The sequence below is a fragment of the Drosophila suzukii genome, chromosome X, assembly GCF_043229965.1.
Source record: "Drosophila suzukii chromosome X, CBGP_Dsuzu_IsoJpt1.0, whole genome shotgun sequence".
Lineage (NCBI taxonomy): Eukaryota > Metazoa > Arthropoda > Insecta > Diptera > Drosophilidae > Drosophila > Drosophila suzukii.
Genome location: NC_092084.1, coordinates 17,906,150 through 17,976,895, shown reverse-complemented (window position 1 = coordinate 17,976,895; position 70,746 = coordinate 17,906,150). Strand labels below are relative to the sequence as shown.

Sequence of the window (70,746 nt, the reverse complement as noted above, 5' to 3'; positions counted from 1 at the left end):
ACTATCCTGGCTCGTTCAGGCAGGCGCAGGTCTCCTTCTCCACGCGCATCCCTTCGGCCTTTCCGCTGGGCGACGCCATGTCCATGTCCACCACAGTCAGCCTGTTCAACACGGGCACGCATCCGCTGGCCTTCCGCGACATTGCCAACAATGTACGCAGCAAGGATGAGTTCCACAAGGGAAACGCGGATGATTCCTCCCTGAAGAGTGACCAGCACTCGGGGCAGACCTTTGAGAGGCACGACGAAGAGCAGGAAGATGCTGCCGACGATGAGGATGGCGACCGGGAAGGCGATGCCGATCAGGATGAGGCTGGCGGCGATCGCAGTGCTGCGGCCAGCGGAGGCGGAGGAGCCGAGCACAGCAGTAGCTCGCAGGATTCGGCTGCCGCTGGAGCCAGCGCTTTGCCCATGAACGTTTCTCCCTCAGTGTCCATGGTGACCAAGCACTCGAACGGCACCCTCAATCTGTGGCAGCTAACGTTCGCCTTCAAGACGAAGTTCACCCAAGTATTAAGCATTGGCCACGTGAGCCGTGCCTCCGGCCATCGGTTCCGGGTGAACGACATCACCTGCCATCCGGTGCTGCCGTTGCTCGTCTCCACTTCGCACCACAACCTGCCCGACTCAGAGGCCAAGTCGCCGATGTCGCCGTTCGAGCAGCCCCTCAGTGGAGGACTTCCTTCGGGCGGAGGAACTGGGACAGGACCCTCTGGTGGCTCCAATGGAGACAAAGATGTATTTACGCCCACGGGCTTCTGTTCGGAGTTGATCCTCTGGCGTGTGGACTCCGTGGGACCGCTGTGCCATTCGGGCGGGGTCAGTGAGCTTGCCAGGATCAACTCGCCGGAGATCTCGGCCTTCAGCAATGTGGCCTGGATCCCGACGCTTTTGCCGAGCACCACACTGGGCAGCTACAGTAACTCACCGTCCGCCTGCTTTGTGGCCAGCGATGGCGAGAATCTGCGCGTCTACCAAGCGGTTATCGATGCACGCACCCTGCTGGCTGAGATCTCGTGCTCGGAGAACCTCAACACGCTGCACAAGTCGCACTCGCTGTCGTCGATGATCTCGAATGCTTCGTCCACGATGCGGGCCCAGCGATCGGCGCTGCACGACAAACTTAAGGTGGTGTCCCAGCAGTCGACGGCCAGGCCCGGTTGCATCCTGCAGCTGGATGCCATTTCTGATGCCAAGCACGACTGGCAGAACACGCAGTTCCTTCACGTGTTCCAGGCCCAGTTGATCACGGGTGGACAGAGGACAACTTTGACGGATCCCCACGATCTGGAGGAGCCGCGGCTAAACGCCCTACTGGAGTCTGACATGGATGCAATTGTAGACTTGCAACGCAACGCGGATTTCGAGGAACCCTTCTATATTGTGAACATCGAGAAGACGCTGCGCGGCAGCACAATTCACATGTGGCGCATAGTCATCAGCTCCAAGCAGCAGAACTCGTTCCTCTCCGAGACGGCCATGTATGTGCCGGATAGTAACCTGACACAGGAGCCGGATGAGGATGGTGCCGGTGGCAACCAGAATCCCAGGCGAATGTCGCAGGGAGCGGAAACACTAACGGGAGCCGAGCACTTCGGCCCTCAAGTGGAGGCGCCGCACATCTCGATTACCACGAAGAAGGTGTGCACCCAAGAGCTGCCGCTGCCCGAGGGCGTGGACGTGATCCATGCCTCTCCGGCGGCCGGTCACCTGAGCAGCTCCAGCATTTATCCGGCCTGCTTTGCACCGTACATAATTGTGACCGCCTGCTCGGATTCCATTTCGCGTTTCTGGAAGTGCGAACCCATCGGCGATGAGGATGATCAGGATCCGGAGAGCGATGCCTATCATTGGAGCGAATGGAAAATGTTTAGCCGCATCCAGCACTCGGCCATCGAGATCCCGGGCCAGCCGCTGAACATCAGTGCTGCCTATTCTGGCCGGATAGCCTGTGCCTACAAGTACGGCAAGAGCTTTACGCGGCCCAACAAGGGACCCGATCCGGACTCGCGTTACGTGAACCTATGCGTGGCCATCTACGAGTGCGAGAGCTCCGGCGGCAGCGAGTGGGTGCTGGAGGATACCATTCACCTGAAGAACGTCCACCTGCCGCGGATCAACATTGGACACGGCATCGATTTGAGTTACCTGCACGACAGCCGACTGCTGGCGAAGAAGCAGCGATTGAATCAAGTCCTTCACACCTTCGCCCACGATCCGGAGAGCAGATCCCCGAGGAGTGGGGAGACCACACCGGAATTGGCCGTCAATAGGCAACCATCGGCTGCTGCATCCGGTTTGCTAACCGTGCCCAGCTTTAGTACCCTGCAATCCTTGCGGAAGAGCATCGCCGAGAATGGCAACACCTGTCCTTTGACCCAAAAGCATCTAGTCCAACTGGACTGGGTGAGCAAGGAGGATGGCTCCCACATCCTAACCGTCGCGGTGGGCAGTAAGATCCTGCTATACACACCCGTGAGCTCGGACATTGCCCAGGCGAACATCAAGGCCATGAAGGAGTCGCGCTCGGTGAACCGTCCCATTCTGCGGAAGGCCAGTTCCTTGGCGCAGCCCAACTTTGTGGACGAGATCCGTTGGATGAAGTTGCGACAGATAGACCTGCAAACGGCCGATGGTCTGCCGCCGCTGCCTATGCAGATCTCTTGGGTGCGCGATGGCATTTTAGTGGTGGCCATGGATTCCGAAATGCATGTGTATTCGCAATGGAAGCCGCACTACTCCTCGCACTTTGCAGCTGCCGCGGCTGCCGCTGCTGGAGAGGATGTACCGGATACCCGGAATTTAAGGGACGAGGATCTGCGCTCGCTGGCCAATGAATCTACACAGCTGCGTCTGAAGAATGTGGCCTCCATGCCACTGATCAGCAAAGTGAGCACGGCCAATCTGCAGCTGCTGTCGCACGACAAGAAGCGTCGTCTGGGCAACACCAGCATGGCCAATATGAATGGAGCTGGTGGTGCAGGAGGAGCTGGCTCTTATGGTGCCGGTGCGGATGAGGGCGGCAACGATGACTACATGACGGATTTCGGCCTGTTCCAGGCCTCTCGCATCGCCTGTCCAGTGTTGCCGCAATACCATCCCAAGCAGCTGATGGAGCTGCTCAACTGCGGCAAGATCCGCTGGGTAAAGGCGATCCTGGCGCATCTGGTGCGCTGCATGAGTGGCAACAGTTCGAGCACAGCTGGCCAGGACGAGGATGGCTATGCCAGACAGCGTAGCTGGTCGAGATCTCGCACCCTAAGTATTAGCTACACGGCGGATCAGAACATCCAGGCAGAGCACCGTGGTAGCACCACCCAGATTCCCGAGGAGCTGATGCTGGACTACGCAGAGATCAACTCCATTCCGCCGTTACCATTGTGGGTGCTCCTCAATGCGGATCGTGAGACGCCGGGTCAGAGCAATAACTATGCCGAGGGCGACAAGGATTACGATGAGCTCTTCGACATGCACAATTCGGAGGACAATCTGGATGAGCTGCTGAGCGAGGGCGATGAGAAGAAGCGCCAGGAGCGCCGGCTCTCGCTGCCCGAGAAGCACTCGATTTCACACTTTGGTCCGCGGCAGGGACAGCTTCTGTCGCGCCTGCTGACGCACACCCATTTGCCCGGACTCTCCTCGCTGGACCAGATGCATCTACTGGCGCTGGCCGATACGGTGGCCACATGCAATACGGATTTCTCCGACAAGTTTGCCGCCGATCAGGGCAAGTCGGGTGGAATGGGCGGAGGAGCTGGATCGGGAGCTGTGAAGGACGGCAGCACCAGTACCGACTCCCTCGATGACTGCGGCTTGCGCTTCCTGCTGGCCATGAAGCACTTTACCTATCTGCTGCGCTGCCTTCCGCTCCAGCAGCGGGCTCAGTTCCAGCGCCAGGGCGTGGGCACCTCCAACATTGTGTGGGCCTTTCACTCGGAGAGCGAGGAGGAGCTCTTGAACCTCATACCGAGCTACACCAAGGGCGATCTCCGGTGGGCCACGCTCCGGGATCTGGGCATGGGCTACTGGCTGAAGAACATCAACACGCTGAGGCGGTGCGTGGAGAAGCTGGCCAAGTGCGCCTACCAGCTGAAGCAAGAGCCGCTAGACGCGGCCATCTACTACCTGGCCATGAAGAAGAAGTCCCTGGTGTGGGGCCTGTTCAGGTCTCGCCGAGACGAGAAGATGACAACCTTCTTTGGCAATAACTTTGCCGAGGATCGCTGGCGCAAGGCAGCTTTAAAGAATGCCTTTGTGCTGCTAGGCAAGCAGAGATTTGAGCACGCGGTGGCCTTCTTCCTGCTGGCCAATAGCCTCAATGATGCCATCGAGGTGTGCATGAACAAGCTGGAGGACTTCCAGCTGGCCCTAATCATAGCTCGTCTTTACGAAGGCGATGCCGAGGGCAGCTACTATCACCATTTGCTGCACGAGCACATTTTGGGCACGGATGCGGAAACCGGTCGCTGTGACCTTACCCGCGCCCATCCCGATCCCTTCCTGCGCTCGATGACCTACTGGACAATCAAGAAGTACCAGGAGAGCCTGAACACCCTGCTCCTGAACAACGTGGGCAGCCTACACAGCAGCTACAGGGAGGAGGACCTTCTGCGTCCCGAACCACAGGCCACAAATCCGAACGTCTTTAACTTCTACATTTATTTGCGCACCCATCCCCTGCTCATCCGTCAGAATATCGCCCTGTCGGCGCAGGAGAAGCGCATTGCCCATGTCGTCCTGTCCGGATTTAATTATGCCGGCGATGCTGCTCCCAGTGCCGTGGCCTGCGATAAGCAGTTGCAGCTGGAGGATTCGATAACGCCCATCGAGAGGCAGCTATACTTCACCACCGCCCATGGGCACTTCAAGAGCGGCTGCCCGGCGTTGGCGCTCGAGGTGCTCAACAAGCTGCCCCAAAAGATTAGCGACGATTCCGGCGGCAGTGTGGCCGGCAGCCAGGCTCAGGAGCTTGCCCAGCAGAACAAGGAGGAACTGATCAACACGGGCATTATGGACCAGTGGGGAGCAACTCCGGCCGCTGCGCAGAGCACTGCTGATGCCTTCGACTGGGGCGCTCCCGTGTCCAGCGAGTCAGAGGCCAAGTTCGAAATAAAATGGGATGATGAGGACGAAGAGGAGGATCCTGATCTTGAGCCCGATGAACCGGAGCTGGCAACCCCGCAGCCACAGGCATCCATCCTTGGCAGGGGCAAATCTAATGGCAACGAAGCGAAGATGGACATTATGGCTCAGCAGCTGAAGTTCGTTGCCTGTCTGAAGATCCTAATGGAGGAGCTGTCCACGCTGGCCACCGGATTTGAGGTAGATGGCGGCCAGTTGCGCTACCAGCTCTACATGTGGCTGGAACGGGAGGTGGAGGCTCTTAAGCAGTTGTGCAACTACTGCAGCCAAGCGGAACAGTCGAGTCACGACTCTGGTGAGACAGATGCCGAGGCCAGGGACAAGGAGATGAACGCCAGCATCTATCCCAGCACTGAGCGACCCACGCTCCATGAGATCCTCATGCAGGACAAGCAGGACTTTGAGGCCAAGGTGATGCGGGCGGCCAAACGCAAGCGTTGGCTCAAGGGTAAGATGATCTTGGGTAGATCCTATAACTATCCACATAACTATATAACTAGGTATGTAATCTAATGGATTAACCCTTACCCCCTTCAGCCAATGAAACCCTGCTCCGCACGCTGCTGAGTTATTGTTCTCTACACGGCGCTAGTGGCGGTGGCCTGGCCTCCGTGCGCATGGAGCTGGTGCTGCTTCTGCAGGAGCTCCAGCAGGAGAAGACCCAACAGCAGCTCCTCAGCCCGCTGCCCTTCCCCACCACATTGCCTTTGCTTAGCGCATGTGTGGCGGGCAACAAGACGGTGATAGCCGATCCCATCAAGTACCTGCAATCGCAGACGGTGGATATGCTGCAGAGCATCATCAAGGTGCTGCCGTTCCCGGGAATAGAACCCAGTGCTCTGAGCGAGATCTTTGTGCTCCGGGACCTGGCCGTGGCACTGTCATCCTGCATCTATCAGTCACTCTGCGATTCTGAAAGCTTTGTGGTTAACAACTCGGCCTTCAATGGTTACCCCAGTCCGGGAATGGAGAACATAGCCAAGATAAACTCGTCTTTCGAGTGCAGCTATTTGGTGGGCAGCCGAAATGCCTATGGCCGCAGGCGCAAGTATTCCACTGATGAGCCGGCTGGCGTCTGCACCACTCCATCCAAGTGGCCGGGTGTAACCAATCTGCGTGCCCTTTTGGCACGGGAGAAGGACGAGGATGTGCCCAAGCTGAATGTTTTGCTGCTGGAGTCCTTTGTTTCCACCTACATGGCACTCTTTATTTATTCTTTGTCCACCTGCGATAGCCGTTTGTTGTACCGCCTGAGTGGTCAGAGTTTCAACAACGAGACCTGGTCCACTCTCTTCGGCGGAGGCATGAAAAAGTTGCTGATTAAGCCCGCTGCAGCCCAGCCTCCCAACCAAATGGTGGCGGGAGCAGGAGCTGGCGGACCTACTGGTGGCACTGGTTCCACTTCGGAAGAGCCGGCGGATGAGAACAGCGTTTGGAACACGGTCACTTCTATTACGAAACAGCGCATGAAGCTGAACATGAAAATCCTGGGAAGCTTCAGCCAGAACAGCACTTCCAGCAACATGAAGGAGGACAAGCCCACGTACCGGGAGCAGTTCATGCCACCGGAGACGTCCATGCTGTCCTACTTCCTTACCAAACCGCCCACAACCGGTAGGTCTTGGATCCTGCGAACAGTTACCCCCTAATTGCCATGGTCATTTTGTTGCAGAATGCGATGACTACGACACGGACGACTCGCACGAGTCGGACAACGAGGAGGAGGAGGAGGACGACGATGATGTGAATGTGAGCCGATCGCAACTGAAGGCCAAGGATAACACGGAGCACACCAATCCCACGTCGTACTCGTGGAGCATCCTGCGCCTGGCCCTCATTAAGATCAGCACGCACAAGATCCAGGAGCTGGTTAAGGTGGCCGGCATCGAACTGCAGGGTAGTTGTAACATTTCATCCATCCATTCGACATCATCCACTAAGCATCCCGTTCTATATTCTCACCCCGTTTCGTACAGATTTACCTGTCATCAGTCCACTCTCGCACGAAGTGCTGAGGACCCTCAATCGCTGGAATGAGTTTGCCCTCAGTGACCTCATAGCCCGCGGGCCACCGTCCCGAAATTATATACCCGGATGCTATGCGGAGAGCGGCATCAACGGATTGGCCATCCACAAGTATCGCTCGTTGCTGAACAAGGACAACACTCCGTTCGTTTCGGGCTCATCGGCTGGTCCCATTCGACGACTATGGAACTTTTTGGTCCGACAGGAGCCTGCCCAGGAGGTCTTCATCAAGAGCATCTTTGGCAAGAACATGGAGCCCAGCACACGGGGATCGCACCACACCCACAACGACAACGAGACCGATGAGGGTGAGTCTTTAATTCCTTCTGTAAAATTGATGCTGTTTTCTTAATTGCTAACTCTTCTCCGAAGGTCAATCCCATTCGACCAACGAGAATACCGACCACATCCGGATCATTCACAAGGACCACGAGTCGATATTGTCCTTCTGCTTGAAGAACAACAGCTCCTCGATGATTGCCTTTGCAAATCCGCGTGAGATCCAGGAGTTCGACATCTCACTGCTGCTGGAATCACCAAATTGGTACGAGGACGAGTGCGACTACGACATGATGAACCTGTCCAAGGATGCGGACACCAACAGCTCGTCCTTCTTGATCATTCAGACGCAGGAGCAGTAAGTCAAGTTATTCATGATGATTGATGATCTTTACTGATGATCCTTACCTGCAGAAACCAATTTGGAAGTAACAGCAATGCCTACAGCGAGTCCAATGCCAGCACACAAAGTGCCTCGCAATCGGGACGCGGCACATCCATGGTGGGTGATCCTGTCAAGCATTTGAAGATTATGTCCAATGATGCCCCTTTTCTTCAACAGGTGCTGCGCCACAAGGTGGACAACGTGAAGCGCATGAGCGCCCATCCGCTGATGCCGCTGTACCTCACCGGAGGACAGGATGGATCTGTGCAGATCTGGGAATGGGGTCACCAGCAGCCCGTCTGCTCGCCCCGTACATCGGGCACCTTTGCCAAGGTGACGCGCTGCCGCTTCTCGGAGCAGGGCAACAAGTTCGGCATCGGCGATGGCGACGGCAAGCTCAGTCTCTGGCAGGCGGGCATTGCCTCACAGAACAATCGTTCGTTCATAGTGAGTTGGCACATGGCATCTGGGCCCATCTGTGAGCCATCCTCTAATCCTGAACCTTTCCCTTTGCAGAGCTACCAGTGCCACAACAAGGCCCTGTCCGATTTCGTGTTCCTTGGTTCCTGCAGTCTCTTGGCTAGCGGTGAGTTGTGATGTGGTAACACCGCCGTTTCTCCAAAGAGTCCTTGTTACATTCAATCCCTTCCACAGCTGGTCAAAGTTCCGAGAACAAGAACATCAACATCTGGGACACACTGCTGCCCCACAAGAAGTCCTGTGTGTCGGGTAAGTAGATTTGGGTAGATAAAGATTTGTAGATGTCTAATGGTACCCCTATAGCCTTCACCTGCCACGACCAGGGATCGTCCTGTCTGGTGTTTGCTCCGCAGCACCAGGTACTCATCTCCTGCGGCAAACGCGGCGACGTTTGCGTCTTCGATGTGAGACAGCGAACGCTGCGCCATCGCTATCAGGTGAGCTTTTGGTATACATATATTGGTTAAATTGGATAATAATCCTCGTTAAACCCTTGACAGGCCCATGATAGCACCATCAAGTGCATAGCTCTGGATCCGCACGAGGAGTTCTTTGTCACTGGCTCCATTGAGGGTGACATAAAGGTGAGTTGTGATAGCTTAGATTCTGGTTGAGATCTTCCTACTAATCCCTGCCTATCCTGCAGATCTGGGACATGAATCAGTTCATGCTGATCAATACGTTCCCGCATGAGCATGCCAAGAACGGGTTCTTCAAGCACACTGGCCAGGGCGTCAGCCAGGTGTACGTGGATCCATTCGGCCGGCTGTTCTCCTGCGGCTCCGATGGCTGCATGAAGGTGCGACTGCTGGTGGAGAAGGACAACATTGTTCACTCCGTGTATTGAAAGCTGTATTCTATCCGTAACATTTCTGGCACGGCTCCATCCCCGGATTCCGTGTCCGAGTCGGTGTCCATTTGCCGCAGCAAAGTCCGTGTTTCTGCTCTCGTGCTCGTCTGTTATTATGTGTGCCGCGGCAAGGAGGACGCGATTCGAGTGTCCTACAATATGTGTATTCTTTGTTAATCGTTGATTATTGTAACATTTTTAATTGTATTTCAATTTCCTACACGTACAGATATACATATATATATACTTTATTACTATTTTTATTTGCATAAATGTATTGTTTATTTTTTTTTGCCCGTTTCCGTTTCGCTATTTAATGTTTTTCCAAACGACGAAAAGAATGAAACTTGCGTCTGACTCGATTCGCTTGATTCGTTTCATGTTTGAGTATTTCCTAAACAGACTATATACTATACACTACTATACAGATACAAGATATATATATACATACATATATTATATACATCTATTATATGCTTTAAATCAATTAATTATTATTATACGATATACAAGACATTCGACAGTATGGTAATTGATATGCTTACGAATATATATTACGATCTATGTCTTTGTGTTGAGCTTTGTGCAAAAATTTGTCTGTTGTTAAATCAATCAAGATATATGTATACCTAAAACGAAACTAAATGAATTAACTAAAAATAAATAAAGTGCAAAATGAATAAAAAAAAATTAATTAAACCAAATGAATGTGTTTTCTTCAATTTTAGCTAATTTGATATTGCAGATAAGGTTCCATTTTTAAAAAGGTTTTTATAAACTACTTTCTTTTCTTCTGTAGAACGAGAAATTCTTATTTTTAGTTCCCATTCAAAAGAATCTGAAATCTGCATACATTTCTATGGCATGCCCAACATTTTTGGTATTTCCTATTTTTCGTTGTCAACAGGATGTTCCCGCCACGGTAGTCATAAGACCATATAGAGGCCCATCCATTTGCCCAATAATATACACATCAACTGAATTTTTCCATTTCCGTTTGCCATTGAAAAGTGTTTTTCTTATTTCATCTTTATTATTTCTTTTCTGTGTGTTTGCTTATTTTTTTCATTGTTAGACAATCAAACAAATTAAACGCTATGCCATTTATGGGCCTTTAATAATAAAACTAGCAAAAAAAAAAAAGGTTGAAGAGTTCACATGGGAGACAGATACATAGAAAGGCAACAAAAACATAGATGGTAGCCAAAAGAGGAATTATTATGGATCGGATCGGATCGGATCGGCGGATCGAGCGGAAACGTTGGCATCCGTTGAAAACAGCATTATGTGTATAGTATACAGCGAAGTAGGGTAATATAAAATGGGTAGAACCGAATCCGGAGTGTGGTCGTCAAGGGGGCCCGAGTATTTGGCCGGAACGCGTTGTCGTCGTATCGTATCGTGTCATATGGTATCGGATCTACGACCTCGGCGGCTTAATTAGCTTGCTGGTGGGCGGTGGCAGCTTGCAGAAGCCAGCCGCATCGAAAACGGGCAGCAGTTCCCTCACCCGTCCGGGAATCGATCCATCGAGCATTCTGCGGAAGCAAAAACATCAAGGGATTATGTTTTAAAAGTATACTTCCCTAAGAACTGGAATGTTCTAACACATTTTTTAGACTTTAAGTGGTATGATATATCATGTTTGATATTATTTTGTTCCAGAAAAGTAAACCAAAATAAATCTGATTTAGATTTTGAAATGATATACTAGAGGTATTATTTTCTAGTCATCATTTTTTGAAACAGTTATAAAAACCCATGATATTTATCAAGTTATAAAGTGCTGAAGATGTCATTTCATGTTTGGTATATCATGTTTGAGATTTTTATGTTGAAGACAAGTAAACCAAAACAAATCAGATTTAGATTTTTAAATGATACACCTCTAAAATTGTATGGTTTTACTTTCTAATCACCACTTATTGAGACAGTTATAAGAACACATGATATTTATAGACAAGTTATAAGGTGCTAAAGATGGCATTTCGTTTAGATACCTGCGCTTATAGTCAATCTTGGCGCCCTTCAGCGAGATGTTGGCCTCAGTGGGAAAGAACGTGGCATCGTAGAAGTTGAGTCCGTTCTGCAAGAGGATGTTGTACTCATCCATGGAGGCCAGGGTGACCCGGATGACGGCAGGAGGCAATTCCCTGCGCTCCGGACGCTCGGCCTTTTCGATGGCATCGCCCACCACGGAACCCACGCTCTTCGAGGTGCCTGCAAAGTCAGTTATCAAAGAGTTTTAAAAGTTATTAATGGGTGTATTCCCATGATGATGATTCCCATGATTTTCCACCTAGAGGTTATAGATATTAATGGTTTTTAGGATAGGGTTTCCAACTTCAAATTAGACTTAGTTACCAATTTTTGTATATAGTAATCCTCTGTTATATCGAAAATTTCACAAATTTATATTAAAATACATATATATATACTGCTTTTCTTAAGAGGTTTCACTAAGAATACTTTGAAAACGTTGAAAACCCCTTCTTGGTGACCACAACTTTGGAGGAGTTTCGATTTGGGACAGGGGTAGGGTTAAAATTTCAATATTTTTTCGCATGTTACCAATTGGTGGGTACTTTACTTCGGAGTGCAGCTCGGCGCAGAGATTGGGTCGGCGTGTGCAGCAGCTGGATCTGCTCACCTTCGACGCCCTTGTCCCCGCCGGCGGAGGAGGAGCTGGCGGCGACGGAGGCGGAGGAGGCGTTGGCGGCGTTGCTGGCGAGGCTCGAGTAGATGTGCAGACGCACCACCTCCACCACCGAGTCGAACTTGTACATGGCATGCCGGATATCCTCCACGGGCAGATCCTCCGGCACATCGAGCACGTACAGCGTGAAGGTCTTCCTTGGCCGGCACGGAATGGCTATCTGTGGGTCACAGAAGAGAACGAAGGGAGAACGGAGAGTGACTGCTGCGCATGCGCATGGTTAAGCTAGGCTAGATCGATCGATGGATATAAATGTGGGTTTCTGAGGGTTTCGGGGTGTTATGTCTGTGCTGGGTCAATCCCAATCGCAGTGGAGAGTCATCAATCGACATGGATATATATGGGGTATACTCACGCTGCGCGAGAATGTTTGCTGTAAAATGGGGGAAATAAAATTTGCATATTTCACTTGTCGGTTGGGTTAGTCTGGCAGAAGATGATCGATCGGTTCTGATGAGGATGGGGTGAAATGTGAGGTGGGAATGGGCAGTGATGGGAAGCTCTGGGGTGTGGGTTTAACACCAGGCAGGTGCAACGAAAGTCCAATATATAATTTTGGGAAATTGCTTTGAATTTGTAGCTTTATAGAATGTATAAAAGATAAATATAATCCTCAAATATTATCGGAACAGAAAATGTATTTGCTATAGATTCTAATATTGAAACAACATAAAAAATAGGCGATTTAAAAGTTTTGAAATTATATAACGATTTCTATATCTGGTTATAATTTAATGAAAAAGTAGGTAGGTGAGTAAAAGCAAGTATTAAGTATTGAACTATAGTACTTGAAGCCCAAAGATTATAAAAAATGGAATGGAAAATTATATTTTGTATCTTTTCTTGATAAATATTCCAAAGTTTTTCAAGATAGTTTGAATATTTCTTTCTGTGGGGTAATAATTTTGATGTGCAAAAAGCCACTAAATTTAATGTTCAATTGCAGTCTGCGATCATAAATTTTGATCTGTGTAGGCACGAATACTTTTCTGTGTTTAGTCACACTTATGATACTCTCGGGACAGTCCAACTTTATTTAGAAGGCGTTGCACCTTTGACCTCACTGCTGTGGCACATACCTTGTGCCCCATAATGCCCTTCCAATCACTGGAGATGTGGGTGTGGGTGGGTGGGCTCACCTTGCGGTAGAAACGCGCCCCGGTGACCTTGTGGAAGCCCTTCTTGAACACCGCCTGATAGTCATCTGGGTGTGAGAATTTAAACAGAATGCCTGTAGCGGTTTTCGTCAAGCTGAAGCATCCCTTGAAGGCCATCTTCTCGCAGATGAGGGCCGCCCGCTCCATGGACAACTCGTAGGATGGGGTCAGTAGGAAGGCGCCTGTAAGTACGATTACGCTCTGGTTAGGCTACGTGGTTAGTCTCTCCAGCTACCGGGTTACTTTGATTTTGATTTAATGGAAGTCATTTGGTTAAGTCGTCATGCACTGAGCGAAATTGAAACAAAAAACCAACTTCGGCAGGGCAAAGTTCTTACTCTTGCAGGTTAAGTATATATATATATATATATATATAAGTATATATACCAGTGACAGCTTATGGATATATGTTTTGAAAGTCCTGAATCTTAAAAGTTCTTAAAGCGACAATATCTATTTTTCTAGATATGCCTTATGTCTAACAATAACAAAGTTATGCCAATTTGGAACACATTAACTTTATTTTCAAAGCTTTTAAATTTTTACCAATATTTTTTTCTTTACTTCATTTTTTATAGCTAAGATAAAATTTTAAGGAATTTAAAATTTTTACCAATGTCTTTTTCTGACCAGTACAGATTTTAACAAAGTATTTAAGTCCCTTACAAGTCCGTAACAAATAGAAATATCCATACTTACTAATATGCAGTTATTTTTAAAAATATATGTTTTTAAGCGATTGTTTCTAAATCCTAAATATAATTAGGTTCATAAGAAAAGAGAATATTGAAATGTTTTGTCTGGAAATTGGAACTGACTCCTGACTATATATTTTTCTATGCCCCCTACAAGATTATACCAATGGTAATTCTCTAGGGATTAGGGGTTAAGGGTTAGGACTAGAGCTGGGCCATGGCCACCTTTGGTCAGAAAGTTATCCGGCGACGAGACCTCCGAGTCGGAGTCATCCTCCCGCTTGTCGGTCCACTTGGGCTCCGCGGAGAGCTTGTGGGCCGCCACCTTGGTGACGATGCCCGTGGAGCGCTGCCTCGGGAACTCGTTCTTTTCGCACTCCAGATCGGATGTGTTGCCCAGGAACGACATGTTCGCAGAAAACTCGGAAAACGATTTGAAACAAAACAGAAAAAAAACACTTGATACTCGAAAACGATTCGAAAACGGTTCGAAAACGATCGCAATTCGCTCAGGCGGCAGGCGGTTGGGGCGATAATTTTGAAGCAACTGAAATGTAGCTGCGCTTTTGAAGCGCTTTTATACGGTCCGCTGGGCCCGCTTCGCATCGCATCTTTGGCTTCTAGGTTTGGGCACCGATCAGCGGAATGAAAGTCCCACACACTCAAACAATTCAGGTCAAAATGGGAGAGCTGTAAGCTGAAATTTGGTATTCTTTAAACCATTTTCTTTAACTATATTGATTAAAGGGATTATTATATCTTAAATAAATGAATATTTGAAAAATCCAATGTTAAAAAACATTAAATTGTTTGAAGATTACCAGGTACAGTGATTCAACAAGACGTATACGCAATTTCCACAGTTTCTCTGCATAAATTACGTATACGTTAAGTTTAACTGGTATAAGAACTTTTTGATATGCTAAAAATGACTGGGAATACTGTACAATTGGTTTTTGATTCCTAAAATTGACTTAGAATATGTAAATATGTTTACCCAATAGATTTCTCAATTTCTTTAACATGGTAGCACTAATATTTTAACCGACACTGTGAGTCCCGGGTTATGCGATCATGTCGGATGTCTCTCAAATTGGAAGTTGGTTCTTACAATTAGACGACGATTATTGTTTGTTATTGATCCTCTCCCGGTGGAGTGGGCGACTCATAAGTTGGGATGGGATCCGATCGGATTGGATTGGATTGGTGCTCGATGGGTTCGTGGTTGGGTGAGATCGGGTGGTCGGGTGGCCGCAGGTTGACGCCATCGACATCGCCATATAGCCATAGCTATATAGCCAAGATCACGCTGCGACGGCGGCGCCAACTGTTGCGTAAAATTCAAGAACACGGCTGTCCCCCAAAATGGTGCCTCATGCCCACCGAATTGCGAATTATATAACGAGCCGATCGCTTATGGGCAGTCGGATATCAGCTGGCGGCAAAAGGAGTCCAAACGGGATCAAGGGCGTCGAGAACTTCCAATTGGGCCTTGAGACTTTAAGGTGCCCGACATAAATTGACCCTGGGCCTTGAAAGCATCTTCGACGGACGTGAAACAGATCATTACCCATATCACTAACGTATAAGGCATCAGTTTTACGTCATCCTGTTGTTCTACATTCTCCCTGAAACACCCAAAATATAATATTGGTAGCCCATAAGGCAACTGAGAATCCAAAATCATAACCATTCATTTTTCATTTTATAATATGTGGTTTATTAATAAATTATTTTATTTAAATTAATTTTGTCAGTTTTCATTTTTGAATATTTATAATATTTTTGTTTGCTTCTTTGTTTGCCTTCTTTCGTTTAAACAAAATGTGTCCTTCGCTTAATAATATTATAATAATCATAGTAATAATAATAGACTACTAAAGTGTTTTACATGGCAACATTTAATTTCATTTCATTTCGTTTCGATTCGATTCGAGTTTCGTATCGTTTTGGTTGCGCTGGGTTGGATGGGAAATAAGGTCCTAAAGAGCGGAAGGATCAGCATTAACTGATTGATGGAACTGAACAGCAAGCAAATGTGTATCTATCTTCTTTTTCTATACGATGAAAGGGGGCTTGGATTGGATTTCATTGCTCGAAAATGTTATACAGTTGGTATGATTTATATATATATATTTTTTATAATCTTTATACGCTGTTTATATATGGGTGTGTATACACTATATAGTAATATAAGCATTCTTGTGGAGATCACTCTGAGTGTTTTTTTGTGTGTGTGTGGTGTGGAGTGGTTTTGCTTGCTAAGAAAGAAAAAAAGAAAACATCTTTTTTGGGGGGAGGATAAATCATATATCACTAGCTCTTAAAAGACATGCGCTGCCAATAACAACAAGAATTGAGTATTATCTGCTCCGTCTTTAACTTTACCGTTACCGTTAATCGTAATCGTAATCGTTATTTTCTGGGGGTAAGCACACATTTACATACTTACATACATACATACACAACAACTACGTTAATAACCGATACAAATGTTAACAATTATGCGGCGGATCGATCGATATATGTAGATGTATATATCGCTTATCGCTTAAAGTTTTGGGGCTTATCTTTTTTCTGGGGAGGGGGCGGTGCAAATCAGCGGGGTTTTTGGGGGCATCTAGGCATCTTTATCTCGAAGCGGGGACATCAGGCAGGTGGGACATTCATAGAACTTACATGGCAAAACATTATATTCGTATAGTACTTTCCAATTTACTCAAATTCTCCTCCTGTAATTCGATCTCCTTAGCGTAATTAGTTTTTTGGATTGTTTATGGTTTTGGTTTACTGTTCGTGCCAAGCGTACACACTCATATATATTCAATTCAAACATATATGTATTTAATTTGTATGTATATTTAAGTATAGCCTAATTTTCCATTTCTTTTTTTTTCCATTTTTGCAAAAAGCAGCATAAACAACTTTTGTGATTTTCATTTTTCTTTGCTTTTGTATAATTTTTCGATTATATTATATATGAATATTTTTTTTGTTTGCATTACACTTAGCCGGCGCCTTGTTTGCCACGATATAGGTAGTATTATTAACTATATAAATCGATGATTTTCCAAGTATCAATGGGTTTGACAAAAAAATCAGAAGTTTCTCATTTCATTTTTAATCATTTTCATATTTTAAGTGCAGTTTTCTTTGTATTTTTTTGTGGTTCGATATTACATACAAGTACATACAGCTTAGGTTTAAGGGATTTAAGGGCGTGGGGGCGTGGCAGGGGGCGGTAAAAGCTTGCCTTGACTATATAAAACTATGAGTGTGTGTGTGTATGTGTGTTTGTTTGTATGGTGGGGGGGTGGTGACAAAACGAATAAAAAAAACGCTTTGAACTGACTAGAGAACATCTAAATTTCGCCTTAAATTACAGTCGAAACATGCTAAACAATAATGTATAATATAATATATATAGGTGTATACGCGTATATATTTAGTCAAAAAAGGTATATAAAAGTCTTTGCATTGGAATCTTTAAACACATACAAGAAGGATCAAACCGATCCGCGAATTGAAGCCAAGCATTTGTCTAGATTAAAAATTGTGTTCTTCGCTCTTCGCCTCGCGCCATTCAAATTTTCCTAGGTTGTTTGTTTTGGGTCTGGTCTCCATTCGAGTTATGGATCAGCTAAGACTAAGTTTTTAATGGAGGGAGGCTGTTTTGTTTCCTTTTTTTGTTTTTACTGTCTGTCTAACAAGCAAGCTTGGAAGAAAGCCTGTGCTAAGCTCGATGCTAGCCGAAATCAATCGCTGGATTGATCACCGTACTTCAGGGCGTGTGGGTAAAGTTATATAAAGTTATACATATGGCACTGGTAAATGCTGGAAGCTTCAATAGGCCTAAATCTCACTTTCACCAATGGCAGTGCAGCTCGACTGAGAGTGGGTGTGTATACGTTTTGTTGTGCGGACTAGGATCGGGGATATGTCATATAGTGCTATATATACTGTTACTGGGTCACAAAGAAAGCAGGGGCGGAGCAGCGGGAGGGGGCAAACAATTGAATCTAGTTATACATATATATGCTAATGATATTACAGGTCGAAATCAATAGGATTGTGATGTGTCCTTTGTGTATGCGTGTGGTTTTTGCAGTCCTTAGATCGATAGAGAGCAACTCAAGTTTAAGTTTAATAATATGCACAGTGCGTTGGCCAGCCATAGAGCCAGGCTGTTGTTTCAAAATGTAGTTAACTTCTTGATATAAGCATCATATTGCGAGACTACTCGATCATAATCTCAGCCACAACTGCCTATGGCCGCGAAACGCACTGCACTCTTAACACGTTATGTACAGTACAGTGCAATAAATGTCCAAAAGTCTTTTTTCAAGGACTACAAATTTAGTTTACAAACAATGCTTTCTCGTGCTTTTCATTCTGGGCCTTTCGCGGCCTTACAAAAATCAGATATAGATTGCTTAATTTCGTTTACAATTGTTTGCTTTGCTTTGTTTTGTTTGCTTTTTGTTATCGTTTCATTCAGCTTTGTTTTGTTTTTGTTTCTCATTTCTTTTTTTTTTTTGGACGGAACAATTTACAACATATGATTATGAAACAATGAGAGAAACGAACATAATACTTAGATGGCCTCTAAAATATAAACTAATCGGATGAGACACTTATACGTACAGATACAGCATACAGATACAGATGTGGTTATAGGTCTTACAAACGAAAATAAACAGACTTACACAAGAACGAAAGAAGACAAAATACGCGATTAGTGGCTATAAGTATGATTTGCTAATGGAATGAAGTAGCTCTTGGGTGCTATGATATACATATATCCGTTTAGTGTCCGTACATATCGATAAGGAAAACGAACAGATGCAATTACATATAGATACGTGTTGATCGGCTTAGAAAGAGAGCGCGCGTGTGACACACAAGTGAGTGAATATATACTTTTATATATATATCGTAATATATCTCTATATAGATAGGGGTATGCTAGCCATTTTAGGAGGAGGAGGACTTGGCGTATCCTGGCGGCATTTGTTTTATCCTTGCGTGTTACGGTGTGTGTGTGTGTGTGTGTGAGTGTGTCTAATTTCACTATTCAAAATATGGCTTTTCAATTTGGATTTGAAGCAATTTTGCACTTTTTCCTTTTTCTCGTTGGTAATAAATACAATAATGATAATCATAAGACAAGATAATAATAATCGTAATAATAATAATGATAATAAATATGCACGTATGCTATAAATATGGTAAATTTGTTATATAAAGCTTGGATCGCTCGGTAATATCATATAATATTTGGTAACACATTTCCCCTATTTGTGATTCTGTTCGGTTCGGTTTTGGGGTTCTGCTCTGCTTTTAGCTTCCTTTTCAATGCAATCGATCAAATAAAGCTCATAAGCGTCTATATATTATTTGAGTTGTGTTTTTGTGTGTTCCTCTTCTTTTCTAGTTTAGTTTTATGATTGGTATTAGGTATTAGGCTTCAATAACCAACTTATAAAGCGATGTTTTCTGTTCGAGTTTTCGTATTAGATAATGCAGCATTTTGGGTTATCTGTTATCTGTTCGATTTTCTTTAAATTTAGCGCGCGCTATATAATCATAAATATATATATATATTTATATATTTGTATAGAGCTTGTATATTATTCAGTTTTTAAGTTCTAGCGACTTTTGGGAGCGGTGCCCGGCACATTTTGGAAACTCTCCTCTTTTCTCTATTTCTCTCTGTGCTATCTCCCTCACTTTCGCTTTCTCTCTATCTCACTTTCTCTGGCGCACACACACGCACACACAAAATGCACTCACACTCACACACACAGACACAACAGAGAGAATCTATAGGATATGCAAGATCGGGCCGAGATCGTGTGAATATAGAGAAGTTGAATGGAATCAGACGGATCAGACGGGACATGCGACATTATCTAAAGATGCGTGTGTGTGAAGCGTAGAGAATGGGAAAAAATGTCTGGACTAAGCTATGCTTTAGATGGCTGATCCTTAACTACACCATAGTACTTATGCAGATACTGATACAGATACAGTTACAATTACAGAGATATAGATAGTCGATACTATATGTGGTTGCCCGTCGATTCCGATTGTGTCAGGCACGCGCTCCTCGAGATACACTTGGATTATCTCCACGTTTACATATGCCTATAGGTGTATGCTTTAATATGAACTTAGCCTAGCAATAAATATGTTTCTCCATCGACGTATTTCCGTTTCCTTGCCTATTTTGCCAGCCTTTTTCGACCTCAGCATGGATTGTTTTTTGTTTTAGTGGGTGGAGCGACCCCTCAAGGTTTCCTATTAGAGTACTGGGGGATATTGCTAGAATTGCTTGTAGACCTGTGCCATGTTGACGTCTAGAACTGCCTGCTCTCGATGTCCAACGCTCCGTCGTAGGCATCGAATGCTTCAGCTTCTCCATCAGCCAGCGGCAAGGTTGTTGGCTTGGTTGCGGTGATTGCTGTGGCCGTTGCCACTCCGGCGACCAGCTCGTCGAGCAGCTGCATCTGCTTGCGAGTGGGCGAGTTTAGAGGTGTGGCAACCGTCTGATATCGGTGATGGAACGTGGACAATATCTCGCGAATTTTAGCAATGATCTCCTGTACTCAGGCATTTGACTCCTGCGAAAGGCAATTAGTCCATTAGAGTTGCAAATTACAACGCGGAGTCTTTAGATTATGATGGTCATACAAAGAATGCAATAAAAATCGCACTATTTACTCACCTTTAGGTTGTCAAAGTAGTGCATGATCTGCTCGTAGTCCATGTCGAGGTCGTCCAGTCCAAGACGCTCTCCGGGGGCGACGGACTCATCGACGGTGGCCGAGAACATCGGATTGCCCACCACGGTGGCGCGCTTGACACGCGACGATTTCGTGGTGGGCTCCTGGCTGACGGCGCTGGGAGGCAGCCGCATGATCTCGTCCGTTCCATTCGAGTTGGCCGCATCCCCAGTGCTGCTGGCCATGCTGTGGTTTTCTGCTGGCATCGTTAGGATGTCAATATGTTAACTGATTTGCTTGTAAATATAACCTACCCTTAGCTTTGCCCTGGACTGCTGCTGTGGACGGCGTTGCCGGCGAGGACGCGGCTGCTTTGGTAACTCTCTTTGGTGTTAGCGAATCGAACTGAAACGCGTTCTTCTGGTGCGGATTCGTGTACTCCACCAGCTTTTCAGCGTTGTGCAGCTCCTCGTGTTGCAGCTGCTGCTGCTGTTGTTGCTGCTGCTTAATTTTGTTGTGAGCCGCCTTGATGAGTGGCTCCTGGCTGAAATTGTGGCTGTGGCTATGACTCCGCTGATGCTGGTGCGGGTGGGGATGGGCAGGACCATGGGCCAGTGGATGGGGGCGTTCTGGAGGCGGTTGCTGATTCGGCTGCTGTGTTGGCTGTGGGTTGGCATTGTTGTCGGTGCTCTGCAGATGCTCACGTTTGTACAGCTGGCTGTGTCGCTTGTTGGGGGCATCCTGAAAGTGTACATTTACGTAAGTTGCATTAATTCAGAGCTCATAGTTTAGGTCTTACCTTTACGGATCCTGAACCGGGAACAGGCTGAACCGGCAAACAGGCTCTGGAGCCCACATTCCTATGCGGCGGCACTGGTGGCTTGTAGTCCAAGGCGTTATCCCTGCGCTCGTTGGCCAGATAGCTGCAACAGATTTCCAGATTAGAGTGGGCTGAGAGGGACACTACCTAAACACAATACTCACTGGTCAGCATGCTGCTTGTTCAGATTGGAGGCCGGCACAATATGCGTCTGTAGCTTGGGCTGTTGGTCAAAGGAACTCACGCGTCGTCCATTGTCGTAGTTCACAATGGGATTGCTGGTAATGCGCATGCGGGAATCTGTTTGAAAAAATACTCCGATTTAGTATGAAACAGGGTGGAGTACAGATGAACTATTACCTCGTGGATTTAGATGCGTATTGGATTCAGCCACAATTGACTGTCGGTCGATGGTGGAGCGTCCCAGCCAGACCCAATCGTGGGCGTTCGTAGTCGACTCCTTCAAGCGCACATCCCGGAAGCCACCCGATCCTCCCGACCCATTGCCCTTGCCCGTCGACAGGGGATCCAAGCCAGATTCAATCATGGCTGGCCGGAATTTGGATGCGTAGACCACGCAAGAGATCACAAAGACAATAATAGCGAAGCAGAAGGCCGTGAGTAGGACGTACATGCCCAGCTCCATGGTCGTCATGGTACCAGTGCCAGCAAGGCCCTTGCCATGATGACCCTTATGGACCGCTTGAATGCTGCCACGATGTTGCCGTGCCTGAACAGTAGGTTCATAGAGCTGGCTGGAGTCCCGCAAAGGGATGCCCACTAAAAAGGGGTTGTATAGGGATAAATATTACATAAAAAACTATAATCAAAGCTGCACCCACCTATAATATCAGCCAGATCACCCGTTTGCCTGTAGTTTTTCCGTTCCCTGCCCACAGTGCCATCATTCTGGATCGCCTCCTGCTTGCTCACGATATCCACATTGTTGAAATCCACTTCGATCGACGCCAAGGCACTGGCCAGCGGCGCTGCATTCGATTTGTTCTGTTTGGAGCTACTCAAAGTGCCTCGTCGCTGGCGACACTCCTCGGAAAGCAATAGGGTCACGCGCAGCAGGTTACCATTGCCCTCGCCCACGGCTATGACCCGCGGATGATGGGATGCCAGCATAGGAGCAAAGGCCACCACCTCGGTGTCCAGACTCTCCACCAGCAGAAAGTAGTCCTCCACGGCAATGTCCCTACAAGAATAATTGAGCGTGCGTTAAAAGACTGTTTTTCATATGGTTTTTGCTTATTTTAGAAAAATATGATGTACTTCTTTCATTTAAAAATGTTCATCGAAACGGATTCGAAGGATGTGTAAAATATAGTATAGAATATCTCTCTCATTTATATAAAGTCCACTCACCGCAACGGAGTCTTGGAGCCATCGGTGAACTCCAGATCGATGTCAAGCAGTCCCTCCTGGTACTGAGCAGTCAGTTTATGGGTGACGGAGGTCTCCGCCAAATAGCCGTTCTCAATCGTGTTGTCCGGACTGATTGTGAGCTGCAGGCCCGAGATGACGCGCACTATGAGTTTGGAAAGGTTGACCTTGTCGCTGCCCACACGGATCTCCTTGGTGCCAATTACACGACCCGTAATGGGTGACAAAACCTGCACATCGGTGCGTCCCATGGACTTGCCCTGCAGAATACGGCCCTTCAGGGAGGCAATCTTGGGATCGGCCACACGAAGCAGCGGCTGCACCAGATCCGTCACCCTTAAGCCTGTACGCCGGGAGATAAAGTAGCTGGTGCGTCCAGAATTCTGTTCAGAGTGGAAAACAGCAAAGGATTATAATATCTCGTGGTTTTTGAGGGACACACAAAGTCTCACCTGATCCACTGCCAGGAATTTGGCGTACACTTCCACGGGACTTTGCTGATAACGAGCCCGACAAACAGTCTTGTCTGCTCCCAGATTATTATAGTAGTTGGTGCCATGCTGTCCCCAAACGTAGGACCTCTTCTTTCTTCGGCGCGACTGCTTGTTGTGTCTTAAATATGGCAAAACCGGATGGGTATAGTTATAATTAAAACTGTATGATATTTTGAAATTATAAAGCCTTATTAGTTATGAGTATTATTATCACAATTCATTTTTAATTCCTCAAATTATTTATAGTTTAGAGATGAAGAGAAACAAAGAAATGTTTATGTATTTCTTGAAAAGATTAAATGACTGGAAACTATTAAAATCAGCTTCATAAGTGGAATACAAACTGTTATAGTATTTCCATTTCCACAAGAAAGATTTGTAAGTGAGGTAATACCTCTAGACTTCTATTTAAAATTTTCGTTTGGTGGTTGTTGACTTAATAGAAGTAATGAAAACTATAGTATATGTGGGGTTCCAACAAGTCCTAACTTTTTGACTTCAAAGAGGTAAAAAGACTTACAGATAGTGATTGTCATCTGTTACTTTCCATCCTTTGATTTGCGAGAGACGGAAATCGGATATGTAAACCTCCAGCGGGAATTCGGGCATCCAGACGATGAACTTGGCCACGCCCACATAGGTACCATACTTGACGATAACCGAGGCATTCGAGGAGCCGCGCTGCTCGGAACCATCCACATAGACAGAGCTGCAGGAGGAGGAAACCTGGGAGCAGTGGGTTGATTATTAATCAATCCATTACAAAACCGACTCCAATTCCAAACTCACCTTGATCACACTTTCGTCTTCCGCGTGACAGGAACTCTGGAGCGTCACATCGGCCACTTTGCCCGCCTGCGAAACGATAAACACCTTCATGGCCTGGGCCACTTGTCTGCCTGTCAGCACCGCCGTGTTCATGACCTCCCAGATCTTGGCCATCGGCAGCACCGCCTGAATGTCATCCTTGTTGATCTCCAGCTTGGCAATCAGTCGCTTCTTGTTGTCATCGGGTATTACCAGCTCCCCGGAGTCCTTGTCTTTGGGCGTGTCGTAGACATGGGTCACGGACCACACAATCTTGCCGCCATCCACAATATCATTGGTGTCCTCGGCCACCTCGAGCAGCCATGAGAACACCTCAAATACCTCGCTGGTTAGATTGGCTCCAGTTTCCAGACTGGATTCGGCCTCTTTGCGGAAGGCAGTGACACGAGCGGTGGTGTGCTTGGGATTCTCCTTTTCCACAGAGACGCTCCACTGATCCGTGGATGCGGTGGCGCCCAGAATCCTCAAGCCCGCCTTGACCCGGGCTCTCACCGTAAAGGCGGCCACCCGCTGATCGGGATATTGATGCAGAAAGACTGGCACATGGAGACGGGACAGTGGATACAATGGGTGCTGTGGCAGCAGGAAGGTAACGGCATCATCGGCGCGCAGCATGCGATATGGAGTCCTGGCGGCTAGCAGGGGCACCTGAGCGAAGGTGGTCAGCGGTTGGATCTGCACCTTGGGTTCGCATTGCTCGGGGTTCCTCAACGGAGGTTCAAAGACACTGTAGGAGACCTGGGCGTAGCGTTGCGGCACTTTGGGTGGCGCCTGGCCACTGCCATCTTGAGTGGGCGCCGGGAGCTGTGGCCACCAGCCAAGGGGAACCACCACCTCGGCCACGCAGACACCATCCTCGCCCTCTGGCATGCAGCGTCCCTTGAGGGGCTGCTCGGAGCCCATGGCCACGTGCAGGAGCACACACACCTTCTGGCGCTGCAAATGACCACCAGGATCGGCTCCGGCATGGAAGAGTACCCGAAGAACGGGAGCATCCTGCGAAACGCTGGACCGAACCAAATGGGCCGAGATGTCCAGGTGCATGTTGGGTTGCTGGAGCTCCAGTAAAGTGGCATTCTATGGGTGTACAATAGGATGAAGAGGGGTATTTTTCTGACCGAGATTAGGGGGCTACTCACGTTCATGTAATCGCCCGACTGGCTGTCCATTGTGTCCGGCACAATGTAGCGGGCTGGCACCGTCTGTTTGGTGGAGAAGGGTCCGTAGCTGGCGCGAATGGACACCGGCTGTGTGGTCTCCACGACGGTGAATCTGTCCAGGGACAGCACGGAATCGTAGGAGGATCGCTGCCGGAGCGGTGGCACCGCCGAGGATGTCTGCACATTGGCGATTTCCGGCGTCACAGGTGGTTGGCGGGCGTGCTTCAGGAAGAAGCCGCTGTCCGGCGCCTCGAAGTGCACCTCCACGGAGTCTGGCGGAGATTGGCAAGTGAATTTCCAAGGGTTTTTGGGGTAATGAAAAGATTGGATTAGTTGGTTAATGTTTGGTAATATCGGACAAGGAGGGTTTCCATGGGGCGGAGGTCACCAGCCCACCCACTTTCCCCGTCCCCTTCACGCTCCTCCTCCTCCACCTACTCCTCCTTTTCCTCGATTTATTGAACCAACCCCCATTGTTTTTCTTCTTTTATTTATACTTACATGCCAACGACAGCTGCAATGCAATTATCAGGCAGTATCTCATCATCTTGTTCATGTGCAGGAATCCAAAATATAGCGAAATCCTGAAATCCTGTGGCCACCCACTCGCTAATTTGCTAATTAACTGTGTCCGCACTCTCGTTATTTTCAAAGTTCTCTCGCGCTCTCTGGTTGGGCTTGTTTAACCGTTTTTAGGCGTTTATCGTGCCAAAAGTTAACCGTTAATTCGCACTTTTCGTCCTTTTTTCTCGCTCAGCAATCCGCAGCACATCCTTTATTGATTCTTTCCAGTGTGCCCACACACCAACACACACCCACACACTCACACGCTGCTCACACACACAACCGTGGGCCTCCTCGCACACAGATACACATGCACATGCAGGTATAGACACATCTTCTCCTGCAAATCGCGCAGTTTGAAATTAATTGAACTGGCCAACGAATTCGACTTTCACTCGTTCCGCTTTTCACGCGCTGGCAAGGAACTGCTGGGCTGGGAAATCGGAAATCCCTCTATTGACGCCCTAAAGCATGCCTCTTTTCATTCAAGTCTCTCAGAATTTAACACAAATAGCGAACATTTCCAAACACCCAAGGGTGGAGAAACATCGAATCAATCGATTGATTCGATAAATTCGATAGCACGGTATTCAAAAATACGGTCACTCTGACATGTCCGGAGGGTGTCTTGGCTAAGTTAGAACAACCTACCAACATTTTAAAGAGACCGTTTGCGACCTATCGTCTATTGACGACTTACAAAAAATGCGAAAATTGGTCAAGAAATACATTTTTCTTTAAGTTATTGGGATCGTTAGCATAGAAAGCAAGCTGCTCAAAACAGTCGGTCTTTTAGCTGTACGCCTTGATTTGACTAAACTACGATTGAAAAACTGGAAAGAAAAATCGTATTTTTGGCTAAAATCTGAATCTCGTATTTTTGACCAAAATAGGAAGCCTTTTCTTTCGCCCTAAAAATTCAGTTTTTCGGCTGCTACAAAGAAAATAAACGTCAGATCGAGGAATGTCATACCTCGTTGAGCTCGTTCCTTAATTTCCAATCGATTGGCATAAAAACCTGAAAATTTTTAACTTTTCACATTTTTCGAAAAAAAATGCTTAACTTGGTCAAAAAATATATTTTTCTTAAAGTGGTTGGGATCGTTAGCATAGGAAGCAAGCTGTTCAAAAACAAATAAGAATTGGTTAAATTCCTTTAAAGCAAAAATAATGAACAGAAAATTTGGCACTACGTGGACTGCCATCCACAGTGATAAAAATTTAAATATAACATTTTAATTAATAATAAGAACTTGAATAAAGAGCTTCTAAGCTAGGTCATTTTACCTGTAATAATATTTTTGCTGGACCACGACGTAGTAGTCGTAGTCCTAGCATAATATTTGCAAATAATCGTAAAAGCTTCTTTAAAATACACTTTTTTTATTAAGTTTATAAATTGCGCGCGCCCATCCGAATTTTGGTATTTTTCTCTAGTTCATTTTTGCGCTCTTTGGTAGCTCGATAATGTGGCCCACAACAATCAAAGTATTCGATACTCTACAATATTATTCATCGGCTTTCGATGGAAAAGTATACCACCTAGCTCATTTTGTTCTTCCATCCATCGAGACATCATCACTCGAGCTCTCCTATCTGTGGCAAGGCTAGTGAATTAAAACCATTTCTGAAACCGCTCAGAAATTTAGTTTTAATTGATAATGAACCATTTTTGATCGTTATCTAATTTTATTTTATTTATTTTTATTTGTGCTGAAAAATTATATTTTATTTTTATTTGTGCATTCATTCCTGATTGATAACCACTAGAACATGAATTTGACACACGCTGGACTTGTTTCTTTCAAATGCCTTCTTAAGTTCGGCAGGATGTCAATATCAGCTTTGAAATGCAATTTCAAATTGTTGGAACACTATAAAAATTTACCCAAAATACTGGACGGTCTAAAAGTTAGGATTTTGGAAATGATTGTGTATTTTCCACGCTGACTCCCGTGCCTTCCTGTAGTACATCTTCAGGTAGCAGCGCACGAGCATCCTTGTTTGGGTGTGATTTGTTTTTGGGTGGAAATTATCGGCGCTTTAAAGTAAAGATATTTGTGCTTGACCACGACGTAGTAGTCGTAGTCCTAGCATAATATTTGCAAATAATCGCAAAAGCTTCTTTAAAATAAACTATTAATATTAAGTTTAAAAATTTCGCGCCCATATCCGAATTTTGGTATTTTTCTCTAATTAATTTTTTCGCGTTCTGGTAGCTCGATAATGTTTCCCATTCGATAATTCGATACTCTACAAATTCATCGGCTTCCCATAGAAAAGTATACCACCAAAACCATTTTGTTCGACCATCCATCGAGACATTATCACTCGAGCTCCCCTATCTGTGGCAAGGCTAGTGAATTAAAACTATTTCTGAAACCGCCCATAAATTTAATTTTAACTGATAATGAACCATTTTTGATCAGTATCTAATTTTATTTTATTTATTTGTATAATATTTTGTGCTGAAAAATTATATTTTATTTTTATTTTTGCATTCGTTCCTGATTGATAATCACTAGAAAATGAATTTGACACACGCTGGACTTGTTTCTTTCAAATGCTTTCTTAAGTTTGGCCGGCTGTTAATATCAGCTTTGAAATGCAAATTCTTTATATCAACGTCGTCGTTCGACATTCGTCTCTTTCTGTGGTGATGGACAGAAATCGAGGAATGGGCCACCTTTCTAAATTTTTTATGTACAAGGTAGTTCTACTTTATTTTTAGATACCGAGACAAGCCCAATCATTTTTTTTTTGAAATCCTTTATTGTTCAATACTATAATAATTTAACAAAAATATTGGACGATCTAGAAGACAAGATCACGCGCGAATGCCGCAAAGCATTTCATCGCGCGACGTTAAACACCTATTCTGTGTGTCTCTCAAGAATTCTAGTTAGGATTTTGGAAATGATTGTGTATTTTCCACGCTGACTCCCGTGCCTTCCTGTAATACATCTTCAGATAGCAGCGCACGAGCATCCATGTTTGGGTGTGATTTGTTTTTGGGTGGAAATTATCGGCGCTTAAAATAAAAGATATTTGTGCTGGACCACGACGTAGTCCTAGCATAATATTTGCAAATAATCGTATAAGTTTCTTTAAAATAAACTATTAATATTAAGTTTATAAATTGCGCGCACCCATATTCGAATTTTGGTATTTTTCTCTAATTAATTTTTGCGCGTTCTGGTAGCTCGATAATGTTTCCCATTCGATAATTCGATACTCTACAAATTCATCGGCTTCCGATAGAAAAGTATACCACCAAAACCATTTTGTTCGACCATCCATCGAGACATTATCACTCGAGCTCCCCTATCTGTGGCAAGGCTAGTGAATTAAAACTATTTCTGAAACCGTCTATAAATTTAATTTTAACTGATAATGAACCATTTTTGATCAGTATCTCATTTTATTTTATTTATTTGTATAATATTTTGTGCTGAAAAATTATATTTTATTTTTATTTTTGCATTCGTTCCTGATTGATAATCACTAGAAAATGAATTTGACACACGCTGGACTTGTTTCTTTCAAATGCTTTCTTAAGTTTGGCCGGCTGTTAATATCAGCTTTATGTTCCTGCGTTTGACCTTTTAGTAAAAATCCACACCCAGCATTTCCATGCTGCTCCCTCAGCACACAGTAATATATTGCGATTTCTGTGGTGATGGACGGAAATAGAGGACTGGGACTGGACATTTCTAAATTTTTTATGTACAACATAGTTCTACTTTTTTTTTTAGATACCGAGACAAGTCCAATCATTTTTTTTTAAAATCCTTTATTGTTCAATACTATAATAATTTACCCAAAATACTGGACGGTCTATAAGACAAGATCACGCGCGACTGCCGCAAAGCATTGCATCGCGCGACGCTAAACACCTGTTCTGTGTGTCTCTCAAGAATTCTAGTTAGGATTTTGGAAATGATTGTGTATTTTCCACGCTGACTCCCGTGCCTTCCTGTAATACATCTTCAGATAGCAGCGCACGAGCATCCATGTTTGGGTGTGATTTGTTTTTGGGTGGAAATTATCGGCGCTTAAAATAAAAGATATTTGTGCTGGACCACGACGTAGTCCTAGCATAATATTTGCAAATAATCGTATAAGTTTCTTTAAAATAAACTATTAATATTAAGTTTATAAATTGCGCGCACCCATATTCGAATTTTGGTATTTTTTTCTAATTAATATTTGCGCGTTCTGGTTCGATAATTCGATACTCTACAAAATTATTCATCGGCTTTCGATGGAAAAGTATACCACCAAAACCATTTTGTTCGACCATCCATCGAGACATTATCACTCGAGCTCCCCTATCTGTGGCAAGGCTAGTGAATTAAAACTATTTCTGAAACCGCCCATAAATTTAATTTTAACTGATAATGAACCATTTTTGATCAGTATCTAATTTTATTTTATTTATTTGTATAATATTTTGTGCTGAAAAATTATATTTTATTTTTATTTTTGCATTCGTTCCTGATTGATAATCACTAGAAAATGAATTTGACACACGCTGGACTTGTTTCTTTCAAATGCTTTCTTAAGTTTGGCCGGCTGTTAATATCAGCTTTGAAATGCAAATTCTTTATATCAACGTCGTCGTTCGACATTCGTCTCTTTCTGTGGTGATGGACAGAAATCGAGGAATGGGCCACCTTTCTAAATTTTTTATGTACAAGGTAGTTCTACTTTATTTTTAGATACCGAGACAAGCCCAATAATTTTTTTTTTGAAATCCTTTATTGTTCAATACTATAATAATTTAACAAAAATATTGGACGATCTAGAAGACAAGATCACGCGCGAATGCCGCAAAGCATTTCATCGCGCGACGTTAAACACCTATTCTGTGTGTCTCTCAAGAATTCTAGTTAGGATTTTGGAAATGATTGTGTATTTTCCACGCTGACTCCCGTGCCTTCCTGTAATACATCTTCAGATAGCAGCGCACGAGCATCCATGTTTGGGTGTGATTTGTTTTTGGGTGGAAATTATCGGCGCTTAAAATAAAAGATATTTGTGCTGGACCACGACGTAGTCCTAGCATAATATTTGCAAATAATCGTATAAGTTTCTTTAAAATAAACTATTAATATTAAGTTTATAAATTGCGCGCACCCATATTCGAATTTTGGTATTTTTCTCTAATTAATTTTTGCGCGTTCTGGTTCGATAATTCGATACTCTACAAAATTATTCATCGGCTTTCGATGGAAAAGTATACCACCAAAACCATTTTGTTCGACCATCCATCGAGACGTTACCACTCGAGCTCCCCTATCTGTTGCGAGGCTGGTGAATTATAACCATTTTTGAAACCGTTCATTAATTTATTTCAATTAATAATTCACCATTTTTATGAGTCTCTAATTATATTTCTATATTTTTGTTTTCATTATATTTCGTTATGTTTAGCATTGTACAATACTACTTTTAATCATATTTAGGTATATCTTCAAAAATCTTGCAGAAAAATTATATATATTTTTATTTATGGATTCATTCTTGATTGATGACCACTATAACATGAATTTGACGCACGCTTTCATGCCTTCTTAAGTTTGGCAGGCTGTCAAAATCAGGTTTGAAATGCAAATTCTTTATATCAACCTCGTCGGTAGACATCCTCCGTTGGATTTTTCGGCGTTTGATCTTTTAATAAAAATTCACACCCAGCGTTTCCATGCTGCTACCTCAGCACACAGTATATCTTCAAATAATCTACCAGATGGACCTCGCGATATTTGTGGTGATGGACGGAAATAGAGGAATGGGCCACCTTTCTAAATTTGTTATGTCCAAGGTAGTTCTACTTTTTTCTAGATACCGAGACAAGTTCATGTATATTTTTTTTTCTTGAAATCCTTTATTATTGCAATAATATAATAATTTAACAAAAATATTGGACGGTCTAGAAGACAAGATCACGCGCGACTGTCCCTTAAAAATCTATATTGCTGCTAAATACTAATAATCAAAGATTAATATTGTCTCATTATGAGCATAATTTCTCCTGACAGCACATTCCAGAAATGGAACAATGGTACGGAGATTCCTGGCAGGAACATTAAAATGTACACTACTTTGCCCAATTAAAGAAAACGGCCGCCGGAACCTCTTTTTAAAATGATCTTGAAATTATTACAATTTGGGTGCCCTAACGTGGCGCTAATAAAATTAGAAAAAGTGGTCATAAAGATCAGTCTTCTGAAAACCAAAAACCTTGTTTTAATATATTTTTCTAATTCACAAAACTTAACGTTAAGTTTCTAAATTTGAATTTCAAGGGTTGAAAACCCTCTTGCCAACAGGAAAATAGTTATTTTAAGGTCATCTTTTAGATACACTATTTTAATAGTAAAACTATCAAAAAATAATATGTAGTGTAAGCACATTAGTTTTCCGATATCGCTAAAAAATTAATTTTCTTTAAAACTTTCCGCAATTTGCCGAATTCCTTCCTCCTTACCGTGTACAACAATTGATCATTGATCATGTCTGATGTAAACGTTATTCCTGCTGCCGCTGGCCCCACAAAAGTTCCCATGCCATGGATGCTCGTGCGCTGCTATCTGAAGATGTATTACAGGAAGGCACGGGAGTCAGCGTGGAAAATACACAATCATTTCCAAAATCCTAACTAGAATTCTTGAGAGACACACAGAATAGGTGTTTAACGTCGCGCGATGAAATGCTTTGCGGCATTCGCGCGTGATCTTGTCTTCTAGATCGTCCAATATTTTTGTTAAATTATTATAGTATTGAACAATAAAGGATTTAAAAAAAAAAATGATTGGGCTTGTCTCGGTATCTAAAAATAAAGTAGAACTACCTTGTACATAAAAAATTTAGAAAGGTGGCCCATTCCTCGATTTCTGTCCATCACCACAGAAAGAGACGAATGTCGAACGACGACGTTGATATAAAGAATTTGCATTTCAAAGCTGATATTAACAGCCGGCCAAACTTAAGAAAGCATTTGAAAGAAACAAGTCCAGCGTGTGTCAAATTCATTTTCTAGTGATTATCAATCAGGAACGAATGAAAAAATAAAAATAAAATATAATTTTTCAGCACAAAATATTATACAAATAAATAAAATAAAATTAGATACTGATCAAAAATGGTTCATTATCAGTTAAAATTAAATTTATGGGCGGTTTCAGAAATAGTTTTAATTCACTAGCCTTGCCACAGATAGGGGAGCTCGAGTGATAATGTCTCGATGGATGGTCGAACAAAATGGTTTTGGTGGTATACTTTTCCATCGAAAGCCGATGAATAATTTTGTAGAGTATCGAATTATCGAACCAGAACGCGCAAATATTAATTAGAGAAAAATACCAAAATTCGAATATGGGTGCGCGCAATTTATAAACTTAATATTAATAGTTTATTTTAAAGAAACTTATACGATTATTTGCAAATATTATGCTAGGACTACGTCGTGGTCCAGCACAAATATCTTTTATTTTAAGCGCCGATAATTTCCACCCAAAAACAAATCACACCCAAACATGGATGCTCGTGCGCTGCTATCTGAAGATGTATTACAGGAAGGCACGGGTGTCAGCGTGGAAAATACACAGTCATTTCCAAAATCCTAACTAGAATTCTTGAGAGACACACAGAACAGGTGTTTAGCGTCGCGCGATGCAATGCTTTGCGGCAGTCGCGCGTGATCTTGTCTTATAGACCGTCCAGTATTTTGGGTAAATTATTATAGTATTGAACAATAAAGGATTTAAAAAAAAAATGATTGGACTTGTCTCGGTATCTAAAAAAAAAAGTAGAACTATCTTGTACATAAAAAATTTTGAAAGGTGGCCCATTCCTCTATTTCCGTCCATCACCACAAAAATCGCAATATATTACTGTGTGCTCAGATGGCAGCATGGAAATGCTGGGTGTGGATTTTTATTAAAAGGCCAAACGCAGGAACATCAAAAGAAGAATGTAAACGACTACGTTGATATAAAGAATTTGCATTTCAAAGTTGATATTGACAGCCCGCCGAACTTAAGAAGGCATTTGAATGAAACAAGTCCAGCGTTTGTCAAATTGATGTTCTAGTGGTTATCAATCAGGAATGAATGTACAAATCAAAATAAAATATAATTTTTCAGCTCAAAATATTAAAAAAAAAATAAAAATAAATTAGATACTGATCAAAAATGGTTCATTATCAATTAAAATTAAATTTATGAACGGTTTCAGATTGGGGAGCTCGAGTGATGATGTCTCGATGGATGGTCGAACAAAATGGCTTTGGAGGTATACTTTTCCATCGAAAGCCGATGAATATTTTTGTATCAAATACTTTGATTGTTCTGGGCAACATTATCGAGCTACCAGATCGCGCGAAAATACATTATACAAAAAGACCATTATTACGTACTGACAAAGTGCACCAGTTAAAGGAAAAAACTAAGAAAATAAAGTTGTTAGGGTGGGGGATAAATGCGCTAGTTTATTAGCCTAGTTGCATCTTTACTGAAAAAACGAGTCCTTATTTCTTCAGCTTCAGCGACCAAATTCAGCTTCAGAGACTTTTTCTTCAATAAGAAATATACGTGCTAATAAGAGACAGGAAATGGTGCTTTTATTTTGGCAGCAACTGAATATCTTTGTATGATACTTTTAAAAAATCGTGTAATCTAAAAATATTTATAAATTTGCAGTGTTTTTCCGATATCGCCGGAATATCCCATATATAAAGGTTCGAGTGTTGGTCACACTTGCCTTCGAACGAAAATCATGTGCGTCAAATTAGCGTCGGCCTGTTAGCAACGAAAACGGGAACGGTGGAATATGGAACATGGGGCTCTTTTTATTTTTAAATTTTCTCGCTATTTGGGGACCAAATCGAAAAATCTAAAATGCTAGATTGTTAAGAAAGAAAAGATCTATCGAGCTAGGTAGGTTTGGGACACATACGAGGCCTATTAGTGTTTCAAAAATGCATTTGAAAAATCGTGTCCCCACAATTTTGTTAACTGCTCCCCTCACAGAGGTTGTGCCAATATGCACGATAAACCAAGCTATTAAGGGTTAATTCAAGCTCCTTGTCTGAAAGTTTCATCAAAATCAAACCCACAGTTTTCGAGAAAAAAGCCTAACAGTACCGCAACCTCGGATTTTCCCCATACAAAAAAGAGGGGCAAAAATGAAATTACCTACTGCTCCACTCCTAGAGGTTGTGCCAACATGCACGGTATATGGGTAGATAGGGGATAATCTAGGGACTGTTCTGTGAAAGTTTTATCAAAATCAAACCCACAGATTTTGAGAAAATTGCTTAACAGTTGGGGGTGTTAAAAAGGTTATTAAAAGGCCGTTTAATCCAGAAACGGAACCATTGGATACTAAGACATAAACCACAATGTAAACAGCTTAGCCATGACAATCATTCGACGCTAACTTTCTATAACTTTATACAGCTCTCACAGAGGTTGTGCCAACTTGCACGGTATCGCATTCGAAGGGGCATCATTATAGCTAATTTCTGAATAAATTACAGGCAATTCAAACCCACAGTTTTCGAGAAATTCAAGTCTTTTCAATTATGGCTTTTGCCACGCGGTCACACTGTCAAGGCCTGCGATAAATCGTATGACCCGTGACATCAACCATCAAAATATATATGCAAACTTTAATTAATTCATACAGCTCTCACAGAGGTTGTGCCAACTTGCACGGTATCGCATTCGAAGGGGCATCATTAAAGCTAATTTCTAAATAAATTTCAGGCAATTCAAACCCACAGTTTTCGAGAAATTCAAGTCTTTTCAATTATGGCTTTTGCCACGCGGTCACACTGCCAAGGCCTGCAATAAATCGTATGACCCGTGACATCAACCATCAAAATATATATGCAAACTTTAATTAATTCATACAGCTCTCACAGAGGTTGTGCCAACTTGCACGGTATCGCATTCGAAGGGGCATCATTAAAGCTAATTTCTAAATAAATTTCAGGCAATTCAAACCCACAGTTTTCGAGAAATTCAAGTCTTTTCAATTATGGCTTTTGCCACGCGGTCACACTGCCAAGGCCTGCAATAAATCGTATGACCCGTGACATCAACCATCAAAATATATATGCAAACTTTAATTAATTCATACAGCTCTCACAGAGGTTGTGCCAACTTGCACGGTATCGCATTCGAAGGGGCATCATTAAAGCTAATTTCTAAATAAATTTCAGGCAATTCAAACCCACAGTTTTCGAGAAATTCAAGTCTTTTCAATTATGGCTTTTGCCACGCGGTCACACTGCCAAGGCCTGCGATAAATCGTATGACCCGTGACATCAACCATCAAAATATATATGCAGGCCTTGACAGTGTGACCGCGTGGCAAAAGCCATAATTGAAAAGACTTGAATTTCTCGAAAACTGTGGGTTTGAATTGCCTGAAATTTATTTAGAAATTAGCTTTAATGATGCCCCTTCGAATGCGATACCGTGCAAGTTGGCACAACCTCTGTGAGAGCTGTATGAATTAATTAAAGTTTGCATATATATTTTGATGGTTGATGTCACGGGTCATACGATTTATTGCAGGCCTTGGCAGTGTGACCGCGTGGCAAAAGCCATAATTGAAAAGACTTGAATTTCTCGAAAACTGTGGGTTTGAATTGCCTGAAATTTATTTAGAAATTAGCTTTAATGATGCCCCTTCGAATGCGATACCGTGCAAGTTGGCACAACCTCTGTGAGAGCTGTATGAATTAATTAAAGTTTGCATATATATTTTGATGGTTGATGTCACGGGTCATACGATTTATTGCAGGCCTTGGCAGTGTGACCGCGTGGCAAAAGCCATAATTGAAAAGACTTGAATTTCTCGAAAACTGTGGGTTTGAATTGCCTGTAATTTATTCAGAAATTAGCTATAATGATGCCCCTTCGAATGCGATACCGTGCAAGTTGGCACAACCTCTGTGAGAGCTGTATAAAGTTATAGAAAGTTAGCGTCGAATGATTGTCATGGCTAAGCTGTTTACATTGTGGTTTATGTCTTAGTATCCAATGGTTCCGTTTCTGGATTAAACGGCCTTTTAATAACCTTTTTAACACCCCCAACTGTTAAGCAATTTTCTCAAAATCTGTGGGTTTGATTTTGATAAAACTTTCACAGAACAGTCCCTAGATTATCCCCTATCTACCCATATACCGTGCATGTTGGCACAACCTCTAGGAGTGGAGCAGTAGGTAATTTCATTTTTGCCCCTCTTTTTTGTATGGGGAAAATCCGAGGTTGCGGTACTGTTAGGCTTTTTTCTCGAAAACTGTGGGTTTGATTTTGATGAAACTTTCAGACAAGGAGCTTGAATTAACCCTTAATAGCTTGGTTTATCGTGCATATTGGCACAACCTCTGTGAGGGGAGCAGTTAACAAAATTGTGGGGACACGATTTTTCAAATGCATTTTTGAAATACTAATAGGCCTCGTATGTGTCCCAAACCTACCTAGCTCGATAGATCTTTTCTTTCTTAACAATCTAGCACTTTAAATTTTTCGATTTGGTCCCCAAATAGCGAGAAAATTTAAAAATAAAAAGGGCCCCATGTTCCATATTCCACCGTTCCCGTTTTCGTTGCTAACAGGCCGACGCTAATTTGACGCACATAAAAAATTTCTAAAATATTTTAAAACAATGGTTTTTTTAGCAAGTACACAAGCCAGCAAAGACACACACCTCCTGACCTTTTAGAGTGACTGTTCTTGCAATACTGTGATATCGATGATTCAAGTGCATCGATGCCATTGATCTTGTCATCGATGTTTATCCACCACTAGTATTTTATTTTGTGTGGTTTTGTTGTTGTTTTGTTTATTATGCATTTGTTTTTTATTGTTTGAGTTGGCGAGTTTGTGCGTTACATTAAATCCAGTCCATTTCGGCAGTTGTGGTTCGCAAACGCGGTTTATAATTGCATGGCGGGAATTAAAGTTAAATAGAAAAATGTGCGACAAGTCAATAGCAATACAAACGAACAATTATGTAAGTGTGTGTGTGTGTTTTAGTTTAGTTTAGTGTACAAAAGCGACAACAACATTGAACTAAAACAACAACAAACTGGTAACAATAGACGCGCATGTTGGTAAAACCAGTTGTTGTACTTGTTGTTGTTGGATCTGCTAATGTCGTTGTTGTTCCCGTTCCCCCACACAAATTTTCTAGCAGTGTATGTGTGTGCAGCACCTGTACGCGTGTTCGTGTGCGCCTCCGGGCACGTGTGTGTGTGTTGTGCTTCTGCCTTTGCACAGTGGGCAAATTGATCAATTTAACTGGTCGAAAATATACAAATTTGCTCAGTGAATTAATTGCCTTAATTAACATAAATTGGAGAGCAAGTTATGATAGCTACAGTTGATCAAGAGAATCAGTATATATTACAGTTAATTACTATTAAGTTTAACTATTCTGTGTGTTTAACGATAAAAGAGTCATTCTTAAGTGGACAGTATTTAATTTTCTAATCATTTTCGGGGTTTTTTATTAAGGTTTAGAATACAAATAATTTTGCATGTGTAAAGTTCTGAACAATAGACAAACAAACAAAGGATTTCTTTAGTAAGAACAAACTGTAATTCTTTAAATTAATAAACTTGAGTCTACAATGTGATGTTAAAAAAAAAATCAAGATGTATTACAAATTTTAAGGGAACAGATAAGCCCGAGTCCGCCTTTTAATTCAAATGAATTCATATAATTGTACATATAAATACGTTATTTTAATACAGAACAGATGAAAAGCCAGCATTGTGTTTAACAATTCAAAATTAGTAGGATACTTATGTATAAAAAAAAGACTGCGGTTGAAAAAGTAATTAAAGGGACATTAACCCCTAATGGAGAATAATCCAAATATTCAAACAAGCTTTAAATGGGCCCACTGTGCCGGCATGCAGGTGTGAGTGCAAGCGTGTGTTTGGATGGCGCATTCGTCATTCATTGCCTAAGCTTACGCGGGCGGGAGCGGGATGGCATGCACAACAACTACAGTTAGCTCAGCTGAAGTGCAATTGCAATTGCAAAGAGCCGCGATTGTTGTTGCATCAACTCCGTTTTCACGGTCAATGTTGAGATATATACATTTGCCCACTTTACATACTGTTCACTGTATGTACATACATACATACATATGCAATATTTCGATCATCGACAAAATCAGGCGGTCTCTGCATTCCAGTGGAAAAACTGACTCAGGATCGCAGTCTTTATCGCGGGTGATCCATTTCCTCAAGTGAACCCTATACGTATGACTATCAAGTCACTTATTTTGTTTTGTTTTGTTTTTTTATTACTTTAATTGTGAATGTTTGTGAAAATATTTACAGTAGCCATTGTTTTTGGAAGGAAATTTTACTATGTATTTGTTTAAAGCACATCATTTAAGATCTCTCATCTTATAGTTAAATATAAAATATACAATACAAAATATACATTCTTAAGATACAATTTGTCCTAATAGATCCCCGAAAAACTACCGAGTGATTTAATATTTTAATTTTTTTAAATTCTACCTAATTAATATAATATTATTGATTTAATATTTTTTAATTTAAAGACGATTTTTTTAGAGATGTCTTTCAGATCTTCTTCTTTGTCAGTAGGCTTATATCTACGCAACGCTAGAAACGGTTGGGAATTTTAACGATAATGATATAGTTAGTAAGAATAATAAAGAATCGTTTGATATTAAAGAATCTCCAACTGTCTAATTTTGTAAGGACGGATATAAAATTTGAAAAATATATTCACTAGCTGCTATTAATTCATATAAGAATTTAGTTAATATATAGAAAAATAGTCAGAATAAATTGTGATATGATCCTATTATACTGTTTTAAAAAAGGTTATTATCTTATCTTTTTCTCAAGAAAACGGCATTCAACTACACTGCCTAAAGAATACTAAACCCTATTTACACAGATGTTTAAATTGGTATTGATTGTGGGATTACGAAACAAAATTGTGTTTAACAATGAAGTTAACAATTCAAATCGAAATCAAAGAAGTGGTTTGAAGCACCAATAGAGTTTCCTGATATACTTATCAAAGCTTCCCGTAACAATGATTGATTGATATGTAAGACATTTGTCTATTTGTAATAGTTTATTCACCTATGAAAATATAGTTTGACTGCCCTGTTTACGATTATGGTTATTTTTGGCGTGACTGTTGGTCTATATTTACTATATGTACTATATTTAATACCTATTCCGTCATTTGCTAATATCTTTTCCAACCACTTTTTCGTTTTTTTCCACAGTGCTAACGTAATCGGGCCAAGGCACAAAAACATTCCATGCATCATCAACAGCGCCTGCGGGCAAATGGTGGACGCAGTGGATCCGGATTGGGTTCAGGATCGGGAACGGAAAAGGGAATGGGAACGGGAGGACATTCGCCCCTGTGCGCCCATTGCCGGGGTCAACTGCAGCCCCATCCGGAGGAGCCCATCGTGATGGCCTTGGGTCAGCAATGGCACTGCGATTGCTTCCGCTGCTCCGTTTGCGAGGGTCACCTGCACAACTGGTACTTCGAGCGGGAGGGACTACTGTACTGCCGGGAGGATTACTACGGCCGGTTCGGTGATGCCTGCCAGCAGTGTACGGCTGTTATTACCGGGCCCGTCATGGTCGCCGGCGAACACAAATTCCATCCAGAGTGCTTCTGCTGCACGGCATGTGGCTCCTTCATCGGCGAGGGTGAATCCTATGCGCTGGTCGAGCGATCGAAGCTCTACTGTGGCCAGTGCTACGGCAAGCGTTCATGCCAGCCGGCGGATGCCAAGGCGAGGATCACGACGGCCGGCAAGCCGATGCACTCCATCCGACTGGTCGAGATCCCCAAGGACGCCACCCCGGGCCTGAGGGTCGACGGAGTCGCCCTGGACGACGGCTGTCCCACAGTCCGCATTACAGAGTAAGAAACTCCCTGAAATTTGACCAAATCACATCATCATCCTCGCTAAAATTCATCATATAATGGATCATATATCATGATTCAATATGCCCTCTATGTTTTGTTTTTAATATAAAGGTCCTATGACCCGTTCTTTATTTTTGACTATATCATGATATATCATTGTTCAATATGCCCTCTATGTTTTGTTTTTAATATAAAAGGTCCTATGACACTTACTTTGTTTTTGACTAACTGAATGTTTTTATTTTAAAAAGCTAAAACAAATTTTATAAACCTATTTTAAACATAAGTTTCAAATATTTTATCATGCTTACGTTGCCATTGGTTTTAAAAATAATTTCAATCAGTCATAAATCAAGCAAGTGTAATAAGTCCTTAAGAAAAGAAGAATATTTATTTAAAAATTTGCTTAATCAAGGAAATTCAAATACGTCCTTAAAAACAAAGTCATAAAAATGACTCATTCAAAGAACCTTGAAAATGAAATGAACTTTTTACTTTGCATATTTATAACTAGATGATAAATAAATAAATAATATTTGATAAATAGTATTCTCATTTTTTTAAAAGAAAAAATCCACAAGCCTTATTAGTTTTGTAACTTTAAAAATAATATTTGTCTTTAAATTATACATGAAATTCGTTTATTTTCCAACGATCTAATCGCATTTGCTACTTTTGTCAATGTATTTTAAAAAAGTAAACCCATAGAGATAAAACAAAAAACTTTTTTTTTTAAACTGCGTTTATAATGTTTTGGTAATTACATCATTTTGGCACTCAACACGTGTAAGTAATGCATAGTTATTTGCATTGGAAAATCAAAAATAATTAACATAGAGTATTTTCATTTAAAATGCAATTCAATTACATGCTTGGCTTTTACCCATAGTTAAGCTCTATTATAATAGCATTAAATAAACTGTCCTCTTTTTGGTATTGATTTATTTGTGACTTGCGGTTTTAATATGAGTTATTTGTATATTAGGTCTTTAGCTTCAGTGAAGCACTGCTCATCCCATAATCTCCAACTAATTTCGCCCTACGCCTCTTTCTGCATTTACTTTAAAAACATGCTTACCTAAAATTAACGAAATTGGGAACAGCCTGTTCTGTAACTTCTTCTTTTGGCTAACCTCGATGGCGGAACAGTGCTGTGGGGCGCCATATAGGTAACATCCTCCCCCTAAAAAACTTACCATCTAAGCTAGAAACACCCCAAAGAAACCACTCTAATCTATGTTTTATATATCTTTTCCCACCAGGATCGATGTTAATCTTACGAATTTGCACATTGGCGATCGCATTCTGGAGGTAAACGGCACGCCCGTTAGTGATTCTTCTGTGGAACAGATCGATAAACTCATTCGCAGCAATGAGAAGATGCTGCAGCTGACGGTGGAACATGATCCGGTGCAAGTGTGCCGCTCCTGCAGCCAGGCGGACATCCAGAGGGCCATGTCTGCATCGACTTTAATCCTGCCCCTCAGCACATCGGCCTCCAGTGTGGAGGTGGGCAGAGAGCGACTCTACAAGACACCAGGTGAACAGGGATCGAAGGCCAGGAAACTAAGGCAAGCCACCAATGTCTCAACCACCATACCACCACCACCAACCACCGCCGCAGGAGGAGGAGCCATCGCAATGACGCAACTGAAGGAGAAAGAGCGCTGCTCCAGTCTATCCAAGTTGCTGGATGAACAGCATCAGGCGCAACAGCATTCGGCCCATCCGCAGCTTTACGATCTGTCCAGAACGCAATCCTGTCGTGTGGTCCAAAAACCCCAGCGGATCTTTCGTGCATCGGATCTTGTGATAGGCGAAAAGCTGGGCGAGGGCTTCTTTGGCAAGGTGTTCAAGGTTACACATCGGCAGAGTGGCGAGGTGATGGTATTGAAGGAACTGCATCGTGCCGACGAGGAGGCCCAAAGAAATTTCATCAAAGAGGTGGCCGTTCTGCGTCTCCTGGACCACCGGCATGTGCTCAAGTTCATTGGTGTGCTGTACAAGGATAAGAAACTGCACATGGTCACGGAATATGTGGCTGGCGGTTGTCTCAAGGAGCTAATCCACGATCCAGCTCAGATCCTGTCCTGGCCGCAGCGCGTCTGCCTGGCTAGGGATATTGCCTGCGGCATGAGCTACCTGCACTCGATGAACATCATCCATCGCGATCTGAATTCGATGAATTGTCTGGTGCGCGAGGATCGTTCGGTTATAGTGGCGGACTTTGGTCTGGCACGCAGTGTGGATGCACCGCGTCTACCCGGTGGAGTGGCCTCCACGGATCGAGGTGGCAATATGACGCCGGGCGGTTATGGTTCGGGAGCTGGCAGCGATGCGGCCATGTCGCCGAGCGGAACTCTGAGGCGCAGCAAGAGCAGGCAGCGCCGGCAGCGGTACACGGTGGTGGGCAATCCCTACTGGATGGCGCCCGAGATGATGAAGGGCCTCAAGTACGACGAGAAGGTTGACGTCTTCTCCTTCGGCATCATGCTGTGCGAGGTGAGAATGAGCTCTTATACTTAAAAGCCAGAAAGGATGGGTTTTGCACCATTTACCAACTTATTAAATATATTTTTTTTTAACAAATCTCTTGCAGATCATTGGCCGCGTGGAAGCCGATCCCGATTTCATGCCCCGCAACTCGGACTTCAGCCTTAATCAGCAGGAGTTTCGCGAGAAGTTCTGCGCCCAGTGTCCGGAGCCGTTTATAAAAGTGGCCTTCGTGTGCTGCGATCTCAATCCGGATCTGCGTCCTTGCTTCGAAACCCTGCATGTGTGGCTTTTGCGGCTGGCCGATGATCTGGCCGCCGAGCGTGTGCCACCCGAGCGCCTGCTGCACGAGATCGAGACCTTTCAGGAATGGTATGCCAGCTCCGAGGATGCCCTGTCGCCCACCTCCCAGCGCAGCTTAAATAACCTCGATGAGCTGGTGAAGATTGCGGCGGAAACGGAGATTTCCAGCGTGGAAAAGGAGAAGGAAAACCTGGTGATCAAGCCGCAGGATATACCCAAATCGCCGCATCTTGGCAAGGATTTCTCGCCGAGTGGCGAGCGATTGCGTGACAGTATGCGGGCGAGGCGTCGCCAGCGCTTTTTGGGCGCCCAGGAGGAGCGTCGTAATCTCACGCCCGAGACCGAGTCCAAGGAGAGGGCTTTGAAGAAGGCCTTGAAGAAGTGTCGCCCCTTTGGCGAACGAGGTTACCTGGTGGACTTGCGACCTGGTGCCGAACTGCAGCTGCAGGATGTGAGGGATTTGAACACCTATTCCGATGTGGATTCCAGTTGCGATACGAGTTTGAATTACCATGAGGTGAACAATTTGCCAGTCCCGCAGGAGGATGAGAAGCCAGTCGCCGACCAGGTGGCAAAGGAGGAACTGAACGAGTGCACAAACAGCGCGGATTCGCAGCATCATCGCCTGGCCATCGACGATATGCGCAACCGGCTGCATCAGTGCCGCAGCAAGTTCGAGCATTTGGAGGAGGCCAGCCGGCGGAACTTCAATCAGTCGCAGCACTCTATGAGGAACTTTTTTAAGACACCACCCGTGGCCCTAAAGATGTTCCAGCGTTTGGAGCACGAGGCTGCCGCCCTGAATGGTGGCAACAATTGCCCACCGCCGCCACCACGCACTCAGCGCATAAATCAGACGCCCATATTTGGAAGAAAGAATCCGCCCGTATCGATGGTGGGCCAAAAACTGCAGCATGCCGAATCCCTGGAGAACCTGGCCAGCAGCGGCGTGGGCAAACAGTTGGCCACACCAGCGCCGAAGAGGAGCAAGGCCACGACGACAACGACAAAGAGCCAGATCAGCAGTAGCACCAGCAGTAGTACCAACCCGCCACTGTTCCTGCCGCCCACCCTGAATAGCAATGGCAATGTGACCACCACGACTAGCACCGCTATTTGTCCACCAACCGCCTCGGATTGGCTGCCCAAGAAGCACAAGCTGACGCTGCCACTGCCGCCGTCCCAGCTGCCAACGCAGCGAGCGAGCAACAATCATCGCCTGCCCACGAGCAATGGCAAGGGAAAGCCACTGAAGGCGCCGCCAAGTCGCCAAGCCCAAGGAATCCCCGCCAGCAACTGCGTCTCGCCCACCAGGAGCAACCGGCCCGGGTCGCCCAGCAAGCATCTGGCCCAGAGGCACACCGCCGCCACGGCCCAGCGATTGACAAATGGTAAGGATTTTAATTAGACTTGGGGTTTCAGTCAGGGTATATAATATTTATAAGTCGAAAAAGTAGCAATTAATGTTGTGTAAAAATTGCATTCATTCATTTCCTATATTTAATATAGATATTTAAGAAAGGGAGAACTTAGATCGCTTCGCTGAAAGATTTGAAAACTTAGAATGCATTTATTTCGAAATGCTATTTTTTGAGATGTCCCTATTCTAGTAGCTTTTTCTATGATTTATAATATTTATAAGAAAACTGTCATTATTCTATTAGCATATAGTATACTATCATTTATGATAATTATTAGAAAACGAGAAATAAGTTTTTTAAACCATAACTGTTTCAAAAGACTAACCTTTTTTCTTTCTCCAGCGGTGGCTGTCCAGCAACAGTCCTCGAAAACGACGCGCCTGAACATCCTGAGTCCCGAGAAGGTGCATCGCCTGGGAGCCCGTCTCAGCGATCAGAAGCAGAAGATGCGGGAGGAGGCAGCGGCGACAGCCTCATCCCTTGGAGGAGTGGGAGCAGGAGCAGGATCTGTGGCCTCGCCAGCGGCGGGATCTTTGAATGGTCACCTGCAGGGTCATCGAACGGGGGCCTCGGGATCGGCGAATCCGGCGGCCGGGGAAAGGAGGAGGCGGGCCGCACCACCGCCACCCGTTCGCACGCATTTCAATACGCGCTGCTAGCCCTGGATATTGGCCATACTCCATATAATCTATATACTCGATTGTCAAGTGTTGTGCGCAGTTTATTGTTCTACTCAGGAAGCTGTTGTTTTACTGACTAACTGTCGTAATTAGCCCAACTTTTTTCACAATGTAACTGTTGTAAGTCGTAATAACGTTCACTTTTGTACTGTACAGAAAGAAAGCTAACCATATTCCTAGTATACACCCCTAAATTTCTGTAAGATTTTTCCATAATCATTCTATATAACGTGACATTTTGTATAACTATGTGTAATGCCTTTTGAATGTAAATAACTTAATGAACCAGTGAACTGTTCCGCTGTTTAAAACGCAAATGTTATATGCACATGACGAAATTCAATTCATTCCAACAAAAGTGTTTTTTTTTTATATTCTAACATTTGATCTTAAGTTTAAGCTAAACGAAGGTTAAGTGCCTGTTGAGAAAATGAAAACCGACAAGTTGCAATATTTACCTAGATTGTATAAACCAAGCGAATAATTATAGTAGTTAAGATTACAGGGTAACAACTGTTCCGACTAACCTAAAGAACTCAACTAAAATGCTAAGCAATTAATTGTTTAACCCACTATTGTCTGACATAAAGTTATAATGAGAAAGAGATAGAGAAGAACGGATGGAGAGAGAAGGAAGAAACTTGTGCCATGAAGCGAAGAACGAAGAATCTGAAGAATCTGCGAGGAGAGGAGCCCACCCACAACAAACAAAAAAAGACAAAGGAACGAAAAGAACTTGAACTAACTAGACAAATTGTGGTTTAAATATTTTTTGATATACACCATATATAAATGTATTTATATATATATATATATTCCATAACTATATAGTTAAACGTATTCCAAGTTAGTGCTTAAATCTAATTTATTATTTATCGAATTTCCACCCATCCATCCATCCCCCCCATTCCATGAACAATAATTAACAATGCTAAGAAACCACTTTTTTTGTATTTTGGAGGAAAAGTCTAACTTGTATAATGATATAAGAATGTTTTTGCTCAAAGGCAATTTTAGTTTTAAGTAATACACACACACACACACACGCTAACTGTTATACAAAACACGCACACGCTCAAGCCTAATACTGTTATACTGTTAAACTGTGTACTTTATATAGCCATTATATACATAAACCTATATTAAGGATCGAAACGCTTTGCAATTAACAGCTTCTATAAGACACTTGAGCCCGGCCACTGTTATACGAACGTATGCCAGTATAACAGTGGCTCTGCCCAAACGATCTAGCATTTAAAACTATCTATATACAACTGAAATATGTGCGATATTTTTTATACGCTGTTGCTGTAATTTGTTGTATTTTGACTCCACTCCACATTGTAACTACGTTTATACGCCCGCTATTCGAGGTTTATGAAATATTTCAAGTACTTTCGAGTGCCTAACTTAATTCGGTATACTCTCTATACCATTGAACAGATATCATCAGTTTAGCAACATTTTTCTACCCACTTGTAAATAAGTTTACTAACTAGTAAAGTTTTTGTTGCCTAGTTTTTTGGGTATAAGAAAGATTTGTGTTTTCAAAAAAAAACGTAAAAGCCTGCGTATAAACGTAGTGTATGACTCTCCTTTTAATTTAATTTAAATAATTTTTTTGTTAATAAAAAATGCAAATTGGAAAAAATAAATAAACAAAACGAATACGTGTATTTTTTATGGGATGCCACTTTGGGATTTTATTCAATTAGAATTTTTTGTGGTTAACAATAATTGGAAATTAGGTAAAATTGACCAATATGGATAGTTACCTATTAACTATTAATTATATTATTAGTTACCTACCTATTAAAAAAAAGATTAACAACTTTTAAAAATAGTAAGTATTTTATTAATGCATTGGTTACTATTTAATAGTAAACTAGTAAAAATAGTAAAACGAAAAGTTGTGTGTATTTTGTTGTTGAAAGAGTAACTATTTCGTTGGTCAAATTGGCAATTCGATGGGTTGGGACCACCATTGGTAAATTTTACGTAAAAGTTGTATTGTGCGTACATACCAAGATAATGTACAACAAGAAAGGAAGCAAAGTTTCTATACCCTTGGAGTTTGTTCCCATGGGAGCATTGTGTAGACAGAGCTTTCCGATTTTTAGAAAACAAAAACACATTATAGAAATATTAAGTTAATAAATTTACTGCCGTATATGTTTACCGAAAAGTAAATATAATGGTCTTTGTATTATTTTGACATTTATTTTCCGATCCTTCCTAGGCAGCTATATGATATAGTATTTCGATTTTAATTAAATTAAATGTTAAATATTAAAAAAATGTTAAATACCGGAGTGAAAGAGAATATGATCAACAACAACAAAGCTTAAACAATTTTCCTATTATTTTCCCATTAATTATCCGATCGTTCTAATGGCAGTTATATGATATAGTTGTCAGATTTTTAAATACATTTTATTCGAAATTCTGAAATAATAAAAGAAAGATTAGAAGGTAATATGTACAAAACCCAGGGCTATCAATTTTTTACATTTTTTAAAAATATTTTTTGATCATTTCTATGGAAGCTATAGGATATAGTTGTCCGATCCGGCTCGTTCCAACTTATATACATACTACCTGCAAAAGAAATACAACTTTTGGAAAGGATTCATCACGATAGCTTAAAAACTGAGAGACTATTTTGCGTAGAAACGGACAGACAGACGGACAGACAGTCTAGATCGACTCGTCTAGTAATGCTGATAGAGAATATGTGTTCTTTAAGGGGTCGGAAACGTCTCCTATCCTCTCCAAGGATATAAAAAGGAACTTTCATTCCGAGATTTTTAAAAGAAATTACAAAAGCCGAGTACAGTTGCGCTTGGGATGGGCCTAAACATATGTCCTGGACTGTGACGCAGCTAAAAAAGAGGGGGCGATAAGGTAGGGCCCCGTCACGAGGTCCTGTTCGTGTTTATCTGTATCTGGTTGCTCCTTTTCCGCATTGCCCTTTTGCAGGATATACGCACAGATATGGAATTTGTCCCAGACCATGGTCGGGAAATCGATGCAGGCCAACAGCCCAGGACAATACGAGCACCGAAACGTCTATATATATAAATCCTTGCAATTCTTGATCCTGCGCAGTCCCTTCCGTTTCCTTTTTTTTGTTTTTTTTGCTAGGAAACAGTCGGCTACAGCTTTTAATTTCATTAACAGAGCTCTGCTAAGTCAGCTGTTCGTCCAGCGAAAGAGACGGAGGATACCAGATTCAAGGTCTACTTTTCTGTATCCTATGTATATTTGAGGGAATACATAAAATGATATACATACGAATATATATAGGATGTGTATCCAGGCAGGACACGAACTTTACATGGTATACTTACTGACGAACTTTGCCACCCACATTTCAGGGGGGTGGATATCGTCACTGGATTTTTTTCCTTGATTATGACGTGCAGGCACGTACGCAAGCAGGGACGTAGTGAAAAGTGGAGTGGGGTTTACGAGTTGGAGCCCAACTATTGAAATAAATGGAATAATATAGGGGAAAATTCTTGAAACCAACTATAAAAACTGTTAGTATAGCAATGGTTATTATAAAATACTTGCATATTAGCTCAAAATATTTCTAAAACAAAAATTATTTAAAAATATATGGAAAAAAACCGAAATTATATTAAGTTTAAACTTGAAAATAGGATGGGTGCCCCATGGTTTGAGTCTTAGCTGTAGGTTTAGCAAGCCTCACAACCCCTGTTTGAGTACCCGCAGAGGTTTCAGCATTCGATATTCAGTATCTAGCTTAGTATTTATTTGGTATATCCAGCACACTGCAGTGGATTTTTTAGCGCATTTCAGCCGGCTAACAAGTATATTTGCACATCCCCACCAAGGTCACTCTATCAGCGAGTTTTGTGGCGTCCGGTTGATTTTTCCGTTATTCGCTGCGTCGCTGCGTTCTCCTCGTTCGTTTTGTTCCTCCACGTTTTTGGCGTCGTCGTACGTTTACGTGTCCCGCTCTCACTCACCATCTCGCTCTCTCTCTCACTCTTTCTCTCTCCCACTCTCGGCTGGCGCGCGGCTCTCGCGCGTGCCCAAGTGTGTGCTGAGTGTGTGCGTACGCGTGTGTGTGTGTGTTTGTTGGTTTGTCGGTGAGCAGCGCAGCGCAATAGAAAATATTAGTGAATTTTTTTCGGGTGAAGCGCGCTGTGAAAAATGCGTGCGCGCGTGTGTGTGTGCGTGTGCGAAAATCAATATGAAAACATGAATAACAAAAGCTAAAGGAAACAAACGGCACAAAGGCACAGAAAAAATAAAAAAAAATAAAGAGAAGGAAAACGAAAAAGCCAGAACAGTTAGCCATAGCCATTCCAGTGAGTGCAGCAGCAGTCGCAGCAGCAGCAGCAGCACAAGGAGATTTCCAGGCAGAGATCCCAAAGCAGCAGCAGGTTCCAGTTTCCAGCTTCCAGCGCAGGGCAGGTTCCCACTGTTCCACCGTTCCACACACACACGAGATGTCGCTGCAAACGAAAAGGCAGCACTGCTATCTGTGCGACCTACCCCGCATGCCCTGGGCCATGATCAATGACTTCTCGGAGGCGGTATGCCGCGGCTGCGTCAACTACGAGGGCGCCGATCGCATCGAGGCGGTGCTGGACGCCGCCCGCCAAATGAAGCGTCTCCATCCCGCCAGCAAACAGCAGCGTTCCCATGAGAACGGCGAAGTCTCTGCCGCTGCCGCCGCCGCCGCTGCAGCCGTGACTCTCCATCAGCAGCAACAACAGTTACAAGTGGGCCCAGTTCCAGGACCAGGACCAGGTTCCCATCGCAGCGGTGGTGGTGGCGGCGGTGGCGGTGGTAATCCTCCAGGCGGTGGCGTTCCAGGACCCTCCGGTGCCGGCGGACCACTGAGTTCGCTGGGCAATGCTGTGGCCGCCGCTGCCGCAGCCGCTGCCGTTCATCATCATCATCAGATGCCCTATCAAATGCCCGTGCCGCGCATTGGACCGCCCCTGGATTATCCCGTCAAGCTGGAGGATGCCCCCGGTGGCGGTGTGCGTCCCGTTCGCATTTCCCACATGACACCGCACCACCTGCCGCCCAATGCAACGCGCGGTGGCGGCGGCGGTGGTGGTGTGCCCACAGCGGGTGGCGGCGGACCCGGCAGCAATTTACCGCCCGCCCTGTCCGTCAATCTGAAGCGACCGCCCAGCGAGGATGTCGACGTGGATGTTAGCCAACAGCAGCAGCAGCAGTCGGGACATGGTTTGCCGCCAGATGGCGTCTCCGCCGCCTCTGTTGTGGGGGGCGTGGCCGGCGGAGGTCCGCCCGGCATTAAGCGCAGCGCCATGGAGGATCCAACGGGCGGAGGCGGTCGACCGCCGTTGACGCGCGGCGAATCCCTGCCCGCAGCGGTCAGCTATGTGCCCGAGCGGCAGCTGAGCAGTCTCAGGGATAAGCAGCAGCCCGTCAGAGCGCCCAGCTTTGATGCATCGACCTTCAAAGCAGGTGAGCCAAGAAAAACAAAGGGAGCACCCATTAAGGTAGTGATTAAAGCCCAAAAAGCTAATCAGAAGAGGGAGAAATCATACTTTACAGTGGACACTCGCGGAAAGAACTCAATAAGTTATGGAAAGAACTCTTATAGAGGACAGAAAAGTTGTGGATATTACAAGATTATAACTTTACAGTAGTCACTCGGGTAAAATAACTCTTAAAGACCAATATAAATTAAACCAGATCATAAAAGTCATAAGTGGCTAGATCAAAAGTCAGTATTATATTAAGAAAGATGGATATCATAAAAAAGTAGCTACCTACTTTTGAAGGACTTCATCGTGATATTAAAATATTAAAAAGTTTCATATACAAAATAGTCTTTAGAAGTATTCGTTTTTGATTAGAAACTACTAAAAAATTCAAAATCGTTAGAAAATAAATGGGTATTACAAATTCTAAGTAGCTAGATTGTATAAAAAAAATCAGTACTATATCAAGATATCCAGACGTTTCAAGATAAAACTGTGCGATTTATTGGAGGTGTTAACTACAAACCTGAAAATCCACGAAGGTCTATCAATCCATACTATATACGAAAAGATGAAGATAATCAGGCAAAGATATATCAATAAACTATCCGACCACCTGAACCATCTGGCTATTAACCTACTAGATATCAATGCATGCCCAAAGCGCTTAAACAGAAAACACCCCTTTGGATCTCCCTTTCAAATAAATATCAACTTGTTCTATTGCCGTATATTTCTAAATTGTATATATTGATATGTCAGTTAGTTTATGAGTATTTATAAAGCTCGGTGATTGTCCCAAGGACAGATTCTAAATTTAAAAAAATAAATAAAAATAAATAATCAAGATTAATAACCATCATATTACAGTAGCTTCTTACTATAGATGAATCGCTGCCTTTTCAGGCAGTTCATTACGATATTAAAATATTAAAAGGTTTCGTTTACTAAGTAATTCTCAATAAACACATGGTAATACTGTACCATAAATACATACATACAAGTATATGAAACATAGCATTGGACTTTAGAATAATAATAATTCGTTTTTGGTTGGAAACTACCAAAAATTCGAAATCGTTATCAGTTCTAGATGAATAATCATCAGCTACAGTAGACATTCATTGAAGAGAATTCTAGTAGAAGTACAGAAACCGGCTAATAAGAGATAAAATGCATTAAAACTTAAATGTTAAGTTCAAAAATCATAGAAGGCACTATCAAGAAGTCAAATATCTAACATATTACGATAGAGATTACTTATAATTACAACATATATTATCAACTACGCCAGCAAAGTTAGGGGAGAACAGTTTGTGGGATAATCCCCTATCAATGATTTCTTATCACTTAAAGTGATCGAATCGCCAATGGGAAATATGCGATATGAAGTGGAAAAAAGAGTGGCAGGGGAGAAAGGAGACTATTTCGTATCAATAATAGTGAATGGATCAGTCTGGGTGAACCTTTCAGTTAGCCGAACCACGATGAAAATTAGGTTGTTATCAAGTTACAGTGATCTCTAGTCGAATGGGAACAGTCCCATTGTCACATTTAAATACACAAATGACATTTTTTCATTTTAAAGAAATTTTATAAAACACAAATTTTAACGTTCAATTTTTAAATCGATAATAGTCGTACCATTTGATTGAATTATAGTTTTCTTTACGTTGTAATTTGAAAAAAATTGGGTTTCTAGGAATATTACAACAGTTAGAAACCAATAAGATATCTTTAGACCTTCGATAGGTGATATTTGAGTTTATTTCGATTGGCAATACCGAGAAGAAATTCCAGGCAATTAAGCGTGAAAAAATTTTTTAAACAAGTCCGTTAAAGGGAACAATTTGTTTATTTAAAGATTCATGTTAGAATTCAAGTTAAAAATGCCAATAAAATGGTCATCATTAAGATTTACCTGGAATTTGTTCATACTCTAGATTCTAATTTCTTTCCAAGGAGGGCTTACAAATTGTTTAAATACTCAGGGTTTCAATTAACTGGCGCCCACTGTATTTGTTTACCGTTTTTTGAGCGGTGATCGCGGGAGAGCGAGTGAGCGCGTGCTGTGCGTCTCGCTCTAACCTGGCTGCATGGGGGTGGGGGGATGGGGTATTGGAGTGGGTGGAAGGGAGGCAGCGATACAGATAAGGCAGGGCAACCAAACTGGCACACATACAGATATTCAGGCCAGAGTGAAACGGCGTGATTGCCTGCCAGCTTCTTATCTCTCCTGGCTGGAAAGCGCATAGGGAGGAGACGAAGGGGGAGTCTACGACTATACGTATGTGTATGCACATATTTGTGATAAGAAACGTTGTGTTGAAGATTAGATAACGCATTTGCTTATCAGTGCGGCCTTATCTCTTCCCCATGTTTATCTATGTACAACGCACACACATATGCACACCTACAAAAACGGTGGAAACGCATTTTGCAACCCTCTGTGGAAAAAAGGGGCTGCCAACCCTTGCCATTAAAAGGCATGCGCACATGCCAATATACAAACCTATATGGCCAATATATACATATGTACAGCAGCACGTACATATATACATTGCTACGTGTAGCCAACAGTCACATCCACGCTCGCTTACATGCACGTACGTAACAGTCGTAATGCCAAAAACAACACACAAAAAAGCGCAAAAAGCACACGAAAAGGGACGCAGAATGTAATAAAAACATAGACGTGCAAAAACCAACGACGCTGACGTTGTAATGTTCTCGCCTCTACCTTTCTCCCTCTCTCCTCCTCCTCTTCTCTTTTCAAACTGGTTCCGTAAATGTTTCTGTGTTGTGTGAGTTAGTGAGTGTGTGTGTGTTTTTTTCTTGGCTGCGCGCGCAAAACGTCATTAAACTTGTTTTGGTTTTCGCTGCTGCTGCTTCTTCTGCTGTTTCTCCTTTTTACGCTATGCGATAACAAGTTGCACGCACACACATCCATACACAATCGAACCAGGGTGTAGATAAATTTTAGTTGGTATACGAATTACGGAACGAGCTGCAGTGGAAAAAGCACTCCAAAAACGAGATAGAAAAAGAACAAGAAAAAACATTTTCGCTCATACCGATGCCGTCATCAAACAGTGGAACAAAAGTAAACTTTCTTGCCAAAAAAATGATGTGCCAAGAATTTTAACCATAAGAAAGTAACTAGTAATCTTATTAGCAATCTGATTCGGGATTGGTCTTTAAAAAGCTTCCAACCTCTTAGTTATTTTTATAGAATTATTGGTATTTGCACCATATTGCAAAGAAAACCCGATAAGCTTTATTTGTGTATTTTCGTTCTTATCTCAAATATATAAGCTTTATCAAAAAAATAAAAAACTAAATCATTTGGCAATGCCTTATGGATTCCATAGTTTACGAACAAATGCGAAATGCAAAATGAACTTGCGAAAAAGTAATCTCAATCAAATAAGCATACATATATATTTCTGGAATTTCCCACTTGACACCCACTGTGCTAATTTCGTTTGTTGTTTTGTATTTACGTTACGCTTCTGCTTCTTCCTTCCTGTGTGTATTCGTTTCATTACCAAAAAAAAAAAAATACCAACTCTGTAACAGCCACATGCACATATTTATTGCGTTTGTGTATATACTAAAAATATAACAAACATATTCTTCTGGGTGTACAGAGGAAAAATTGTACAAGTGTACATACATACGTATGTATGCATGTATAAAATGGAACGGCAACGTGCGCGCGCCACCCCCTCGCCCATCCCCCCACTCCACCCACCACCTTCTTTCGCCCACTTCACACCCCCTTTTCGTTTCGTTTCATTCAGCGCTTCGTGTTGCCGGCTAAGTGTGTGTGTGTGTGTGTATCTGGTTCGTGTGTATGCATTTACTGACTGACCATTCCAATGCGTTCGCCAGGAATTTGTTCGTGCCTTCCCTTCGGCAGGAGGAGAGCGAGGTGCAGCTCCCTCTCCCTCTCTCCTGCGCTGATAATTAGACATTGCGTGCTCGGTGCAACTGCAGTTGCAGCAAGTGCAAGCGAGATGGCTAGCTGGAGTGCATGGCTGCTGTTAACCGTTAAAACACGTGAAGCAGCGAAGGCGCTGCCGATGATTAGACACAGCTGCGGGCACAAAAATATGTCAATGTTCTTAATAAAAAAAAAAATAACAAAAAAAAATTAATTTTAAATTTACAAGAGAAATTAGTCTAGGGATGTCCGAGTTAGTGCAAATGTTGTTTTCTAGGTTACAAAATACGAGTTTTGTAAAATCCTTTGTTAGTACGCACCTACGAAATATTTCTAAATTTCGGTTTTCGTTTTCAGATTTATAAATCTTTTTTTAAAATTAATGAATAATGTATTTTCCTCAGTTTTTTTTTATTGGTATTTTAAATTTGTAAGCAGCTCAAAATAAAAAGGAAATCTATTCATGTTTCATTAATTTTCTAGAATGTTTTTATATTGACTGCCATTGTAGATGCTTCTAGAAGATTTTCTTGTGTCGCTAATATTTGGGAATAGAACCATAATTTTGATTGCTGGCACAGGTTTTTTTTGTACAGTATAAGTATTTTATTATTTTTAACAGGGTCTTGCATTTCCGACCTTGTGGACGATATATGCAAATGTGTATGTACATATCTGCATATCTTTTTAACCGAAAATAATTGACAGGCTGAATTAGACATACCAAGCTGTCTAGAAAATTTAAGAGCCTTAAAAAGTTCGTATGTATGTATATGGTTAGATACTATAAACTATGTATGTACTCATCCCATCAAATGGCATTCAAAAGTTTATTACAATAGATAGTAATGCAATATAGACGTTTTCTTATTTTTTCTGTTCAATGTCGAACCAATAAATTTAGATGAATATAGATTCCCTGGAAAAATAACATTTGTAAGGGTATTTAAATCTTTCCTTACGTAGTTCTGTGTGAAGATAAGCGATTAACTTATCGGCGTAGATTGCGCCATCAACACCATATCTTATCATATCTGAGGGACCCGACCATGTGGTTAATTGATAAGCCAAACAACTGCTCGATAAGGAGCTAAGCCCCAAAACATGGGACCCATAGAACAAATAGACGAAAAGAGCAGCGGCCTTAGTAATGTCGGTAAAAGCCAGATAACTGATCGAATTTTGATGGATAGATGCCGGAATCGTATTATCGCTTAACAACAGTTGGGGAATATTTATACCACATTTGATGATAATAAATTTGGGGTTTTCCCATTGTTATTTTTAGATTAATAGGTTTTTACGATTCAAATGGTTCAAGTGTTAAGCAAAGTTATATAGAAATAATAAAAATTAAAATTTTAGAAAACATTTCATGCTGTGTTTGGTAGAAACATGGATCAACAATTCTTGAGAATTTATAGGAATATTTAAGATAAGGTATTTCTAACAAACTAATCTCTATAAACTTATCAAAACTTGATGTATTTCCTAGAACTAAATATTATTGGAAGCCAAGCTTTATTGTATTTTCTTTTTTTTTTGATTTGTGTAAGCCCTACAGTTTCTTGATCTCTGCAGTGAGATCATTCCGATTTTATGACTGTGTTGATAAGCTCTTTTCCGCCCGAAAGCCGACATGGAGATAAGAAAAGAAACCATCTAGACGGATTCCGGGGGAAAGTATGTACATGTGAGTTACGAGGAGTACAGGGTACACAATATACCGCTTCGATTTCATTTTAAATTCCATTTTCACTTCCATTCCACTTTCGTTTGCTCTTGGCCGGTCTTTATACGTTATACACACAGCTGTTTTGTGTATCTTATCTAATTGTTAAGTGGACTGGTCGATGGGGTCCTCAGCCGCCTATCTTATCGACTCCCAGACCAGCCACGGCCAACTTTGACTGATAGCGCCGCATTGTACCGGGTCGTTTTAATTTTTTCGTAGCTCGATTTATTTTGAGTGGTGGTGGTGTACCGTGAGATGCACCCTGTAACACATTTGTTTATTTTTCATTAGATCTTCGGCCTGTTGTTAAAGTTTTCTGTTTTCCACATTAAGCAAACACAAACAAACGATTGCCCTTTGAAGATTTGCTTGCGGAAATCAATCGATGGCGATTGAATCCACTTAAAAGTATTCCCACTTGGGTCAATATTCCATTTTATTATATCGCTGAATAACATACAACATGGTCTATAAGTATACATTAAACAGTGTGGGTAATATTTTTAAAGGAAAGAATAAAAAATATTGGTATGAAGTAGCGAATAGAATATTTTTGGACCTGGTTCGATAATTTTAGAAAACAATATATAGTTGTTTTTATAATAAGTCTTGAAATGAGAATTGCTTATCACAAAAATGCTCCTTGAAATACTTCCAAAACATCTTTTGATTATTATGACTCTTGCTTTTTGTAAGTCACGTGGTTTGATAATTTCAAGAAACCGTTTGTAGATAAGAGGTACTATCAACTCAACATTATGTATTACTTATTGGGTTATTATGAAGTTGTAGGTCTTATCAAATAAGGTGATATACCTATTGTTTTGGAGTTTGCTATTAGCGCGGCTCTGATAAGCAATAAAAACTTGTTGAAAATATCAAGCAACGATTTCCTTTGAAGTAAATAAAATATGATATAATCAGGAACGCAGAATGTTAACAGCGATAATTTTGATTCCGCTCGAATTCCTACAGTTCGTGTTTCGTTTATTTTGCCAGCAATTGCTTTTCTTTCCCCCAGGGAAATCTCATATCAATATCCGGAAGAATATGTGTAGTTTCTAGGGTTGCGAAAAGCGAGAAAGGCGTGGGGGAGGGCGTGGCTGCCGCCCATTGGGTGTGGTGCTGGGGAGATTCGTTTTCATTCATTCGAAGGCGAATAGTTTCTATTCCACAAATAAACACCATGCACAATATGGTTACTTTTCTCATATACAACATTGTATAAATATTTATTGTTTGTGTTTCTCGCCCCGGTTTTTTCTTTTTTTTTTTTGTAATAAATTGTCAAATGATTCATTCTAACAAAGTAGTGCGAAAAAAGAATTGCTGAATATCGAGAAAAATATTCCATAGCCAGGCAAAATGTGTTGGACGGCGGAAAACGTAAACTAATCTATAAATAGTTTCATATTCGAATACTAAGAAGGGAGATCACGCAAATTTGTTTGTTTTCAGCTCCGATGATTGTATGAAAAAACAAATAAACATTGAGGAACATACATATATGCACTGTAGCACTACGATACATAATATATCTGTGTGCGTTAATAAAAAGTCGTTTCAGAAATAGATTGCAATGAAGTTGCAGTCAAGTGAAGTTCGAATCGAATGCAGTAAACTGAAACTGATTACAGTGGTTCCTTGGAATTAGAATGCCTAATGAATATTGCTGAGAAATGTTAATGATCTAGAACGAAATTAGGTAGCTTAATGGGTAATTCACTTAAATGGTTTATTGGCCAACGTACTAAAGTGAAATACCCGTAAATCTCTGAGGCAATAAAATTATAAATACATTTACATAAGTTTTAAAAATCTCAACAACTTTTCTTTCAATTAAAATAGGTAAGAAAATATGCATTAAATTTATATTTGTCGTATTTTGTTTTCTATTTTTGAAATATTTTGTCAAAAACAATAACCTAAACGGTTATACACACATTTTATTTACATTAACTTTTTAAGTTTTTTAAGCTGCTGGTTTTTTAAGTCTTACCTAAAGTTTAAACATGTTTTCTCCTAAAAGACCTTAAGAATAGGGGTTAAAAATAACCTAAACTTATGTTTCCTTTTTAAATTCACTACTAGGAAAAGCAAATAAAATAACAATATAAATTAAAAATTCGTAGCTTGAATGTATTTTACATTTTAAAATCATATGAAAGTTGTTTAATCGAAATGAATAATCCTTGATTCATTCACATTTAGCATTCACTTATTTGCATTTCGCCCACTGTGCGTGGTACTTGCAACTGTATGTGGCAGGGCTGCTGTCTCGCTCTGACGCTCGCTATCTCCGCATTCTTCTCAATGGGCCACGCACATGCAACTGTGCAAGTGCAGCAGTGCGAAAGGGACGGCGGATGGGGGATGGGGGAGGAGAGCGAGAGAGGGCTTTCGCTTTGGCTTTTATTGCTGTTGTTCTTCAACTCTTGCATGCAAAATATAAACAAATGCTATAAATACACACGCACACGTACGTTTTGTGAGTGTACGTGTTGGGGCCACACAACATGCACAATGTCTTCTCCTTCTTCTTATTTTTTGCCTCCTTTTTTCCCCTCCTCCTTTTGCCATTTTCCTCAGCAGCTTCTTCTTCTTCCCTTTCTTGCCAATTTAGCCAGCGTAAGCAATTTAGCAAAAAGCAAAAGCAAAGAAGCAACAGTTTATCAAATAAATAAACATAACAGCACACTGCGCTCGCCCGCAGATGTGTGAGCTTAATTTCGTATGCAGCCCACTGTGCGCCGCCGGCAAACTGACAAGCGTCGACATTTGAGCAATGTGCCATCGCCCGTTGGGCATACAAATTAAATACGTTTTTCCATTCGCTTGTTGTGTATCAGCTTCTTGTCCAGCTATTGTTTTTTTGTTGCTTCTTTTTTATTTTCAATATCAAGCTGGTACGCGTGCGCGTGCATTGCATACGAAAAGAAGAAATTAAAATGTACATAAAGCCAACAAGTTAACAGTGCACCGCTAACAGCGGCGTAACAGCGGGCGAAAATAAAACACGAAAAGAGAGGACGACGAAGAAGCAGCAGCAGCGCAGTCAAAACAAATCGGCAAATGTATTCGTGTGTGTGTGCGTGTCTGGTGTACATACACATTATTGCATGCTGGCATGCAAAAAAATAACAAAACGAGATGGAGAAACCGGCAGCTTCTTCTCTCCCTCTCACTCTTGCTATTTATTCGTGCCGTGACGTATGCGCAGCAGCAGCAGCAGCAGAACTCGTTTCGTTTCATTCCATTCATTTCGTGCCTTCTGGCACTTTGCCAACAAGAAAAAGAAAAAGGAAGACGACAACGACGACAACGGCGAAGAAACGGTGAAACAAGAGCAACAAAAACAAAAGGGAGAAAAAAAAACAGCTGTGTGCGCTGCACAGTGGAACAAGAATGACACGCAAACGTATCGTGCCGCTGTGACGTCACATTCGTTGGTTCGCCGGTGAATGAAACTTGTTGTTGTTGTTGCTGAGCCGGCGTTGCCAAGTAATAAATGAATGTATAATTGTACATGCATATGTATATACAATTAAGTACATGCATAAATATGTATACATATGTACACGAGAAAAAATATAGAAACATGTTTCGTGCCAAGTTCTAAAATTACGCAGACGAAACAACAACAACGAGAAAATAACAAGCCCCAAAAACAACAACAATTTCATTTGCAATGAACTAAGAAGAAGAAGAAAACATGTGATAAACTTTTTGTTTGCCTTAAAAAAAAATCGAAAGCAGAAGTTGAATGAAAATGGTTTGTTCTTCGATGAATTCTGCAAAATATTTACAAATGTACAGCACACAGTGGGATTAAAAGAAAAAAAAATGCGTTTAAAAAAAAAAACCTACAAAATAATGTGAAAAAATGTTAGAAATTTTTTTTTTATTATTTTAGAAATGTGGAAAACAGGCTTACAAAAATTACGTGGGTAATAGATTATTTTTTTATAAGTAAAATCGCATATTTTTTACTTTCTATCAATTGGTTAAAAATAACGAACATTAAAAAATTCGTTCATATAAGCAATACAATTTTTGAAATAATTTGGGGGGTTGCTTTTTTGACACACCCTCTCCGATGTCAACGTCAATTATGTATAATTTAGTACGAACTATAGGATGAGCTCTTTAATTATAGGCTGCCAGATGTGATATTGTTAGCCCCATGACTGTATGGATAGTCGTTTGTGGTTGAGCTGACAGACCTACATATGTATGTATACACTTGTGTACGTCAGTGTATAATCTTGTGACGAAGTGGGGCCAAGGCCCATTGTACATTGCACTTGACTCACGAGATCACGAGATCCCCAGATCACGAACTTTAGTTGGAACCATTAAATTACTATCTACTATCATGGTCAACAAAGCTTTTATATATAACTTTTATTTTATCGCAAAAATAAAATAAAACTTGACCAGAATTTTAATTAAATATTGATAGATATGTAGATATACGCAAATCGGAGTTTTGGAATATTAAAATTTTTTTAATTATAATATTAAAATGATTAATACTAAGTACACCAAAAATATATCTACACTTGCGGATACCATATTGATATCTGGCTGTTTTTTTTTCTGTGCAGCCAATCCGATTCTTAATCCGATTCCACACCATCTTCATATTGCAGAGCACATGTCCCCGGCCAGTCGACGCAATGGATCGAGCCCGCCCTCGGGACCGCTGCCCCCGCGCAGCGTACACTCGCCGAACAGTTCGGGTTAGTTTGCAGCAACATTTTTGGTTTCGGTTTATAATTAAAATTTTTAATTTAAGTACCAGCTGCATGATTGTAAAATATCATATAGTGTCTAAAAATATTTTTAAACCAATTTTATAGACTGTACTAAATGCAATATAATTTTGTGTCAATATATATTTGTTTGGAACTTATTCCTTTCAAACGGCATTTTAAAAATTCGCTTAGATGAACAAAAAAAATTTTTTTATGAAAATATTTTTGAGTAATCTTTGGCTCATTAATTAGTTTAATTGTGTTTTTATTTTTCTTGTTTGCGGTTAATATTAAATATGTATATATTTTTTCTTTTGTGGTGTCAGAAAGTCTTGGAGAGTTAAAAAAAGGTTCGAACCCTACCCTAACCTACAGCTTTTAGTTTATATTCTGTTTTATTATTGAGATATATATTGTCCATCCTTGCATTGAGTTTCTAACAGTCATTCAATTTGTTTTTAAATTAAATTTTTTCTGTTTTTACAATTTTATTATTTAAGATTACACGAATAAACTTAAATGTATATATAATAAGCATAACATTAAATGTCTTTGATTTTATAATTATTGTTTAAGTTGTATGGTGTTTTAGTGTCTTTTTTATGGAATTGATGTGCGCTTGTAATTGTTTTACTTTTAAAGGGAAGATCCAATGGAAATTATATGAAGAAATGTTTTTTTTTTATTATTATTACAATTATTTTAGTTAACTTGTGGGGGGACTCCCCAGATTTGTATCCATACTAATTAGTCCATATTTTGATAATTGCTGATTTCCTTGCAGGTTCCTCGTCGGGACGTCGTTCATCTGGATCCCGTCACGTTTCCAGCACCACCGTCACCAGCTCCGAGGTGGGCGGCTCGAATCCGGGCCAGGCGGTGGTGGCCGGTGGCCTTGGAGGCGGTGGCGGAGGAGGAGGACCCGGATCGAATGCCGCCAGCGGACCCCTTGGCGGACCGAACGGCGGCAGCGGACAGCTGAGTTGCACTAGCGGCGGACCAGGTGGACCAGGTGCCAGCTCCGGAGGCGGTGGCAATGGAGCCATAGGGCCCGCCTCAATGGCACCCAATTCGGTGGCCGGTGATGGAAGTCCAGCCGGTGGCAATGGACCATCCGGTAGCAATGGCAGCGGCGGATCCGTGAATCCCGGTCCCGGTAGCAGTGGCAGTCAGGGTGGTGGTACACCACTGGCCAGCGGCGGCGGTTCGGCGGGCAGCGGCGGTCTTGGAGGAGCTCCCGGCAGCAGTGCCGCTTCGAATTCGGCAGCTGCGGCGGCGGCGGCTGCTGCCCAGAATGCCACGCTCAAGTGCACCCTGTGCCAGGAGCGATTGGAGGACACCCACTTCGTGCAGTGCCCCTCGGTGAACCACCACAAGTTCTGCTTTCCCTGCAGCCGCGAGAGCATCAAGCGACAGAATGTAAGTGAGGCGAATCAGGGATGCAACTTTCTCTACAACATAATTTTCTAGCATAGAATGTATCTCTTGTTTTTTATACATAGCTAACTTTTCTGTTCAGTTTTTTGAATTTTTTTGAAAATCGCCTCGTAACATATGGCGTATTTTTAACTAAGTCAAAAAAAAATATTTGTCAACCAAAAAAAAAAAATTTTATAGAATTAGTTCGTGATCCTCTAGTAATATGAGGGACAATTTAATAGGAGTTTAACTAAGTACATTTTCCCAAAAAACTCATGTTCTAACCACAAAACAATTTAAAAGTGGATTTTTTTAATCAAAGTTATTACAGAATCTTTTTTTTGGAATACTCTAGTTATTTTTTAGATATATTAATAGGAGTTTCGTTTAACTGAGACAATTCGCACATATAGTTAGCTATTTAACAACAAACAGTTAAAAAATGAAATTTTTTTGCAATTGAAAAATTCTAGAATTTGCATTTTTGTAAACCGTTAAACCAAGTCCATTTCTCTTGAAATTAATTGGAATATATTTTTTACCAAAATACTTGAAAAAATATTTTAAAGCTTGTTATTAAATGATCAAATAATGTTACAAATATAAATACTGCTGAAATATCAAGAGTGCCCAAGTTTTTTCTTCCATAAAAAATAATTACAGTTCAAAGGAAAATGATTTAAACTATATATTTTCCTATAATAAATTCCTAAATATATTAAAGACTTATTTTAAAATAATTAGTCATAAAATAGAGTTAGTACATAGTATACATTTTTGACAGCTGGAAATGTATGTTGTAGTTGACTTGTTGAATTCCAGGGAATCCTGAACTCAATCCTAATCCGTGTTCTTTTTATCCACAGGGTCTGGGCAACGAGGTGTACTGCCCCAGCGGCGATCGCTGTCCGTTGGCCAACTCGGTGATACCGTGGGCCTTCATGCAGGGCGAGATCACCACCATTCTGGGCGAGGAGGTCAAGGTGAAGAAGGAGCGCGAGTCTTAATGTCCATTTTACTGTAAGAAGCTGCGCAGGGCTTTGGAGCACTTTTGAGAGGCGGAGGCGACCACTCCCCGGATAATATCTGAATATCTGAATATCTGGCAACTGGCATCCAACTCTCGACACTCTCGGTTGGGTCACTTGGTTTAAGATTGGGGGGACATTAAGGAGAAACCGATTTTTTTGGCCACGGCGGCGGCATCTCAACAGCAGCAGACATGAATATAATGCTCTGTATTTGTCCATGACGACCGACCAAGCAACAACAACAACAACAGCAACAGCAAAACCACATTTTTGTAGGCGTAAGCAACAACAAACAAAAAAAATGATAATGAAAAATGCAATTTGTTACCAGCAAAAGAAGTTTAAGAAGAAAGTGAAAACACCAAAACGCTCGCAAGTGAGAAAAACAAAAACTGTAAGCGAAAGCGTTGAAAAACACATTTTCGTAGCATACTTATAGACGGGCGTTGGAGAATTTGTCCAAAAGAAAAAATATAACACCAACCAACAAGAAACTTCTACAAAAATGCATACGTAGCCAAGTGAAAAGAGAAAGAAGAAAGATTTTCGAACCGTCAAAAACCAAGGAGAGAATTTTGAAATATTTCTTAATAACAAAAAACAGTAAACTAAAATCAACCTAATTGTAGCAAAAGAAAGCGGCAAATCACAAAAAGGAATATACACTTGCTGGCATTAGATATATAAAATCCTTTTTTTTAATACGATTATACATAAAACCCTATACATTATACGATAACTTAAATTCTGTTATGTAGGCGAGCGATTAATACATAAGTTACATTTAGTTTGTACTAATTAATTAATTTATTTCTATACATGTTGCCTAATTTACAATCTACATTTTACCCCTTCCTTCCCCTCACACTTACGTTTTTTTTTAAATATTATTTTTATTTTTATAAATACCATTTTTTTTGTAAGTTTAACTAATTTAAAAACAACACAATGAAAAAAAAGCGAATGGAAAAGAAAGAGAGAAAAACAGTTATTATGCTAAAGAAAATGTACATACGTATGCATACCACATAATCGGAATATAAATATATACATATATTTAATAATATAGAAATATATTTGATGTTGAACACGAAATTGGCGGCAGACAACAACAAAAAGCAACTGGCAAGACCCCAAAAACGGGGTTACAGTGGAATTTTAAACGAGACTTTTTAACCAAAGCGAATTCCATTCGCTATCTAAAAAATTTTAGCTACATTTTTGTGATTTCGAACGAGGCAGCCGGCTCATCTGGGTAAAAGATAGCTCCAATTGGGCATCAGATTGTATCAGATTGGCAAATGTTTTTAGCTATATGTATTTAGGGTGTGTATAGCCGGTGTCGCTGGGCAAGAACTGCTGAAAGAAACACACTCCGGACCAACCAATCGAAAAAATCGAAAAAAAGCACAACAAATCTCGGTATCGGTTTGGAAATTGCCAGCAATACATATTTTTGCAAAGCGGCCAAATGGTCGCGATTTGGGACTGCCAATTGTCCTTTTTGCAGTTGCAACTCAAAACTAATTTACAAATACTGTCTACTAGAGGGTTCTTTACTAGGCACGAAAGGAAATCCAAATGGAGAGCGAGTATTAATATAAAGAAGGATAAAAGTCAAGCGAATCAGTCATCAAATGCAATTTATATATGCGAAAACACACATAGGTGTATATAAATAGAGGCACATTGGGCCAGGCGTATTCTTGCTATTTACTTCAACGTTTAACAGTTCGATAAATAAAATTTGTAGATTTTATTTGAGTCCGATCTTTATTTCACTTGTAGTTCCAAAACATATTCCTTCCCATTCAATAGAACAATCAAATCTTTATTTCATTGGGGAGAATTCGGTTTTCTGATAAACAACTCAATTGAAAAATGGTTTCGATAGCGAAATGATGCATTATTTCGATAGAAGCCTTAAACAATCGGTGTTATCGATGGCACAACAAAGTTATATAAATGAAAATCGTAGGCTTCGTTTATATCTATTTAGCGTATTTTTTGAAGACGATCTTTGTTTATTTTTTAAAGTCCCAAAACGTATTCCTTTCTATTGAGTAGAAGACTCAAATTTGTACTTCATTTGGAAGAGTTCGTTTTTCTGATCCACGACTTAATTGGATATGGTTTCGATAGCGAAATTTCGAACTATTTAGATACGAGCATTGATCAATCGGCGATTTTCGATGGCACCAAAAGTCTACAAGGCGCTTTATATAATACGATCTTTATTTTTTGATTTGTAGTTCTGAAACATATTTCTTCCTGTTAAGTAGAACAGTTCGACCTAAATTGGTAAATAGCGAAATTTTGCACAATTTCGATAGAAGCATTGATCGATCGGCGATTATCGATCACATAAAAAGTTCAATAAAGGAAAATCGGAGATTTTTTTAAATCTATTAAACGTTTTATTTTAATACGATCTTTATTTCATGTCATATAGTTCAAAAACATGTTCCTTCCTCTTGAGTAGAACATATAAATCTGTATTTAATTTGGCAAATCAATTGGAAAAGGGTATCGATAGCGAAATTTTGTACTATTTCGATACGCGCATTCATCAATCGGGGATTGTCGGTGCCACAAAAAAGTTCGATGAATAAAAATCGTTGACTTTAATTACATCTATTAAACGTATGGTTTAAGAACGATCTTTATTTCATTTTTTGAAGTTCCAAAACATATTTCTTCCTATTGAGTAGAATAATTTGGTTTCCTATCAACAACCTAATCTGAAAATGGTATCGTTAGCGAAATTTGGCACTGTTTCGATAAAGGCATTGATCATCGGCGGTTATCGATAACACAAAATTTGCACAAAATCTAGAGAAACGAGAAAGTAAGTGAAAATGAAAACCAACTGAGGAGTTATGCTTATATATGTAAATCTCTAATTCCCCATTTGCCCTGATTTTTTAAATCGATCATTCCTTTTCCTCAGTCCAATGATCCCACACTTTATGATTTCACTTCGAGCGGAAGAGAAGTTGCAAGAAAAACAAAAACAAAGAAAAAAAAACACATTTTGTGATATAGCCTAGCAAGAACAACAAGAAGAAGAGCATGAAATCCTGGAAATCGGAAAATCGAAAATGGAAAATGCATAAAACGCAAAGAAACTAAGAAAAAATTGAAAAGGCTCAGCACTTCGGCCAACAAGAAAACGATCTCACTTTCTTAAAAATGAGATTTGCAATTGAAAAAAAAAACAAACAAAAAAACAGAAAACCAATTTATATTGAAATCATACAATAGGCCAATACCAACGTTTTAGCAATCTAAGTCTAAGAAGAAAACTAATCGAAATTTTCTTTACAAAACTAAACTAAACAATAACTAACGTTTGTAAACCTTGTGCGTGTGTGTGTAAAACAGTAGTGCTATCTAAATATAATACAGATCAGATATCGCATTATGCATCAAACCTTAAATAAGTACGAGTACATACATATTAAAAAGAAAACCAAAAAAAAAAAGAAATGAAAAGGAATATAAACTATATTTGTGTGTTTGATGTCAGTCAACTAAATGTTAAAGTCAACTAACGATCACGTAATTGTATTGCATAGCCTACAACATTTTTTGAACGAAGCAAACCAAGTCGATTCGATTTAGCATGAGTATCAACTTTATACTACATATACACTTAACGACTAAAGATAGATATGTGGTACAACTAAGAGGCGAAGAGGATGAGGATGAGCCACAAAAACGAAAACGAATACCAAATCGGAAGCGGAAGCTGGAAACGATTAATTGATTGATTTATTAATTGATTGGATACTTTGATGACGGGCAAAACAATTAAAAATACTATACAAAATCGAAAAATCCATGCCAGTGTTTTTCTTGTAGTTTTGTATCTTGGGTGGACTGGTGAAAATATTTAGTAACTAAGAATTTTGGGGTATAAGAAATGGACTATGGAAAAAGTATTGCCTACTTATCAGATGCTGTTCAGCACTCTCAACAAATTTGGAGTTACAATAGCTTTCAGGGTTTTACTAAATTTACTAACCTTTTTTTAAGATTGTTTAAAATAATGACCTAAAAACAAAGTATATTGCATTAAAGAAATTATTGGTTTCAGTTCATAAGAAATAACAACAATGCGTATGCGTGATATTTATAAAAAAGAATCTTTTATAACAGATATTTCATTAATTTCCCATTTATTTTTCTATAAATATATCATAAATAATATTACTATCATATCGTAAATATCATAGGAAAACTCAACTTCTTTAAAATAGCATTTGATATTTAAGAGAATATTCATGATTTCAAGAAATAGGTATGTTTCATTTTTACTGGCAAGCAAAATTGGCATATTAACTTCATATGTACATTTAATAAGCTAAAGAACTCGACATTTTTTTGATTTTAAAAAATATTTGATCTAAAATTCTTTTTCAAGGAAGGTAGCTTTCATTTTCTCAGTAGGGACTACCAAAGCGCCCTCTGTTGTTTCGTTATTTCACGGGACTTTTTTTTCTTGGCTTTCTTTCTAAGTATATACTACCAATGCGCCCTCTTTTGGTGTTAGATACATAAAACCATCGATAAATTATGCGATAGGATAGGCTGAAGAATTCGCTTTGTTTAATTTAGAATTAAAGCGGTTATTTTTTCAAGTCATCTTTTGTTATGGAAAGTTAAGTTTTATACCGTCTGCATATATCACCAAAGCGTCCTCTGTTGGCTGTGCATGAAAGCGACTTATCGATAAGGAAGGCGATGTGAATGTCCTTCGGTTGCGGAAAACGCATAACAGATGTCGCCTTGCTGCGCAACCCAGCCTGCGAGAGAGTTCTCTTTCTCCGGCTCTGCCTCTCTTTTTAGCCCGGCTCCAATGTTTACATTTTAACGACCTGAAATCCAAGCGGTTGAGTCTTCGTATCAGCTTCGGGTGGGAATAGCCCTTCGGCTGGGCTCCTCGTGTCCTCGGCTCTCAGCTGCTGTCGCTGCCTTCACAGCCGCTGCTTTTGCCACAGTGGCTCTGTTATTTGTGCGTGCGCGTTGCCAATAAACGGGCAGCGGCCTCTGCTCTCGTGTGATAAAGAAAATGTGGATTCCTGTGGATTCCGATTGATCGTTTATCGTTAACCGTTAACCGTTAGCCAATTAAGCAGTGTGTGTGTTTTCCAAATTTTTAACCGGTATTTTAAATTCGCTTTAATGCGTCTGTGTGTGGGTGCGAGGGTGTGTGTGTGTGCTGGCCCCAAAATGTAGGCAACAAAACGTATCAAAACGGTTAAGCAGGCTAGGCAGCTTCCTCCCGCTCTCTCTTTCGCTCTTCCGCTCTCTGTGTGTGGATTCCTCTGCAGCGCAATGTGTTTGTATTATACACAGGACACGGTTACACACACATACACGGCCACGGGACTGGATACCGTAACTTGCCTTGCGCCCACGCACGACCACATCCACATCCTTTAGCGGCAAGAGCGCACTCTCTCCAGCTCTCTCGCTCTCTTCCGCCATTCCACTTTCACGCTCTGTGGTTTGTACAGTGGGATATTAGTTGGCTTTTCTAAAAAAAACGCTTTTAGTATGAACGAATTTATGTTGTTATGAATTTTTGAAATCATTTAGAGCGTCTAAAAGTAGGCAATAATCATAAAAAAATTATATTATGAGGAATTTATTCTTTGAATAAAACAATTTCGCACGTCAAACATATTGTAGTTAGTGGAAAATAAGAGATTTTCACGATATTTTCAGTTATTTAAGCTCAGGAGATTTATACGACCATTCGAAAAATTCGCGTGTCGTTTTAATAACAATAAGAAATAGATATTTTATCTATCTCGGTATGTTTATTAAATTTTTTTTATGCGAATCATGCTAGTTTCTATAATTTTTTTTATATCCATAAAAATAGGGTTAAAAAAATAATTATTTGAGTTATGGTACTTGAATAGTTAGACGTATTTATAAATAAAAAATCTTGTTGATTATTATTTGGTCCTATATCACACGTAAAGGTGCTGAATTAAAAATTGTAACATACAGTTACCCAATGTGTCCCACTGTGCAGAGAGACAGTGTCCCTGTTTTTTTTCGGCTTTTTTTTCGGGTGAACTAAAATGATGTTGACTCAACGTGCCAGCAGCCAGCCAGGCGCTAACGGTAACAGTAGCAGCAACAACGGGAACAACAACAACTACAGCAACAACCTGACAACGGGACAACAACTGCGTTGTAGCTGTGGAATTTGCAGTATCTAATAAGTGTGTTTTCCACGCTGCTTGGCAAATAACTAACGCGAAATTACACAAATTGTGTGCAAAAAAGTGAGATGTTGAAGGTGGAACAAAGTGCTATTATAAAAACTTCATAAAGTGTGTGCTGATAACGGGAAAATAACGTAACTCTTTTGAGTAGGCAAGAGAAAACGAGAGAGTTGGCAATAGAGCGAGAGAGAGAGAGAGAGTGAGAGGCGGTGGAAAAAATTCGTCATTCATTCACAAGTGCAATGTGAAAAACAACAACAGCAACAAAGGGGCTGAAATAGAGCGGCTTAGGCAACAAATAAAACAAATAAAAAAAAGAGGAAATGAGTGAAGCGCGTGCTTAACCTAAAAGTGCAGGCCACTCACCCACACAATTACACACAATCAGGAACTCAAACAGGCTAGCACATACACACACTACACACATAAGCATAGATGTGAAGTCCTACACTCAAATTCATGCTCTTTGTTTTCCACTTCCGCTATCCGTAGACAACAACAACAACAACAACCGCAACAACTACAGCAACAATCGAAATAACAAC

General features: G+C 41.6%; 5 protein-coding genes across 13 annotated transcripts in view; 3 read left to right on the top strand and 2 right to left on the bottom strand.

Moving 5' to 3' along the window:
• The window catches only part of Rbcn-3A (rabconnectin-3 alpha), a 15,369-nt gene extending 5,505 nt beyond the window's left edge, over positions 1-9,864 (top strand). Inside the window, exons 4-15 of one of the 2 annotated variants that reach the window (XM_036821268.3) lie at positions 1-5,589; positions 5,679-6,755; positions 6,814-7,041; positions 7,118-7,474; positions 7,539-7,803; positions 7,860-7,947; positions 8,008-8,277; positions 8,347-8,416; positions 8,485-8,559; positions 8,614-8,747; positions 8,811-8,894; positions 8,957-9,864. The exon at positions 1-5,589 is cut by the window's left edge and continues 1,389 nt beyond it. In XM_036821268.3, the coding sequence (XP_036677163.2) occupies positions 1-5,589; positions 5,679-6,755; positions 6,814-7,041; positions 7,118-7,474; positions 7,539-7,803; positions 7,860-7,947; positions 8,008-8,277; positions 8,347-8,416; positions 8,485-8,559; positions 8,614-8,747; positions 8,811-8,894; positions 8,957-9,157 (8,438 nt within the window). In that variant the 3' untranslated portion in view covers positions 9,158-9,864. The remainder of the gene's footprint in view (positions 5,590-5,678; positions 6,756-6,813; positions 7,042-7,117; positions 7,475-7,538; positions 7,804-7,859; positions 7,948-8,007; positions 8,278-8,346; positions 8,417-8,484; positions 8,560-8,613; positions 8,748-8,810; positions 8,895-8,956) is intronic. The other variant, XM_017067610.4, reaches the window with a different exon arrangement.
• Positions 9,865-10,138: 274 nt separating this feature from the next.
• Positions 10,139-14,284, bottom strand: LOC108004574 (uncharacterized). Of its 5 annotated transcripts, XM_036821269.3 has the most exons (6): positions 13,954-14,283; positions 13,016-13,215; positions 12,232-12,249; positions 11,751-12,036; positions 11,161-11,380; positions 10,139-10,698 (listed from the first exon to the last, which is right to left on the bottom strand). In XM_036821269.3, exons 1-6 carry the CDS (start codon positions 14,135-14,137, stop codon positions 10,581-10,583), a joined length of 1,026 nt encoding a protein of 341 aa, XP_036677164.1. In that variant the 5' UTR covers positions 14,138-14,283; the 3' UTR covers positions 10,139-10,580. The 5 variants fall into 5 exon arrangements, with proteins under 5 accessions (XP_036677164.1, XP_016922999.1, XP_016923000.1 ...); XM_017067510.4 differs by lacking the exon at positions 12,232-12,249 and having other exon boundaries at positions 12,956-13,215; positions 13,954-14,284; XM_017067511.4 differs by lacking the exon at positions 12,232-12,249 and having other exon boundaries at positions 11,811-12,036; positions 12,956-13,215; positions 13,954-14,282.
• Positions 14,285-20,079: 5,795 nt separating this feature from the next.
• On the bottom strand, positions 20,080-26,258 carry dtn (transmembrane protein 132C dtn). Its single transcript, XM_017067737.4, has 13 exons — positions 25,646-26,258; positions 25,124-25,416; positions 23,946-25,061; positions 23,677-23,882; positions 23,115-23,274; positions 22,645-23,045; positions 22,116-22,474; positions 21,634-22,053; positions 21,438-21,573; positions 21,253-21,376; positions 20,768-21,194; positions 20,456-20,712; positions 20,080-20,351 (listed from the first exon to the last, which is right to left on the bottom strand). The coding sequence occupies exons 1-13, from the start codon at positions 25,698-25,700 to the stop codon at positions 20,337-20,339; spliced, it is 3,969 nt and encodes a 1,322-aa protein (XP_016923226.2). The 5' UTR covers positions 25,701-26,258; the 3' UTR covers positions 20,080-20,336.
• An 11,268-nt stretch (positions 26,259-37,526) lies between these two features.
• On the top strand, positions 37,527-47,241 carry LIMK1 (LIM domain kinase 1). 3 transcript variants are annotated; one of them, XM_017068706.4, is made up of 6 exons: positions 37,527-37,739; positions 40,015-40,670; positions 41,780-41,845; positions 41,939-43,178; positions 43,276-44,863; positions 45,236-47,241. In XM_017068706.4, the coding sequence occupies exons 2-6, from the start codon at positions 40,051-40,053 to the stop codon at positions 45,550-45,552; spliced, it is 3,831 nt and encodes a 1,276-aa protein (XP_016924195.2). In that variant the 5' UTR covers positions 37,527-37,739; positions 40,015-40,050; the 3' UTR covers positions 45,553-47,241. The 3 variants fall into 3 exon arrangements, with proteins under 3 accessions (XP_016924195.2, XP_016924197.2, XP_016924196.2); XM_017068707.4 differs by lacking the exon at positions 37,527-37,739 and adding an exon at positions 38,983-38,998; XM_017068708.4 differs by lacking the exon at positions 41,780-41,845.
• A 2,190-nt stretch (positions 47,242-49,431) lies between these two features.
• On the top strand, positions 49,432-67,445 carry Pits (Protein interacting with Ttk69 and Sin3A). Of its 2 annotated transcripts, XM_036821354.3 has the most exons (4): positions 49,432-51,048; positions 61,402-61,491; positions 62,291-62,925; positions 63,792-67,445. In XM_036821354.3, exons 1-4 carry the CDS (start codon positions 50,055-50,057, stop codon positions 63,930-63,932), a joined length of 1,860 nt encoding a protein of 619 aa, XP_036677249.1. In that variant the 5' UTR covers positions 49,432-50,054; the 3' UTR covers positions 63,933-67,445. The 2 variants fall into 2 exon arrangements, with proteins under 2 accessions (XP_036677249.1, XP_036677250.1); XM_036821355.3 differs by lacking the exon at positions 61,402-61,491.
• The last annotated feature ends 3,301 nt before the right edge of the window (positions 67,446-70,746 follow it).

Coding starts and splice junctions, on each gene's coding strand:
- LOC108004574 (XM_017067510.4), bottom strand. CDS start 14,137: ATGTCGTTCCTGGGCAACACATCCGATCTGGAGTGCGAAAAGAACGAG. Junction 12,037..12,955: donor AGGGCATTATGGGGCACAAG/GTATGTGCCACA, acceptor TGTGACCCACAG/ATAGCCATTCCGTGCCGGCC. Junction 10,699..11,160: donor AAGATTGACTATAAGCGCAG/GTATCTAAACGA, acceptor TTGCTTCCGCAG/AATGCTCGATGGATCGATTC.
- dtn (XM_017067737.4), bottom strand. CDS start 25,700: ATGAACAAGATGATGAGATACTGCCTGATAATTGCATTGCAGCTGTCG. Junction 23,883..23,945: donor AAGACGAAAGTGTGATCAAG/GTGAGTTTGGAA, acceptor CACTGCTCCCAG/GTTTCCTCCTCCTGCAGCTC. Junction 21,377..21,437: donor AACAAGCAGCATGCTGACCA/GTGAGTATTGTG, acceptor AATCTGTTGCAG/CTATCTGGCCAACGAGCGCA.
- LIMK1 (XM_017068706.4), top strand. CDS start 40,051: ATGCATCATCAACAGCGCCTGCGGGCAAATGGTGGACGCAGTGGATCC. Junction 43,179..43,275: donor TCGGCATCATGCTGTGCGAG/GTGAGAATGAGC, acceptor AATCTCTTGCAG/ATCATTGGCCGCGTGGAAGC. Junction 44,864..45,235: donor GGCCCAGCGATTGACAAATG/GTAAGGATTTTA, acceptor TTCTTTCTCCAG/CGGTGGCTGTCCAGCAACAG.
- Pits (XM_036821354.3), top strand. CDS start 50,055: ATGTCGCTGCAAACGAAAAGGCAGCACTGCTATCTGTGCGACCTACCC. Junction 61,492..62,290: donor ACACTCGCCGAACAGTTCGG/GTTAGTTTGCAG, acceptor ATTTCCTTGCAG/GTTCCTCGTCGGGACGTCGT. Junction 62,926..63,791: donor AGAGCATCAAGCGACAGAAT/GTAAGTGAGGCG, acceptor TTTTATCCACAG/GGTCTGGGCAACGAGGTGTA.